The 72,089-nt window shown below is 49.1% G+C and overlaps 1 protein-coding gene and 1 pseudogene across 2 annotated transcripts; both read right to left on the bottom strand.

Annotated features, from left to right (window-relative positions):
• Positions 1-3,508: 3,508 nt before the first annotated feature.
• Positions 3,509-6,423, bottom strand: LOC116912021 (annotated as a pseudogene).
• Positions 6,424-32,578: 26,155 nt separating this feature from the next.
• Fam53a (family with sequence similarity 53 member A) lies at positions 32,579-51,050 on the bottom strand. Of its 2 annotated transcripts, XM_032916442.1 has the most exons (4): positions 50,594-51,050; positions 44,882-44,936; positions 41,992-42,755; positions 32,579-33,099 (listed from the first exon to the last, which is right to left on the bottom strand). In XM_032916442.1, exons 1-4 carry the CDS (start codon positions 50,669-50,671, stop codon positions 32,788-32,790), a joined length of 1,209 nt encoding a protein of 402 aa, XP_032772333.1. In that variant the 5' UTR covers positions 50,672-51,050; the 3' UTR covers positions 32,579-32,787. The 2 variants fall into 2 exon arrangements, with proteins under 2 accessions (XP_032772333.1, XP_032772334.1); XM_032916443.1 differs by lacking the exon at positions 44,882-44,936 and having other exon boundaries at positions 50,594-51,047.
• Between the last annotated feature and the right edge of the window lie 21,039 nt (positions 51,051-72,089).

The following is a 72,089-nucleotide window of genomic DNA, read 5'->3' as shown; positions in this document are numbered from 1 at the left end:
ACTCTGGGCAGGTAGGAAGGCCATGGGAAGGCAGGGTTGGGGGAAGTGCCTGCCCTCCCCACCAGCACCCAGTGCTTTCATCCCATTCATCACCTTCTGTCCTTCACCACTCCCTGCTCCTTGCCCGAGGGAGAGCCATTCAGATCTGCCCAAGCTGAACAATACAATATTTCTATTGAGCTGTGGATTTGATTAATAATTTGGAAATGAAATCAATATGGGCTCTGCTTTTCATTCCTGGAGGGCCCTTGTGCACCAGGCTGGCTGAGGAAGCAGCAGGCTTAGGACATGGGGACAAGGCACCATGGGCAGGTGTCACTTACTTGGTCTGGGAGTAGCAGGGTGTGGTAGCCACCTCCCGCTGGAGAAGTGGAATGGGAGTGACTTTGTGTCCTAGAGCAGAGGTACTGTGCACTCAGACCTGGCAGGTCTCAGGGAAGTGATGCTGTGTCTGTGCCAGGCATTGCCCTCCTAGCCGCAGAACCCGGGTCCTGGATCCCCCATAGCTCACCAGCCTCTCCTCATTCTCATGTTCCAACAAGGCAGGTAGCTAAGCCACACACACTATCGCTTCCCTTAGTGTAAGGCCACCCATGATCCCCAGACCTTTGGTGCTGAACTTCCCACCAGCCCTTTTAACCATGGCTCCGGGGCCTGAAATCCCAGGGTGACATTGTACCCACACTGCTTCCCCAAATCTCCCTAGTCAGGTGTTGAGATAGCCAACAGATCTAGCCATGTTTCCTCCTTCCTGTCAAAGACCTTCTACCAGCTCACATCAAGGCAAGGCAGTCAAGTTCAGGAGAGGTGACCCTGCTGACGTCGGCAGCCATAGGCCTGAAACTGGGAGACTTTCCCAGCCATCCCTGTGCCAGTATAGCCTGCATCCCAATCCCACCCTATCCTGCCCATGTCAGTGCTAAGTGGACGGGCAGCCCAACACTGTGACCCATTTGGCCCATCACCACTACTTCTAGCACAGGCTACAAATGCCCTCCCATAGCCTTTGCCCTGAAGCAACGTCGGAGATGAAGGGAACAGACTAGATAACCTCCCTTCAGGCTCCCAAGGCTCAGAGACCCTACCCTGCTTCAGGGTGCTGAGCAGGAAGTGGCCTCAGCAAGGCCTGTGTAGGAAGAGCCCGTGACTTCTTCCTTATCACTTCATGAGGCCCACGAGAATAGCCTAGCTTCTCCCAACCGTAGGGAAAGATGCCTGACCACAAGGCCTTGACCCTTGCCCAGGTGAGCACAAGGCCTTGACCCTTGCCCAGGGATCTTGGGTTCACCCCCTGGGGCCTCATCTGTGGTTACAGAATGAGGTCCTTGGACTATCCTAGTAATTCGTCTTGATCTCTCAGACCTAGAAAGAACACATACACTTGAACAAGTACAGAGAAGGTCGGCAAATTCATACATGTACACCTCTGTACCTGCCATAGAGGAGAAAAATAGGCAACACCCTCTCCTCTCTTGGGTGTACCGTGCCAGTCTTGGCATGGCCCTTGCTTCTCATGTTCAGCTTATCCTTGGAGCACAGCATGAAGTGGGAATTGAGGAATGAGGAGTCCTGTTCTCTGGACCCTTAGAGACCCCAAATGGCAGAACTCAACCCACTCATCCTAATCTGACTCTTTGGCCTTCAGCAATCAGTCTGCCCCCAGCCCAGGAGGTTCCAGATTTCTGCAGCTGAGAACACTTCAACCCCTATCTATCCTAGAATAAGTGTTTGGGCATGGGGAAAGCCACAGAGTTAGTAAACCCTGGCCCCAAAGGACCTTCCTATACTAGCTCTCGGGACAGTGATCACAGCTAGTCATGGCCAGGAAAGCCAATAGGATCTCCCCTAGGTAATCCCTGGCACGCATGAAGACAGGATACTTGTCTCTCAAGCCCTCCACTAGGTCCTGAGACACAGACAGGCCTGAGGCTCAAGAGAGCTCTGCTGCACAGTATAGCCTACCAGCCAGAGACCAGCCGGTGGGCACCAGCTCGGGGTCTCTGCCCCTTGGACAATAAATCAACAGGAGAGGTAAGGGCCCCCTCCCCGAGATCCTCAGGGCAAGCCTGGATGCAGCACCTCTGTCAGTGGGTGGCACTTGAAGCCCTGGAGGCGCTCCCTGGGAGCCAAAGTTCCTTGACCCACATGCGGGGGAGGAGGTTTTATAGGAGCCATTGACCGGCAGCATTGATCCCCAAGAATGTATCGCACAAATCATTTTGCACTAAACTGCGGAATCGATGGAGAAATCTCCCGGAAAATTTATATTAAAAGTCTCTGTTTGCCTAAATGAGTTCCCTGTGCCCATATTGAATATTTGGCTGATGAATTGAATGGGTTTAAATTTGAACATTGCAGACCCATTAAAGAATGAATTCTTAAATCAAACCCTGCCATTTATGATTGAAATGAGATTTCCTCCGCGATGGACCAGCCACTATATAAATCAGCTGTGCATTTTATACCGAACCATAAACAAGATATAATTCTTTTAAATACACAACAGGTGCCTTAAATCTTTTGATGCATCTTGTATTTATCTGAAGTGTGGATTGCTGTATTTACACCAGGTCACACAGGCCTCTGATGGGCCCTGGCTGGTGAAGGTTAAATTCAGAGGGCCACCGGTGCCTAAGCACATAGTCTTCTGAGAGTCCAGGAGTGGGGCAGAGACACTGAGTTCAAGCTCCTGCCAGCAACCCCAGCCAGGGTCCACCAGGGTGAACTCGGAATCACACACACACACACGCACATATGCACACACATGCACACACACATATGCACACACATATGCACACGTGCACACACATGCATACCTGCCCATATTCACACAGCATTCACAAATGTGCACTTGGTCCATGCTGAAATGTACAGGAATGCAAACCCTTACGAATGCACATGTGTGCAAACTCATATGCATAGCATACATGCTTACACATAACACATTTCAAAGAACTAGGCATGCATCAGCACTGTACACAGAATAAAACCACAAGTTCACACATGTACACATTTACACTGAAGTATACACACGATCACATGTACAACCAAATCCATACAATGCCCACATGCACACAGAACATACTCAACCAGCACATGTACAACTCTACACAAATGTACCAGCAAACTGGGCATGGTGACCCAAGCCTGTGACCTCAAGCCTTGGGAGTCTGAGGGAGTGAGTTCAAAACCAACCTGGGCTCCCTAGCAAACTCTTTGCCAAAATGACCAAGGCAAGAATGGTTGTATTAGGGGTTGAAGAGAGAGCCCAATGACTAATGGCTTATTGCTCTTGCGGAAGACCCATGCTCCAGTCCCAGCACCCACAGAGGCTATCAACTGCCTGTAGCCAGCTCCAGCAAGCGTGACACTCTATGGCCGCCACAGGCTCTCTCTCCACTGCTTCTTTCTATAATTTTTCTTTTGAAAGAAAGGCGATTTTATTAAAAAGAAAAACAACAAAAGGGAGATGGGACCAGAGCACAGGTTAGACCATCCAGAGCACAGGTTAGTCCATCCTAGTCTTCAGCGTCCTGGTAGTGATCTTGTCTTTTTCAATGATGTGGGCAATGACATCCATGCTTGATATGGCATCTCCATCCACAGCATTCAACACGGCCTGAGAAATGGTTTCAAACATGTGTTCTGGATCTGTGCTGGTCTCCCAGAGAGACTCACACATCCCATACATTTGCTCGGATCAGGTACCACTGACTGAAGTCATCAGTCACCATGGGACAGCCAATGAGAGCAAAGGTCTTGGGGTCCAAGACAGCAATGACAGGCTCTGTGTAGTAGGGACCAAACTATTTCTCATACAAGAGGTTGGCCACCATTCTCAAGAGGGGGTAAGGCTTGATCTGCCGACCTTCCTTCAGCTCATACAGGTTCAGCCGGAACTTGAGACGCTGGGCAAATGTCTGGATGTCAGTGGCCAGGCCGGCCAGGCCTATGTAGAGCCTGTCACCCATGGAAAAGATCTTCTGGAAGTCCGTGGTCACCATCTGGGCCTGGATCCCGAAACACCTGTCTGCAGCGATGACCACACAGTTCTTTCCCTTCATGGCCATGATGGCCCCTCCATTATAGGACATAATAGACGTGATTACACTGTAGTAGGAGCCTGATCTCCACTGCAGTGTATACAAACCGGCTCTGGCTTTCTCAGGCTATAATTTTTAAATTACATTTGTGTGCATGTGTGTGCATGTGTGTGCATGTGTGTGCATGTGTGTGCCATGTGGAGGCCAGAGGACACCTCTGGGAGTTGGTTCTCTTCTTTCAACATGAGAGCCCTGGGGATAAAACTGAGGTTTCAGAGTCTTTAGCCACTAAGACATTTCACCACCCATTTCTATTTCTTTTTCTTTTTCTTCTCTGTCTCTGTCTCTGTCTCTGTCTCTCTGTCTCTGTCTGTCTGTCTGTCTGTCTGTCTGTCTCTCTCTCTCTCTCTCTCTCTCTCTCTCTCTCTCTCTCTCTCTGGCTTTTTGAGACAGGGTTCCTCTGTTTCCCTAGCTGTCCTGAAACTCACTCTGTAACCTCTCTCACAAAGATCCACCTGCCTCTCTCTGTCTCTCTCTGTCTCTCTCTGCTTCTCTCTGTCTCTCTCTGTGTGTGTCTCTCTCTGTCTCTCTCTCTCTGCCTGTCTCTGTCTCTGTCTCTGTCTCTGTCTCTCTGTCTCTCTCTCTCTGTCTCTCTCTCTCTCTCTCTCTCTCTCTCTCTCTCTCTCTCTCTGGCTTTTTCAGACAGGGTTCCTCTGTTTCCCTAGCTGTCCTGAAACTCACTCTGTAAACTCACTCACAGAGATCCACCTGCCTCTGTCTCCTGAGTACTGGGATTAAAGGTGCGTACCACCAGGCCCTGACTTGACCCCTTTCCTTATTCTTCTCTCCTCCACCCCAGTTTGCCCTGGACGGGGCCCTCTTCACCCTATGTGTCACAGCACTCAGCACTGGTCTCACATATGCCTCCCGGCCTTCTGTCAGTTCAGAAAACCCTGCCTGGCAGCTCTCCAAGAAGCAGATGCTGGCCATAGCTACCTTTCTGGGGAGACAGGATAACCCTCATCTCAACCTTTCTTGCTACCATTAAATACCACAGCTAGGCAAGTTACAAGTAACTGTTACACATTCCTCAGCATCCTAAACCTGGCACTGGCAGCTCCTTGTCTGATGAGGACCAAGCTGTTACCATTGCCCCTGATTGCTGACCTCACAGAGGGGAGCCTCCTTCTTCAAGGCCTTCTGTACAGTCCTCCTTCCCAAGGGCAGAAACCTTGTGACTGTAGATTAAGTTTCAATGTGACTTTTGGAGGGACATGATCCTTCAAGCCATAGGTGTTCTGATGTCAAAGCACACAAGGCACATAAGATAATCACACAGCTGTGTCATGCATGCACACATGTGCATGGGCATGCATGCACACATTCTCATGTGTCTGACTCTGTGTTCTTTCTTCTTTGAAAGTAAGTTTTATATTTATTAATTTGTGAGCGTGTGGGCGCACATGCCACAGTGCATATATGGAAGTCAGTTCTCTCTTCCCAACACGTGGGTTTTAGGACCACCTTGCTAGCTAGCCCTTTCTCCTCTTTTTAAGATAGAGGCTTCTGTGTAGCCAGATAGTCTCCAGTTTCCTCCTCTTCCTCCTCCTTCTTTTTCTTCTTTTTCTTTGGGTGGGGGGAGGAGTCAAGACAGGGCTTCTCTTCTTACAACTCACTCTGTAGACCAGGCTGGCCTCAAACTCAGAGGTCCACTTGCTTCTACCTCCCGAGTGCTGGAATTGAAGTAGGCCACCACCGCCCGGCATGCAGCAGGTGCTCTTAACTGCTGAATCATCGCATCGTCCCCTGATTTCCAACATTCAATCCTTCTGCCTTAGCATCTGGACTGCTAGGATTACAGCAGTGATCACCACATCTGGTGATGTGTATATTTTAAGTGAGATGTTACTAACTGCATCTAGTGGAGTGTTTTACACGAGGCTTCATGACAAATTGAGTCGAGTGCCTTCGAAAGGCTCCACAGCAGAAAGCATGCTATGCAAATGTAGCGCGGCCAGGAGTCTAGAGAAAATACACTGCACAGTAGTCTCAAAACAAGCTTCATGAGGCTTAATACTGGGTTTGCTGGTTGGTTTTGTGTTCGTATGTGTGTGGTATACATATGCGGCTGAGTGTAGGGGTCAAGGGTGACAACAGTCGTCTTCCTTGGTTACCCTTCATTTCCTGAGGCACAGCCTCTGTCTGAAGCCAGAGCTCACCAATTCTACCTCCTCTAGCCAGCTTGACCCAGGAACCCCTGCCTCTGACTTTGAGTTGCAGGTGAGGGCTGCCACCACACCTTCTGGCCCTCACATGGGCTCTGCTGATCTGGACTCTGGTCTTCATTGTTGCTCAACAAGCACTTTATCCGCTGAGCCATGGCTCCAGGCTTTGATGAGCTCTTTTTTAAAAAAAATATACTAAAAACTAGGGGTGGGGGTGGTGCATGCCTTTAGTCCCAGGACCAGGGAGGCAGGTGAATCTCTATGAGTTCAAGACCATCCTGGTTTATATAGTGAGTTCCAGGACAGCCAGGGCTATACAGAAGAACCCTGTGTTGAAAAACAAAATGACAACGACAAAACCTAGAGATAAAAGTGAACTCGATCATTATATTGGGGGGGGGATGTAGCTGCATCCTTCCTCGGGCCAAATACAAAGATCTATCAGGAGAGCATGTCAGAAAGTTTTTGAAACTGATGGAAAAAGTCAGCATTGGGGACGTAGCACAGTGGGCAGGATGCTTGCCTGATGTGTTCAAAACCTCAGGTTCCCCCCGCCAGCACTGCTTAGAACCAGGCACAGTGGCACACAGTGGTAGCTCAGAGGTAACACGGGAGGTGAAGGCAAGAAGATCGGAAGGTCAAGGCCATCCTTCAAGGCCAGTCCAGCAAGATGGCCCAGTGAGTAAAAGCACCTGCTTCACAAGCCTCACCACCGAGTCCAGTCCCTGGGGCTCACGGTGGAAGGAAAGAATTCTGAAAATTGTTCTCTGACCTCCGTGTGTGCACCATGGCATCCACGTGCCAGCACCCAGCCATGCACTTTTACACCCCAGCATGCATGCAAGTGTGCATGCGAGTGTGCGTACACACACACAAATAGACTTCTACTGTAACTATCAATAAAATAACAATACATAAATAAATAACGAGACCCACAGCCAAGCAATTGGCAGAGCTCAGCGAACGGCTCAGAAGACAGGGAGGAAGGATTATAGAGTCAGAGGGGTTGAGGTCCCCAGGAGAACACAGCCCGCAGTATCAACTAAGCAGGGCTCATAGGGGCTCACAGAAACTGAATCGACAATCACAGAGCCTGTAGGGGTCTGAGCGAGGTCCTCTGCATAAATGTTGTGGTTGTGTAGCTTGGTGTTCTTGTGGGACTCCTAACATTCTTTTTTTTTTTAAAGATTATATCTTTATTTATTTATTATATATGAGTCCACTGTAGCTGTCTTCAGACACACCAGAAGAGGGCATCAGATCCCATCACAGATGGTTGTGAGCCACCATGTGGTTGCTGGGATTTGAACTCAGGACCTCTGGAAGAGCAGTCAGTGCTCTTAACCGCTGAGCCATCTCTCCAGCCCCACTCCTAACACTCTTAACAGTGTGCGTCCGGGTGTCTCTGACTCTTTTGCCTGCTCCTGGGACCCTTTTCCTCCTACTGTGTTGTCTTAATATGAGGGTTGGTACCTAGTCTTATTGTAACTTGTTATGCAGTGTTTGGCTGATATCCCTGGGAGGCCTGCTCTTTTCTGAAGAGAAACAGAGAAGGGGAAGTTTGGGGGCGTTGGAGGGATTGGGAGAAGAGGGGTAGGGGGAACTGTAGACGAGATTTAATGTATGAGAGAAAAAAAACTTTTTTAAAAGGAAAGAGAAAGTTCAGAAAAATTCCGAGAGAGAGCTACTGGGTCACTTCCTGGTGAAAAGTCTCACAACAGGAATCACACAGATGTGAACCTGGCACATTGTCCCCTCAAGAGAACAGACACTGTTGCTCAGATCCTGTCTGAGCCTGGCGGGCACAGGAGGCCCAGGGCATCCTGCTGCAGACAGTAAACCGTGAGGAGGTAGGTCTGTGTCTGTGGACTCTCAGGCTCCAAAATCCTGCTGTGGAGCTCCTGCGGCTAAGGAGACCTTTTCCAGGGGCCCAAGTGCTTGCTATTGGAAATGATGGGGACATACACACTGCCTAGACCACCCCATAGGACACAGCCACTCATGGGACTTCATCACAAGAGTTGGGTGGGCAAGGGTCCGATGCCAGCCCAAAGCCTCAGAGAAGCTTAAAACCCACAGTGGATGGTCACTGATGGAGGTGTTTCTGTTGTGGGTGTCTGTGGATGCCACCTAGCATGTTCCAGGTCACTCCTTTGGTTTACAGGGTCATGGACTTCTGGGTCACGTCCTCTGATAACTCTTGGTTCTGCTTGGCTCTTTTAAGCACATTGCTGGTTAGTTAACAATGTCAACAGCCATCCAAGAGCACGTCATATGTTTGACCAAAACTTCTGCAACATCCAAGTTTTCCACTAAGTAACATGTAGCTGCCTGGCATGGAACACTAGATAGCAAAAATCAAAAAGACCAGAGGGAAAGTGTGACACAAACTCCAATAGGTTCCTTGTCATTCAGAGTGTGACCTGCTCACCTTCCTGGGACTCTAGTGGTTATGTTTGTCTGTAAATGACCACAAAGTATAGCAGGCATTGATTTGGGGGTCCCCAACATACTTTAACAGAAAGGCAATATCACAAATAAAGAATCTTACAAAGAGCACTTTCCCCAAAAGTCACACACAAGACATGATACCAACACGGTTCAGGGAGGGCTGGTGAGGAACAGAGAAAGTGGGCACAGATAGCTGGGGTCTAGGGACATTTGTTTGACCATAGGCACAAAAGCAAGTGGACTGTAACTTGGGTGTCCCTGCTCTGCAAGCCCCAGATACGTGTGTGGAGAGGACAACAGATATTGGGTTAGGTGAATAGAGCTGAGCCAGGCTGAAGGGGCAGCTGAGGTGGGGAGGAGGAAACATACAGGACAGCCAATGGCCAAGTGTATAAGAGCAGAAGCCTGGGGTCCAAGTGTTAGAGAAGGAAGTAAAGGGCTGTGTTAGAGTTCAGGGTGACAGACAGTCACACAGATGGACATGGGAAGATGTGTGTGTGTGTGTGTGTGTGTGTGTGTGTGTGTGTGTGTGTGTGTGTACACGAGCGCATGCACACCTGTGGGTTCTGTATCTGCAGATTCTGTTAACCTTAAATCAAAACTATCTTTAAATTCTGTCTCTACTAAATGAATACAGATGACTCTTGTTACTCCCTAAACAGGTCAGTGTTTGGGTCACTGTTGGCACGGCAGCCACCTTCTCTTGTGGACGATAGGCAGCCCAGAAGAGACATGTGTGGCTGTACACAAACAACTCATCCTTTTACAGGAGGGATTTGAGCACCTGTGGGCTTTAGAGTCTGTAAGGATCTTGCAATGCAGGTTCTGGGGACCTGAGGGACACATGAACACTCACATATATTAAAGAATGGAGAAATGCAGGTGGGCCCACCATATATACAAGCCCTGCCCACCCACCCTGATGCTCAGAGCCTTTCCTCTAGGTCCTTGTCACTTTCCTTGTGATGCCAGCTCAAGATGCACATCACACTTTGTTCTGTGCTCCCTGGGGCCTCCACCCTGCCCTGTCCCAGCCAACGAGACAACTTTTGATCCTTATCTCTGACACCCCCTCCTTCTCAGCCTCTTGCCATCCCTGGGGACACTGACCCTAGTGGTTTCACCCACTGAATGCCACTTTCTTGACTTGTGTTCCTACAAAGAGCTCCTCAGATGAGATCTGGATCCCACCCCATAGCTGGGCCACATCTGAACACCTTTTTAAGACCAAGCCCAGTTAAGCTCCATACTGTGATAGACCCTTGGACACAAAAACATGGTCAACAGTTAATGTTCTGAGCAAATAAGTTTGGGGGAGTGGCAAGATAGCTCAGCAGGGAAAAGCAAATTAGAGAACCTGAGTTTCCTGGAACCCATGTTGGAAGGAAAGACACACCTCCCGCAAGTTGTCTTCTCCTGCCCTGTAAACATCATGACAGACACAGTCACACGTCTACACAGATAAATAATTAGAGTAAAAGCTGTTTAAAAAAATAAGTTTTGGGGGGAAGGGCTAAGGAATCCAAAGTATCACCACTGGAATTAATAGATGAATTAGCGAGATGGTAGAGATAAATTCAGTAGACAAAATTTGACTCTATTCTATAAGCTAGTAGAAAACAATCGGAAAATGGGGGGAAAATCCTAATTAACACCAAAAAGACACATGGAGATAAATTGAACAATTGTGTGCAGGAATGCTGTGGTGATAATTGAGAGAAACTAAAGACAGATAAGTAGGGCAGAGGTCACGGAAAACTCAATAGTGTTAAGATGTAAATTATCCTCTAAGTTGGTATATAGATCTAACATGATACCAATCAAAATACCAATGGCCTCTTTGTAAAACTTGCTGAGCCATGCAAAAAGTCTAGAATGACCTAAAATTTTTGTTAGAAAGGATAAAAGGCCTAACACTTCCGACTGTAAAACCCTCTCGTTAGGCTTTAAGTATGAAATGTCCCAACAGGGTCATGGGGTACAAAATACAGGTCGGCAGCTGTTGAGGCTCTTGTGGAAAGTTCTTGAAACTGTAGGAGGTGGAACTGTTAGATGAGCCCTGTCTCTGGCTCCTTCCCATCCCTCTGTTTTCTGCAATGGTGTGAGCTGCCTGTTTGCCTTCGCGACCATGATGGAATGAATGCTCCAAAACTTTGAGCCCAAATAAATCTTCCCTCCCTTAGAATTGTGCAGGTCTGGTGTTTTGATCATGGTGATACCAAGTCCAAGAAGTGAGGCTGTTCTCATAATAAACCTGACTCGTGGTTCTTAGGCCTCCAGAGCTATCCCCAGGACACTGTCACACAGGGCTGCCCAGGAAGTGTCTTCCCAGGTTCAGCCATCTGGATGCTTAGAAATCACTAAAGCTATGGGGTCTAAGAGGGCCCAGCTAAGGTCAGGCCGACAGCAGACCCTGACGTCACTCACACAATGCTGGTTCTGCGTGCGTGCAGACTGCAGGGGTTACAGGGTCACGGAGGTAATCAAGACAGTAGGATCCAGACAGGCTCACAGATCAGAGGGGTAAGAACAGAGGACACAGAGCGGTATGGGGTTCGCACATACAGTCAATTACATGTGACAAGACATTAATGCTCTTTAATGGAGTGAGGAAGGACTCTCCCAAGAACAGAGCTGCAACAATCAGTTAACAGCCTGCAGAGGATGACTTTGACACAGGATCTCCGACCTCACGCCACAAGCCGATATTGTGACTCTTCTAGAAAATTCTCAAAATTTCTTCATGGTTCTGGGTCATTAGCTGACTTGGTGAGTTTCTTGAGACTATGACGCACTGTGGGCTGCTGCTGTCTGCAGTTGCTTGCACACCACGTACCACAGCTCACTGCTGCTGGTGCTGTGCCATCCGACTGAAGTGTGGAAGTATCCCTTTGTCACTGTCCCTTAGCCTGCCCCACTCAGCAAAGCCGTCTCGGCCTCTGTCAGGAGTCCTGTGAAACCACATCTGGTTCTCGCCTCAAGGCTCAGGCAGGCTCTAGATTGTTCCCAAAGACGAAGAGGCCAGAGCTCTCACCAGTCTCTGGCTGCTCTCTCCAGAGAGGGAGCTGCTGTCTCTTCTCACTCTTACTTCTTTGGCCACTCTTTTGGAGTGGTCTGCCGGTGACCAACCCTCAGCTTCCTGTTACCCGGGATTATCTTGATATACTGAAAGATGGCCTCGTGGAACCCCAGCATCCTGTGTAGATGTGTACCCTTGCCTACAGAAATACCCTCCCATCAGCACTGGAAGCAGCAGATCCGGGGCTCAACGGTGTCTGCATCCATGGAAGCACTGGAAAGTTCACTGCACACAACCTGTGCCACCTCGCCACGGGAGGGGCACCCTCAGCAGGAACTGGCACCGGAAGCATCTGCTTGGCATGAAGTGGGCCAGTAGGCAGACGGACAGGACGCTGAGAAGGTGGAGGTCTGAACTACACAGCAGCAAGACATTTGGAGAAGACTGTCACACACGTTCCTTGGAAAGAAGATGAGGGCAAGCGAAGTCCTGAGGGTGGGTGGCAGAGTGGATCAGCCACCACCTTTGAATGACAAACAGGGCAGCGGGGACCCTATTAAGGAGTTAGCTGGAATGGAGCCAGGGCCTCAAAGGCTGGAATGTGACCATGCTGTGAACCTGGCATGACTTGGCTATGGAGCTGTAGGATGTAAAGACTGGCTCTTGGTCCCTCGCCAGGAGCTTCTGACTGACCTGGGCTGAGTACTTTGGGCTTCACCCACAGTGGTGAGCCCTGAGCATCAAACAACGTGAGAGCCCTTAAACAAAAACATCTGTGAAACACCAGTCATCCAGACTAGGGCTGAAAGCCAGGAGGGGACTGAGCACTATGGAGGTACCCAAATAGACCAGGGTCCCCCTGGGCATCAAGGCTCGGAGGCTAGACACACTCGTGCGCTCATTTCCAGGTCCAGCACCTTCTTAGCCCATTAACACTAACCATTGGCTGCAGCTGCCAATATAGGCAAGAGGTCACCACTCCACCCTGTTGTGAGTCCGGGCAGTGGGAAGAGGCCTGTAGGGATGTGCAGGGGGAAGGTGGGGCAGGCCCCGGGGTCCCATGGGATCAGCCCACACCAATGGTCTAACCTCTTCCCTTTCTTGTCCAGCCAGGGACCATGGGAAGTGGGCTGGATCATGGATCCAGGGTCCTAATTAGGATGAACCCAGACAGATAATAGGTCTGGGCAGACCGAGTATAGAGGACAGAAACCTCCACACAAATGTTGACTCCTGGATTAACTTCACTCCCTCTGACCCCTGACCATCTTGGTTCTCAGCTCTTGCTCCCATGGTTCCAAGCTAATGTGTTACTGAGTGCCGTCTGGTTTCCATAACAAATCTTTTCTGAGTGCGTTCAAATAGTCGGTATTGAGTAAATATGACTCTCTTTCTATAAGATATTCCCTAGGAGGGGTTGGGGATTTAGCTCAGGGGTAGAGCGCTTGCCTACGAAGCGCAAGGCCCTGGGTTCGATCCCCAGCTCCGAAAAAAAAAAACCAAAAAAAAAAAAAAAAAAAAGATATTCCCTAGGGTCCACCTCAGGCCTCTCCTCTTACCTCGTTGATGATCCTAAATATGGGATCTCAGGGCTGTTTCCTCACAGAGTAGAATCCTCGGTGCTGTACAGGCTCACGCACAACCAACAATGGTAACACCACCACCACCATTAAACCTTACCAATCTCCTAACAGTAGCCCAACGGCAACATTAACAACATACCCCCATCAATAATAACGTACCACACCATCGTCACCACCAATAACACTAGCAACACTGACACCTCAACAACAACACACCACTGTTCCCACCAGGACTACTAACAACACCCACCCTCAATGCCAATATCACTAACAGTCAAAACATTGCCATCAACATCACTACTTAAGCAGTGTCAACCCATCAACAGCAGAACAATGCTAACTAAAACATCATCAACACTAAGATCCACACACAGCACGCTAGCCACTGAGCACACAACAAGCCCTGTGGATGCCCGGCAATCGTGGAGATCTTGGGGCTAACTACATCACTGGAGGCAACGCTGGTCCTGTGTCCCCCATATGAGAAATGGGCTCCACACCCTGACAGGTGCCTTAAACCACGGATACGCAAGCCTCGTATCGACCACTGAGATACCGAGATGGCTAACTCTGATAACAGGTGGTTACTAGGCAACTACGGGATGGCACAAGTATTGTGGACATGGCAAGCAGAGGGTGAGAGGACACAGGACCCCATCATGTCACTAGGGATGGGTCACTATTTCAATTAGGAATCGATGTTTCTGCTGTAATATTTTTCCGGATGGAAGGCAACCTCAGCTGCCATGTCCCGTATGGATTGGTCCTGGGAACCTGACTGAACTGAGGCAGGAATGAAGAACAGACAGACATACAGAAGCATGCACGGAGAAATTGGGAGAGGGTGGGTTGTGTGCTCCCTGATAAAGGCACAGCATCAACAAGCATAGCGGCTCGGAAACTAATGGGCTTACCTCATACCTCTGAATAGAGGAGCCTGGCTTGCTGTGTACAGCTGGACAAGGAGACAGGTTTAGTTCACCTCAGTAGGTGTTTCTGGAGTGGAACGGTCCCAGGCTGCAGTCATCCCAGAGGAGGAAGCTGTGGTTGGTAGAGCCTGCACGAGCCATCAACATTCCCATTCAGACAAGAGGAAGGCTTTGCCACCCCTCTGAGCCTCACCCAGGAAGGATGTCCACACCCATGGATCTGACACCCTAGGGTTCTTGGCATGACCCTGCCTGGGTCAAACAATGCACATTCTCTCAGGACCTCATCCACTCACCATGCTCAGGTAACTCAGACCAGAAAAGCACAGCAGAGGACAGACAGCAGACAGATCCCTGCTGGACACTGCTACCTCCCTGCTCAGTCCCCACTCAGTTAGTAGATCAGCCAAGTGGCAGAGTTCACATTGGAAGGGGCAGACACAAGGACAAAGGAATTCCATCCCCCGGAGTAACTACATCTAGAACTGGACTGGACGGATCTACCTCCATTGGCCAGTGCCTCCTGTGACCATGCAGCCAGAGCAGGAGGGGTGCATAGAGCAGGGGCTGAGTGTGCACAGTACAGGGGATGAGTGTGTCCAGAGCAGGGGCTGAGTGTGCATAGAGCAGGGGCTGAGTGTGCACAGAGCAGGGGCTGAGTGTGCACAGAGCAGGGGCTGAGTGTGTCCAGAGCAGGGGCTGAGTGTGCACAGTACAGGGGCTGAGTGTGCACAGAGCAGAGGTTGAGTGTGCCCAGAGCAGGGCCTGAGTGTGCCCAGAGCAGGGGCTGAGTGTGCCCAGAGCAGGGCCTGAGTGTGCCCAGAGCAGGGCCTGAGTGTGCCCAGAGCAGAGGCTGAGTGTGCACAGAGCAGAGGCTGAGTGTGCACAGAGCAGAGGCTGAGTGTACACAGAGCAGAGGCTGAGTGTGCCCAGAGCAGGGGCTGAGTGTGCACAGAGCAGGGGCTGAGTGTGCACAGAGCAGAGGCTGAGTGTGCACAGAGCAGAGGCTGAGTGTGCTGAGTGTGTCCAGAGCAGGGGCTGAGTGTGCACAGAGCAGAGGCTGAGTGTGTCCAGAGCAGGGGCTGAGTGTGCACAGAGCAGAGGCTGAGTGTACACAGAGCAGAGACTGAGTGTGCCCAAAGCAGGGACTGAGTGTGCCCAGAGCAGGGGCTGAGTGTGCACAGTACAGGGGCTGAGTGTGTCCAGAGCAGGGGCTGAGTGTGCCCAGAGCAGAGGCTGAGAGTGCCCAGAGCAGGGGCTGAGTGTGCACAGTACAGGGGCTGAGTGTGTCCAGAGCAGAGGCTGAGTGTGCCCAGCTACACATTATCCTCATCCTAAACCAAGCGGCAGCCATCATGCTCTCACTGCTGTAGAGATAGGTAACAAAGCACGGGAGCCAACAGTTAACACAGCCATGTGGGTGCACAGTGGATCACATGACATTCTGCCATCAGTTCCCATGCTGGGCAGTAGGAGTGAAACTGGTCCAGCTGCCCACCTGGTGTGACAGGGTTGGAGCATTTTCCTCAGGACATGACACTGACTACAGACAGTGTCACGCTCCAAGTATGTCCCAGCTGCTACCACTGGCAGGTGCCCTTTGGCTCTGGGCTTTCCTGAGGGTGTGACCTGGCTCTGCCTTCCACAGAGGGGGCTGCACTGTATGGACAGTGGCTGTGAAGCTGAGAGTGCAACTGTGCTGTAACAGGACAAGTGCATAGGGCTAGGTGGTTTTGGGGGGTCTGTGGGGCTGCCTACCCTGAGACTGGCCATCTCCCCCAGAGGCCTGGCCCACTCCTCTAGTGTGGTGGCGGCTGCACGGTGACCTTGTAGTAACCCAAGTGCCATCCGTCAGCAGCCGGCCGCCAGCCTCCGGAACGCCGCTGCAGCTCATCTGAATTCAAATTACCCTGGGAGCTACACGCTGGTGCCAGCCATAACTCAGTACGAGGAGGAGCATGGCCGCCCCTAGATTGGACATCACCATACATTCCTGGGGCGTCGGACAGGGCTACTAATGAAAATATCAATCAAAAACTCGGCTGACTTAATGGTCAATTTAAATTAATTAATTGGGGAGGAGAAAAAAAGTTTGAGGAGGACAGCGCTGCCGGGCTCTGTCTCCAGTAGCAGGGAGACACACTGGACCTGGCTAAGCACAGTCCCCAGGCAGGACAGAGGCTCCATCCCAAGGAACCGGCAAGGCATGTGGTGCTAGCACTGCTGGGGAAGGGGTTCAGAGCCCCCGGACTTCCTGTCGCCATGGTTCCTGGCCAGCGGTGACTCGGTTTTGCTGTTTGCACAGATAGCCAGTAGCCTCCTGCTAGGCTCCCTCCCATCAACGAAGAACAAAAAACCCCGTGCCCAGCAAGACTGAGGAGAGGCTGGCACCATGAGCACTGAACAGTGCCCCTGGCCCCTCTTCCTGGTGCCTGGTCAGTTCTCTGTACCCAGAGAACTCTCTTCATCCCGAATAAGATGCCACATCACTGCTAGGACACTGCTGGCCCAGGGCTTACCAGGTGCTCTGGGTTGGTCAGTAAACATTCTTCTACATATGAGAGAAGATAAATATCCAAAGGACTGGCCCAGGGTTGCAAGGAGGCCAGAGCCTGACTGTGTGGTATTCCTGAGTACAGCTGTTTGCACCAAGCAAATCAGGATCTCGGTGAGGAGGCGCTTCCACACACCCAGAGCTTCAAAGATGATTAGTGTCCAGACAGGACCACCCTGGAGGATCTGAGCAAAGCCTCGTGGGAGGTTCACCCCAGACACGCCGGGACATTACGCACCCTCAAACGCAATGGTGGGGTCCTCCATGCGGACAGAAAGGTGAGGCAACCCATGCATCCTTGCCACCCTGCAGAGCTGACAATCCTGCCGGGAAAGATGCTGGGATCTGCACTAGCTGTTCTCATTAGGTGACTCAGGGGTTTGACTCAGACAATTGCAATTGAGAGATTCATGCCACTGGTTACAAAGCACCATCGCCCAGCCAGCTAGACAGGCCGAGGCAGAACAGGAAAGGCTTTATCTTGGTGGATAATGTATAGAAAAACTCAGGACTGTGGGGACAGGACTTCCAAGGTCCAAAAGATAACAGAGCCCAGGACTCACCACCACCAGCTATTTCATTGTACATCCTTACCTGGGGAGAAGGCAGCTTTCTGTAAGGTAGGTACAGTGGGGGAATGGGACAATGCAGTGCGTCAGGGGGCCTGGACTTGAACCTTGAGGTTCACTACCCACCAGGAAATGACTCTGACGAACAGCCCCATCTCATCTTGTGTGCTGTAGCACCAGGCAGTGTCTCCTCACCTCTGTGCTCAGAGTCCGGAGCACCTAGCAATGAAGAGTGAGGATTCCACAGGCCTGGGGTTCATACCTGGTGCCACACACAAGGGCTTCCTCCTCCCTGAATTGATGAACAGTCCTTAATGCCTTGGTTTCCATGGATAAGGGTCTCCTTCCCATCCATAGCTCTAGAAGATGCCTAGGACTTTCTTCTAGGGACAGCATTGATGCCCTCAAGGTGACCCCAGTGTCTAGACCAAGCTAGAAAGCCAGGCACAAGGTTGGTAGGATAGACATATTTTTCTCGCTACCACAGGAGTCCAGAAAGTCAGAGCATCCACTCAGGCTCTGGGTCTGGGGCACCTCAGGCTGGGCCAAGTACAACATGCGAAGGCACAGGCACTGCCAGGGCTGATCTCTGCTGCCACCCAGTGGCTGCTGAGGCAGAAGACTGGCCAAAGGAGGCAGACTCGCAAGGCTTACTCCCCCTCCCCCAGTGGCCTAAGGTGGGTTACTTGGCCTGGCCAGGAAGGGGTAGGAAGCTGTGGAGGTCAGGCTGGTTTCTGGGCATGATTATTCCAACATCTGGAGACCTTTCTGCCCTCAGCATCAGGGGTCGTAATGTTCATCTGCCATAGTTTCAGCTTCACAGCGGATGACATTTGTGTGGGACAGAGCACACATACAACAGGGCCAGACTGCAATCCCTAGGCTCTTAGTTTCTGAGTGGCGTCAGGCTGGGCCACCACAGACAGGGCCACACCTGTCTTCACTATGTCCTCAAACCCACTGATGAGCGGTGGCTTCTCCAGGGCTCTGGCCTCTCATGCTTCAACCTTGTCCCCTTGAGCAGCTCACACAAGGTTCAAATCGCCACCAGTAGCACCATTCCCACTAAGAGCCAACCTTCCCTGATAATCCCAGGCTCAAGGACAATCTTATCACTCAAGGCCCCAAATGTCCTACTGCTCAAAATCCCCTTGATCATACACTCGGTGCTCAGCAGGCCTTCTACATCTGGAACAAGCTGATCCAGTGCCTGACACAGCACGACACAGCCACCCCCACCTTACCCAAGACCCTCCAGCAAGGACCCAGCACATCGCAGGTCTGGAACGCACTTTAAAAACACTAATGTGGGGACGAAGGAGGTGGCTCCGTGGGAAAAGGCATTTGCTGCCCAGCCTGAAGATCTGAATTCAATACCAGGGACCCATGTAGTAGAAGGAGAGAACCAACTCCCACTGGTTGTCCTCTGACCTCTACACACACATAGTACATACACACACACAGACACACACACACACACACACACAAACACACACACACATAGTACACACATACACACACATACACACACATAGTACACACACACATAGTACACACATACACACACACATACACACACATAGTACACAAACACACATACACACACATAGTACATACACACACACACATAGTACACACATAACACACACATACACACACATAGTACACACATACACACACATACACACATAGTACACACATACACACACATACACACACTAGTACATACACACACATAGTACACACATACACACACATACACATACACACATACAAACACATACACAAACACACACACACACACACACACACACACACACACATAGTACACACACACACACACACACACACACACACACACACACACACAAATAGATAAATAAAACACCAATGTGGAGCCAGTGCATCCCTGGAACCCATGCAAAGGTGGGAGGAGAGAACTGGCTCCATAAAACTGCCCTCTGACCTTCGCAATCATGCATTCGTACTCAGTAAAACAAACAAACAAACAAACAAACAACAATAAAACCCCCAAACTACAAATGGGTGCAGATATGTAGACTGAGCTGGAAGGTGCTGCTGTCCCCGGGGCTGGAGCAGAGTACTCCAAGGGGCTTGACTTTAGAGATTCTAGTGGGCTTAGGGCAAAATGGAACTGAGAAAAGTGTTATCTTCACAGTCTTATGAGGGTACTAAATGCTACTAAATTGCGCACTTTAAAAATGGGAATCTTATGTTATAGAATTTTTAAAGTCTCAAGAAGACAGGTAGTTCACATATATAGTAATGTATAAAATTAATATCCCAAATCAGTGAGTTTCATATATATCAGCGAAAGGGTGCTCCTTGGAAGCCATCTCTCAAGAAAATGTTTGTGCTGGAGGAGATGAATTTGACCCTTAACCTCAGCCCCGCTCCTCCCAGCTCCAGGAGGAATTCCACCTGGGGAGCAGCTGAGATGAATGGGGAATGTCACTTGAGCCTCTGGAACTGCAGGGCACACCTCCAACCAGGACCCAAGCTCTGCTGTGCACAGCAAGGGCGAGGGGAACTGAGAAGGGACATACATGACACTGGGGACAGTGCTGGGTCCCCTCTGTCATGCATCCCTGTGGCTTCCGGCTCGGTGACCCATGCTCCTCAGTATCTTTGTGCTCCTGAAGGGGAGGGGTGGCTTCGATGAACAGGATTGGCAGATGTGACAGGTCACAGGAGGAGCAGGAAACAAAGACTACCTTTGTCACTTGCTTGTGAACTATGCTGTCCTTGCTGAATGGTGACTGACCCTGGGGGAATCAATGGAATCAAAGGGCAAAGAGGAGCTTGTCAAAGTGGAGAGTCCGTGAAAGGTGGTTATGGCTCAAGGCACTGGGAAAACACACAGGGCAGCTGAGAGGCAAGCTCTGAGACTGAGAGATGGACAGACAAAGTCCTGTTACTGTCCGGAAGGAAAGCATGGACACTGGAGCCATGGGCCCTGAGAAGGGAAGGCCCTTGACATTTCTAGGAAAAGGGTTAGACAAGGCTGGAGTTGACCCTGTCACCTGCTGGAGCTCACCTTGTCACCAATAGGTAGAGATAGAAGGTCCATAACAAAGCCACAGAAGGCACAGCAAAGCAAAATGTGAAACTAGTCAGGTGGGATTCGGAAGCTCCGAAGCCCTGGCTCCTGAGGCTGAGGAAGCTGGCAGGCCACACCGAAGAACGTCTGCTGCAGCTTCTACCCAGGCTGGAGCAGAGAGGACAGCAAGGCCAGCTCGCTGAGGGACTGAGGGATGCTTTGGAGAGCAAGTTGGAGGGGGAAAGACTCCTGGTTCCAGAGTATACCTAGCAGGGGCCATTCCAGAGACAGCAGGCATGGGGAATTGACCAGGGTCGGCCGGCCGCATGAACTACAAGTCCAGAGGGTAGATGCTGTCTGGCCAAATCCACAGCCACGATCAGCCCAACAGCAACACGGGAGCTCCCCACAGGGGCTCAGTGAGGACTTCAAGGACAGCATGCAGCATCAGTGCAAAGCACCTGCTAGAGAAGCTCGCACAGAAAGCCACCACAGTGGGGAGAACGAGCCTGGAACTTACCCAAACTATGCAGGCCAGACAGTGGGAATGATTCTTAGAATTACAGAAAAGGGTCTGGTGACAGCCACATTCCATCCTAGGGACGCGCATGATAGAAGGATAGAATAGACTCCCATCCGCTGTCCTCTTATGTCCATGTGTGTGCTGGGGTAGGCACCTCCCACCCCAAACACAGTAACACGCAAAAAATAAGTGTAATTTTTTTTAAGTTTGCAAAGAGGCAACAAGCTCTATCTAGCAAGCAACCTTCGAGATGTCAGGCATAAACACAATAAATCCTAAAGGTGAGTGGGGTGGAAGAGAAATGCAGAGGGAAGCTCAGGGCTACGGGGAAGAGCGAGAAGCAGAAAAATGGCAAGCTTGTGCCGGAAAGGCTTACCACGGTGAAGGCGGTAAGCTACATTAACCTCTGGCAAAATAGGATTTAGGTAAAAAGTATTGCCAGAGACCAAAAAAAAAAAAAAAAAAAAAAAAAAAAGTCAACTTAAAAGTTTCAATCCATAAAAATGTAGCCTTCTAAACTTCTATGTACCGACAGAACTGTGAGAAGGAATAGATAAGTCAGACAGTGCAGAATTAACGTAGCCATCTATAACTAATGTGTCAGGAGGTAGGCATGAGGGCACATAAAAAGGAGAGTTGCAGGCTGGAGAGACGGCTCAGTGGTTTAGAGCACTGACTGCTCTTCCAGAGGTCCTGAGTTCAATTCCTAGCAACCTATGGTGGGTCACAGTCATCTGTAATGGGATCCGATGTCCTCTTCTGGTGTGTCTGAAGACAGCTACAGTGTACTTATATATAATTAATAAATAAATCTTTGAAGAAGAAGAAGAAGAAGAAGAAGAAGAAGAAGAAGAAGAAGAAGAAGAAGAAGAAGAAGAGGAGGAGGAAGAGGAGGTGGAGGGGGAGTTGAGGGCCAACTTGGTCTACAGAGTGAGTTCCAGGACAGCCAGAGCTACATAATAGGGAGACCTTGCCAAAAATAAATAAATAAATAAATAAATAAATAAATAAATAAATAAATAAATAAAAAATAAATAAAAAATAAAATAAAATAAATAAATAAAGGCCATAAGAAAGTAGGGATATAGATTTGAACAATATTAACTAGTCGGATGTACAAATGGCCTGTGGGCATGTGTGTGGGATATTTTCTTGGTTGCTGACCTATGAGAAAGAGCTCTGGTGGTCAAGGGAGGTGTAGGAAAGTTAGCTGGACATGAGCCTAGGAGCACGGCAGTAACCAGCGTTCCTCCCCAGGCTCTGCTTGGGTTCCTGCCTGGGCTTCCGTCACTGACGAAGTGGAAGCCACATAAACCCTTCACGCCCCCGAGCTCCTTTTGGCCATGATGTTTATCACAGCAGGAAGCAAACTAGGACACGAGCACACGCAGAATGTGCATAGACATGGCCACACGAAGTTCAAATCAGTTCGCTGCTGTAAAGTAGGTTAGAGATCAGCAAATCTTCCCAGGCCATGTGTGTGGACGTTTGGATGCCACACAAAACAAGACGGAGACAGAACACACTAAGCGCAGGGAGGACGTGGATAAGCCAGAGCCCTCCTGCACAACGGTGACATCATGCACCGTGGCACAGTCGCCATGGAAAACAGTCGGTGCCTCAAAATCTAAACAACGTGTTTATGGATGAAGTGTTAGTTATTTGGCCAACCGCGAAGGAGAAAGCATACCATCAGGAGCACGTGATAGCTGGTCACATGGTGCCTACAGTCAGGAAGTGCCGAGAGATGAATCCCGGCACTCAGCTTGCTTTCTCTGATGTCACCAGCTTTCAGGGTAGGTCTTCTTTCTCCCATGTTATGTGTGTCCATGGTTATTCCAAATCCAACTGCTGTGACAATCATCTCCTGGGGTGGGGTGACTGGACAGCACTTCCAGACCCTTCTGCATTCCAATGGCAAATCACAGTTCAATTCCATTGACGGTCCCTCTTGGGAAACAATGAATATATTAGGCCACTTATGGTGCACAGAGAAGGGCTTGGCTACTCACAGGAACATGGGTGGCCTTAGAGCTGCCACACTGTATGTCCCGAAACCAGTGTGGATGACTCTCTCGAGGCTGTATAAACGGAGCCCTCCCAGTCTTCCCTAGTCTGTCTACCCAATTACCTCCAGCAGACAGCCAGGTGCAATTTAGGCAGAATTGCATACAACTGGCTAGGATGAGATGACCTTCCATGCTCCCTCCTTCTATGAGGAAATGCCAATAGGTGGGGAGCCCAGCTGTGACAGCCGTTCACAAGCAGACACAGTTGATCTTACGAAGGTGGGAGTTCTACTCAGAGGACATCACTGTCAAACTGACGATGAATTAATCACGTGTGACCCTGAAACTTTACTTCTAGGTATAGATCGAAAAGAATGGAGCAAGGTCTCATGGAGACATACACACACCACTGCTTATAGACTCACAATAGCCCGTCGTCAGTGTCCATCGACAGCGGGAAAGGAAACTGTGTTTGATGGGATATTGCTCTGCTTCAAAAGTAAATGAAAGTCAGACACTTCCACAACATGTATAAACCTTGAGAAGTTATGAAAATGAAACAGGCCAGCACTGAGACTGAAAACCTCGTGAGGGACGCAGAACAGGGAGGGAAACAGGGGTGCCAACAGCCAGCAACAGAGCCTGGTTAGATTGGCAGGGCAGTGGTAGTGCACACCTTTAATCCTAGCACTCGGGAGGCAGAGACAAGGGGATCTCCCAGTTCGAAGCCAGCCTGGTCTACAGAGCAAGTTCCAGAACAGCAGAACTATACAGAGAAACCCTCTCAAGGGGGCGGGGAGTGATGGTTAAAGCGGCAAATTTTGCCATTACTTCCAATGTCTGTGAAAAGGTTATCAAGGCCCAGCCTGGTCTGTGGCACTGTGGGGTGGCAGCCCAAGATGGCAGCCACATGATCATTGTAGCTGAGAATAAAATCCCAGCTCCACTCGTGATTTTAATTAACCGACTCAGGAGAGACTGAAACGCTGTATTTGAAAATCTCCCAGCGCCCTTCCATAGAGCTCTGTGGTTTAACCATGTGGACCCCTTGCAAAGTTGGAAGAAGGGCACAGGGCCCCAGGTCAAGCCCATCTCTACCACATTGTGTGCAAGATTCCTCAGTGGCCTGTTCAGGGTGAGCCCAGTGACATCAAAGGTGTCTGTCTCCCACTGATTTCAGAGGAGTTCTGGTAGTCCCACCCTCAGCCCTGATCGCCATAGTGCCAGTGAGCCTGAGACATGGGCACATGTCTGTGATGGACATGGGCGCAGACCCCACTCCCCCTGCAGAGGCCAGTCTTCAGACCACCCTGGATGATGCCTGGATCTCACCAGAAACCCTGAATCAAGAGGACTAATCTGGAGTGAATCCTCTCACCGATGTCCTTGACCGAGCAGGTGTTATGTTCACAGATCCTAATACCCCACAGATGGCATGATCACCCAAAGCCACATTCACTCTGCATGTATTCACACACATGTGCTCGGATATGGATGCAGGCCGTGTCTGAGTATATACACATCTACATGTATAGACACATCTACATAGACATATAGATGCACACAGTACACTGTATACACAAAAACACAGGTATACATAGACTCCCATGCAAACGCACATATACATAAAAGTGTACACACACACATGTAGGTACACGCGAGTGAGTTTGTAGACCCCACATGGAGAGAGGCACACATAGCCATTCACCGCTATGTATGTGGACCTGTGTAGTGTGTGAACATGCATGTGCACAGAGGCACAAGGATACACTTGATAACTTGTATGCATGTACATGTATGTAGGGGGGAGGGAGGGTTCGTCTTCATGCACACGCACTGCTTTCTACAGACATCATTAAACCAAAGCACGAAGCCTGAAAAGTTCAAGAGAGGATCTAAAAGCTAAAGCCAGATGGTTTGGAAATTGGGAGATGCTCTCCTAAATTATTCCTAAGCCAGAGAGTTAATAAAACGCGGGCGACAGGCGATTTTACAATTATACTGGAGGAGCAACCTACTGCACGTTCCTGGAGCGGCTTCGGGGAGTTGGCGGAGAATTCACAGCCTTAAATGTTTTTATTACTGAGCAAGAGCGCCCGAAAATAAATGAACTAAACATTCGACACAAGGAGGGAAAAACAGAACAATAAAGTAAATCCACAGGAGGCAGGAGGGGGGTAAAGATAAAGGCAGATTAATGAATTGGAAACAAGAAGAATGGGAGTGCCTGCCAGTAAATCCAAGAGCTGGTTCCTCTAAATAAATAAATAAAATAAACAAACCTCTGGCCAGTCTAACCCGCAGAGACACACACACACACACACACACACACACACACACACACACACACACACACAGAGGTCCACAAGGATGCGGAGAGGGAAGTCAGAACGGCGGAAGAGATTGAAAGTGACAAGCTAATACAGTTGATATTCTTGACGAAATTGACAATTTCAAGATAATATAAATTACCAAAGTTAACTTAAAGATCCACAAACTCGGAGCAGTAGAAAGAGGTGTATTGTGAGGCTCCAACTGGTGCTTCCAGTCCAACATGACACGGGGGCGGGGCAGAAACACACCCCTCAGAGCGACCTCTGCAGAACATAGTACACCTCAAGGGGCAAAACCCAGCTGGAGACCAGGGAGAGGCTCTCTGCGGTGGGGGGTGAATGGCAGATGGAACCAGTTCAACATCCCCCTCTAGAGGCAGATTGGTGGCTACTGTGAGGGAAGGGACTTCTTCCTGGCTGTGCGGAGGGCTGGGCTGGAGGCTGAGGACCTGAGGCCATAGTGGGCACCACCTGCCTGTAGCCTTGGTCTTGGAGGAGGATGAGAGGGGCCTGAGTTTCTCTGTGTAACCAGAACCCTTGTTCAGGCGTTGGGAAGAGAGCATGGTGTGCTGGTGGTGACAGCCACTCATCACCAGGACCAGCTAGCTACCCTCTATCCAAGCGCCCCCTGGACGTGAGTATGAGGCCACAATCCCCCTTCTCCCCCAAACCATCCAGATATGCAAGGAGAACAACGAGAGAGGACCAGCCCTCTGCCTCAGCTCACAGAGTCTGTCTGGTTTCATGCGGAGATCACGTGTGCCTTGTGCTGTGCTTTAGGAAGGTCGTCTCTCTTTCTCTCTGTTCTCAGAAACTGAGCTTGATGGTGACCCCAGCACTTTGGAGGAAGAGATTAGACATTCAAGGTCATCCTTGGCTACAAGTTGAGGACAGCCTGGGCTACACGAGACCCTGTCTCAAAAGAAGAAGATGGGGTGGAGGGAGAGACCTGGCCTATAAAAATCACCCAGAAGAGTGTGGATGAGATGGCTGAGCAGGAGAAGACGCCAGCCACCCGCCTGCCAACCCACGTATGTCTCCTCACACAGTGGGAGGAGAGAACGGACTCTCACGAGCTGTCCTCTAACTTCCACACACCTACTACAGCTCATGTGCATGTGAATGCTCATATACACACAGGCACTTGGGTATTCACACATGTGTGAACACACACACACACACACACACACACACACACACACACACACGGGAATTTTGCCTGAATATATGTCCATGCACCACGTGTATGTCTGGGACCTGGAGAGGGCAGAAGAGCACACTGGATCCCCTGGAACTGGAGTTATAGATGGTTGTGAACTGCCACTCCCCAGTCCCACAAATGTAATTTTTAAGTTGTTCTCTTTAAAAAAAAATTATCCAGAGTCATACTTATCTTTTTAAATAGATTTATTCATTGCAAGTGAATGTTTTACTTGCAGATGTGTGCATGCACCAAGTGCATGGCTGCCAGTCCCTGGAACTGAAGTTAGGGATGGTTATGAACCACCGTGTGGGTGCTAGGAATCCAACCTGGGTCCTCTGTAAGAGCAACAAGTGCTCTTAACTGCAGAGCTCTCTCTCCTTCCCCCTATATTGGTTTGTTTTCAACAAACAAACAAACAAGGCCTCTTTCTGTAGCCTAGGCTGGGTGGGAACTCATGGTTCTCCTGCCTCAGTCTGAGTGCTGATACTAACAGGTATACTCTAACATGTCCGGCTCGGGTCAAGTGTTCTTTGTAGTAAGATTTCTAACTACCATTCAGATGAGCTTATGGCCACAGGACTATCTGTGGGTTCTCTTTCTTCTCGAGTCAGTTCCTGACCTTATTCCTCAAGGATTTGTCTGTCTCCTCTTAGCTGCCCCTAATATATTCTCTCTCTCTCTCTCTCTCTCTCTCTCTCTCTCTCTCTCTCTCTCTCTCTCTCTCTCTGCAATCTACCTCTTCTGGCACTGTCTTGCCTTCCATTCCTAGAAGTGTTTATCATTTTTGAAACTTTGGTCAGTGTGATAGTTAAGTTTTAATGTCAACATGATACAATCTAGAATCATCTATGAAGACAGTCTCAAAGAGTTAGATCAGACTGGTCTGTGGGGATGGTTTTGATCTTCTTAATTGGGTTGGAAGACCCAGTCATTGTGGGAGGCATTACTCCCTAGCCTTGGGTCCTGATTGTATAAGAGTACAAATGGGTCATGAAGACTGGAGAGATGGCTCGGTGGGTAAGAACACTGACTGCCCTTCCAGAGGTCCTGAGTTCAATTCCCAGCAACCACATGGTGGCTCACAACCATCTGTAAAGAGATCTGATGCCCTCTTCTGGTGCGTCTGAAGACAGCTACAGTGTACTTATATATAATAAATGAATAAATCTTAATAAAAAAAAAGAGAAAGTGATTGGAGCAGTAGGAATGCACATATTAACATCTCTGCTCTTGGATGTGATGTAACGAGCTGTTTCTGACACACTGACTTTGCTGCTATAATGGACTCTCACCTGAAACTGTGAGCTGAAATAAACTCTTTTCCCTGTATATTACCTTCTTCTCAGGGTATTTTATCATAGCAACAGAAACGAAAGCAAGGCTGTCTTGTTCATCCCCTAGGCAGAGCATGCAGGTCTGTTTCACTGCTGCTTGGTGGGCAGTTTCTGGCAACTCTGCTCTCATCTTATTTATCTCCCTTTAAAAAGGGTTTATTTGGTGGGGGGGGGGGTGGCTGGAGAGATGACTCAAAAGTTAAGAACACTGGCTGCTCTTCCAGAGGTCTTCGGTTCAATTCCCAGCAACCACATGGTGGCTCACAACCATCTACACTGTGATCTGATGCCCCCTTCTGGCATGTAGGGGTATATGCAAATAAAGCACTCATAAATAAATCTTTAAAAAAAGGAGGAGAAGAGAAGGTCTATGTCTGTGTACCGCTTGTGTGAAGTGCCCACAGAGGCCAGGAAAGGACACTGGGACCTTTGGAACTGGAGTTACAGACAGTTGTGAGCTGGCACGTGGGTGCTAATAACCAAACCCAGGACTCTGGAAGCCCAGCCAGTGCTCTTAACCCTTCCTCGCCATCTCTTGAGCTTTCTCTTTGTAAGATTTATTCTTTCCTCCTCATTGAGCAAAATGACTACTGTTAAGCTAAATGTCTCCTGGGTAAAAACCAGGAGCTAAGAACAGGTTTTTAGTTAAGTTTTTTTCCTATAACAGGATCTTACTATGTAGCCCCAGCTGAGCTGGAACTCCACGTCAGTGAACTGGTGACAAACCTGTTCATCCTGAGAGCCAGGATTGCAGGCATGAGCAACTGCCCTGCAAACTTTTCACGTTCTTGAAGGGTTGAGGAGAAGGAAGAATACGGCTGCTCAGGTGGGCACTTATGGATGGTAAAACCAGAACACTATCTGATGCTGAAAAAAACAAACACTTGGTATTCTTTTCATTTCTCAAACTGGAAAGTAAGCTTATTCGTTTTCTACTCTGGACTTTTTTCTTTTACAATCACCTAAGGTCATACATTCCCTTCTATTACTACTTCATATGTCTTATGAATTCTGGTGTGCAGCCTCTCCTCTGGCACCTAGTCCTAAAGATTTTCTGGGGGGTTTGGTGGGTGGTTGTTTTAATGTTTGGTTTTGGCTTTTGGGAGTTTTCTTGTTTGGTTCTTTTGTTTGTTTGGTTGGTTGGTTGGTTGGTTTGGTGCTAGGGATGAACCAAGAGCCCTGGAAAGCCAGGCAAACGTTCTGTGGCCAGGCCGTACCCCTCAATGGTGGATTCTAGGCCAGGACTTAGTCACCAAGCCACACCTCCAAGCCCCTCACTGGTAGACTCTAAGCCATGTCATTTGCCTCCTGCTGGTAGATTCCAGGTCAGAACTTACAGTCCTTCATTGGTGGATTCTGGGCAAGTACTCTACTGCCCAGCCCTACCCGGTCCTGCCCAGCCCTCACTGGAGGAGTCTAGACAAGAGCTGTCATGGAGCCTCACTCTGTTAGTTCCAAATGTTTTTTCTAATTCCTGCTGTTTCTTCTTTGACCTATGAGTTACCCAGGTGCATTTCTTGTGAATATTTAGAACTTATTTTATGTGTGCATGTATACATTTGTACGCCACTTGTGTGGATGCCTGTAGAGGCCAGAAGAGGGTGTTGGATGCCCAGGAGCCAGGATTACAAGAAGTTGGTAGACCCTGATATGGTGTTGGGATTGGACTCAGACCCTCTGGAAGAGCAGTAAGTGGTCTTCATGGCTGAGCCATGTCTCCAGCCCTCTTATCAATTTTTTTTCAGTGAAGTTTTGTATGTGTTATGGACTTATGGTCAGGTAGTTCTGGGTGAGTGTCAATTTCACGGCATGTACTGAGATCCTCCTGGTCACACTCAGATTCCCCAGGCCTGGAATGCTTTGACTTCCTATTGTTAGGAGCATCGCCAGGGGGTGTACATGAGCTCAGTCTGTCCTTACCACTCACCAGACTCCTCCCCCCCCCACGCCACCTCCCACCCAGGGAGAGGAGATTGGTGATTTTTTTCCCTGTAGTCTGTCCAGTTTTGTCATGGCATACAGCTTCTGAGAACAGTTACATCTGGTTTCTTCCTATTCACAGGAGAGTTTAGTCTACTCTTAAGTGTTTAAACAACTTTTATTAACTATTGTGACCCAATCCTGTTTTCTCCTCTGAATTCCAGATCCCCTTGCTGCAGCCAGCACCCCAAACTTGCCCCTTCCCCAGAGCCTTTGTACCACCATCTGCTCTCCCTAAGCAGAACATGACTCCCCAAAGGCCTCCCCCACAAGTGAAGAGAGCACCCAGTGCCCAGTGCCCAGCCAGGTAATAGCACAGGGCACATGGATGCCTGAGACCAGGTTTTCTGTCTGTGCCTGCCAGGCCTGGGTGAGGGCCACATTATGCTTGGGATCCACCGCTGTATCTACACCAGCAGGACCTGTTCCACCTGAGCCCCACATGGACAGGCAGGAGGTTTGGGCCCATGAGCAGATACCACCTGTGAAGATGGCACTCAAGAGGTAGGAGCCAGCCAAGCCACAGAATCGGGGAGCGTGAGCAGGCAGTCAGGTCCACAGCTACCAGGGTATGTCTCTGCCCCTCACAGCAGTAAGAGCCAACATCTATCTCCACGAGATTCAAAGATAAGCAGGCTTCAGGCCACCCATCTAGTCCGTCCTTGAAAAACATTAAGTCTAACAGACTCCAACATACAAACGCCTGAGACGTCATATATGTCACAGACAAAACCCACACAATGCCACTGTTTGGGGACAGAGGTGGACTAGGGAAATGGTGAAGGTGACAAATGAGGAAAATGGATTTAGCTTCAAGATATAAAAGGTTCAGGGGCTGGGAAGGTGGCTCAGAGATTAAGAGCGCTGGCTGTTCCTGAAGTAGCACCGGGGTTCAGTTCCCAGCACCCACATGGTAGCTAACAAACTTCTCTAACTCCAGTCCCAGGAGACCCTCCTCTCATGTGCAAGGACGCCGGGCACATGTATGTTGTACAGACATGCATGTAGGCAAAACACATATACATCAAATAAGTAAATGATAAATTTAGAAAAATAGAAAGGTATGGAAAGTTCTAGAGATGGAAGGCATGTGACTGTCTTGATGTCACTGAACTGTGTACCTACAGCAACAGGACAGTTTCCAAACATCACCTCTGAGGATACTGGGAAATCAGCCTCACCGAGGGGTCTAGGTCTCCCACGTGGGTGCTGGCAGAGGTGAGGATGTGGGAGAAAGTCTGGCAGGGTTGCAGCCAGGAGCTGCTTAGCTGGTAGGAAGCAGGGCACCTATGCAGATCCAGGAGGGCCCCACCCAGGCTGGGGAGTTAGGGCAGGGAAGAGCTCAGAGGCCCAGAGCAGGAAACAGAGGCAATTGGAGGGGGGCAAGAAGTGGGATTAGAGGGCTTGGGAACAGAAGACATGGTAGGCAGGCCCAGCAGCCTTTGTGAAGTCTGAGTTCTCTGTCTAAGAACTAAAGAAAAGCCACAGGGTATATGGCAAACAGGCAAAGGGCGACAGGCAGCCCCACCTGAGCTTGACTAAGCACGTAGCGACTCAGGCGTGCTGATGGGACATAAAGCAAACCTATTATTGTCCCTATAGTCTCCCATGAGGGCACCCCGCCTCCAGTAGGCCAGGTGGCTAACCCTCATTGGCATGGGAGGGGACACTGCACAGCCTTTGAGTGATGTCCTCAGGATGACAGGCCAAGGAATGGGTGATCTCACACGGAATCCTCGTGGACCACAGCAAGGGAGCCAGGACAACCATGATAAAGCTGAGGCCAGAAGCCAGAGAGGGGCAGTTCTCGGTGCTGGGCCATGAGCCTGGGTACCTGGTAGCCCAGAAACTCATCAGCCCTGGGTAACAGACTATGCCAACCAACTGGTGCAGTTATGAAGCCACACTGCTCAATCCTTGGCCTGAGTGACTTCTGAGTAACACACACTGTGAGGACCAGGCTGTTCTAGAACCAAACACTAGAAGCTTTGGTGTGCTGGGCTGCTGCCTGCCTCAGAGGGCTCTTCAGATGCAGCCCAGATTTTAAAAACAAAACAAAACAAAACAACAACCCCCCTCTGGGACATCGACAGAAAGGAAACCTTGAAGGTCACGTCACAGCTGTGCAAGTCCATGTGTCAGACAAGAACCACTGAACACAGACTCATGTGGATCTGCTGTCTGCTGATGGGGGTGGGGGCTGCTGGCAGAACATTGGTTCAGTCACAGGAGAAAGGGAAAGAGACCCTGAAAGCCAATCTCCACATAACTTGATGCATGCCCCAGATCATCTGAGAGAGAAGCAGGACTAACGCCAGTCACCTTTCATAAATTTTCTTGAAAGAGTAAAAACGAAAATGTCTCCAGAGATGATCCTTCCCTGTGATGTCACAAAGCCCTTTCTCATAATGGTGTTGTTCCCTCAGTGGGCATCCTAGGGATTAAATCCCTGGAGAGGTGCTAGCCATGCTGCTAGAAGCATCACTCCTGGGGACTGATAATGGCCACTTCATGCCCCAGAAGCCTAAAGCCACCAGGCTACAGAAGAGCAGCCTCAAGACTCAGCCCAACCCAGCCAGCACTTCACCATCAGAAAGCGGTGGGTGTTGTGGTTCCAGCCAGCAGCTTGCAAGGCCAAGTATGCAGAACTCCCCAAGCTCTCAGGCTGTGCTCCCTCCCCAGGAGCCTGCAGACCATCAGCCTCAAGGTTGTCTAGCAAATCACACTCGGTTTTCACAGCAGGCTTCTGACAAAAGGAGAATGTATGTAGAACCATGTTTAATAGAATGCCCTCTGAAAACCCATTTCAAAATAGAGATGCTCTCCCAAACTGTAGAAGCCATAAAAATGCAAAATACTTCTTTAGGAAAAACTGAATCAAAATTACACCTCAATTTTCAAAATAACACACAAGTTCTTTCCACTGGTCAGGCACCAAGGTGACAGACAGCAGCCACTGCTCAGCCAAAATCAGTTGTTCTCAATCTGCTCCAAGTCCAGGTCGCCGTGGTCCAGCGGGAAAATGCCCTCCTCTCCTGCACTGTCCCAGTCACTGGGTTCCCCACTGCTCCCACCTTCACCCGTGCTAGCCTCTGGCTCCCCTGAAGCCCAGACACTGGGGCTGGCAGGGCCAGGCCTGGGAATCCTTGGGCTAGAGCTGGGAGTGATGATGCCCACGAGGCCCTGCGAGTTACACGGAGAGGACACAACCGTCTTCGCCTGGGTGTCATCCTCATCATCTTCATAGTCCAGGGAACAAAGGCTCTTTGAGTTTTTTAAAGTCTGCAATAGAAAAAAATGGGCTGAAGGCATTTCTGGGAGGTGATATGCAAGATATGTGCCTGCCTACAACGATGTCTAGCCCATCCCAGTCACCAAGTACCACTCACAGCCCGAGAGCTGTTTCCTGGACTCTGCTCATCTCACTCCTGGCCTCGTCAGAAACCAGGGCCACAGAGCTCCCACAGTGCCTGCTGGGCTGTTTCTGGGAAGCCTGGCATGGACCCACCAAGACCAGAGACACCAAGTATGTAAGTGCCTAACACCTACCTGGGAAGCCCCAGACACCAGAGACCTCAGAGAGGCTGCATCTCAGAGCCTGCCTTTCTCTTGGTAGACAGACTATCCAGGAATCCTCTCCTCATGTACCCCATCTCCAACACCCCCAGTGTTCAAAACAGGTTTCAGGTCAGGTTAGCCAGCTGTTACTTATCAGACCCACATACACACAGATTCATTCCTCAATCCCTAACCTAACTGCCTCGACCCTGCTTCCCACCGTCCACTCTCATCTTCTCAAATACAATATGTGGAGAGCCTTCTCATCCTAAAACCTCTAAGTGAAAAACACACAAGGGGCCTCTAATGACCCTTGTCCAGGTATGCACTCTGAGCCTTGCCAGCATCTTGGACTGCCTCGAGCATATACTATCCAAGGCATACCCAAGGCACAGAGCCATAAGAGCCAGCTGAGAGGCTGTGCTGTCTGCATGCCCTCTGTGAACTCAACTACCAGTCTCTGCTCCAAACCAGAGCTCGCTCGATTGAAAAAGACTTGCCTACTCAGAGGGCTGCATTCTGCCTGTGGCTGGGGTGCCTGGAATGTTGCCTACACACCACTCAGGGGAGGCAAAATGCAGTCGGAGTTTTCCCAAGTGGGAAACAGTGGAGTCTGGAACAACTGCTGTGGTTCCCAGTCTCCTGTGTACCCAGGTGAGTTGGGAAGGGGTGGGGGTCCTGGTCCACACTTCCCCTTGGAGCATCCATGAGCCAGGCAGGAAGTGGAAGGTGGGGAGTGGAACCCAGTTTGATTCCGAGTGAGTGGCGAGACTATGTAAGGGCTGTAAGACAGCTGGCTTCTCTGGGAGACTCGGGTGCTGTTCCTTAGGAGGCCGACCCATTGCTCTGATCCTTGATGATGAGACTGTCCTGGCTTGTCCAAACTGCTTTACTCAATGGCAAATGTGAATGCACACACCTAACTCGGGGTGAGTCAGGGATTAAATACCTGACTGTCACGGCCCTCTCAGTGAGGTGCATGGTTGCATGATCCAGGGCAGGTAGAATTAGGCAGGGAGTTGGCCCCACTCCTACCATTCTCAATCCTGAGGTCCACGGAGTTTGGGCTCACTTAACCTTACCAGTTCTTCTGTCTGGTGGCATGGTCCACTTGCCCCATGACCTCAGACTACTGCGCATGTCTCTTGGAACTCACCCATGTCCTGGAATGCATATGTTAGAGCTACACATACCTGCCTTTGACATGGCTGGGCCTTGTTTCACTGCCACGTCCCTGGTATGACCTTGTGTCCCCTCCTGCAGTGCTCAGTCCCTTTCACGCAGCCCTGTCTAAGTCCTCACAATATCCACCAGGCTCCTTTAAACAGCCCTCTTCCATGTGCTACTATACGGGGACTCTAGGAGGTACACTGGTACCGGGAAAGTAGCACAGATGCCAGGACATGGACCATCAGGTCACCCTGGCCTTCAGAACATTAGCTAATCAGTGATACAAAACAACAACAACAACCACAACAGCAACCACCATCACCACCACCACCACCATCACCACCACCACCACCACCACCCAATCCCAAATTCATCTGGAGTAAAGACAGACAAAGTAGTCCAGGGTGGCTTTAAACTTGCTATGTAGCTCAGCTTGGCCTTGAACTTCTGATCTTCCTCCTCCTACTTTCTGACTGCTGGAGTTTCAGACACGTGCTACCACTCTTAGCAAAAATCTACTTTTTGACTAGAAGATCCCTGGAAACAGGCCCATCACAAATGAGTATAAGCACGTAAGCCAAGGGAGAACACAGTCTTCCTCAGAGCTGTGTTTGTACGGGAATTAGCTGTCTCAACAGGACAAACTGCACTGTTTTGGTTTTATTCAACTATGGACAGTGACTCTGCGAGGCACATGGCACTCGGCTATGCACGCGGCTGTCGTCTAGTGCTCAGGAGAGCAGTGCGGCGCTCAACTTCTAGGCTACCTGGGAGGGTGCACATAGAAACCCGGTCTCAGAAACACAAAGCAAACCCAGCAAGCCAATGTGAGCAGCAATATTCCAAAGGCAAATCCTTAAAGACACAAGCAGCTAGGTTCTGGTCCCAAAATAAAAAGGAATAATTTATTTTTTGCTCAAACCAAGATGAATTTGACTGTCACTGTACCAGCTGGAAGACTCTGCCTGCAGCTTATTTTTTGTGGCCCTGCTGGACTGTGGGACATCCAAATGCAGGACAGCACACCCTAGGCATGCACCAGTAGTCCCAACCATACCTGGGTCTGCAGTCAGAAGCCTGCCTTCACCTCAGGACTCCGCATGGTCTGACATGTGTGAGAAAACACTGCTGGACTCCAGTGCCCTCTGGGTCAGCTCAATAGCAAGCAGCAGCCTCTGTCCGTCTCCTCTATGCAGAGAAATAACTGCTACCCAGCAAAGAGCCCGACACAAAACTACCATCCCTGAGAAAACCGTCAATCAGCCCACACCTATCATGACTTGACCTGACACCATGTCTCAAGGGAGGCACTAGCACTATTGCCACAAAAACAAAGGAAGGAAGGCAGGCAGACAGGCCGGCCAGCCAGGGTGCTGTCCATGCCAGAAATCTTCCAAGCTGAGTGAAACAGACATATTCTGCTGAATCCAGTTACCACTGCAAACCTCCTCACCACAATGAAGCCAGGGGGATTCTAAAACACCAGCATCCTACAAGCTATCCTGACACTGCTGCCACAGGCATCCAAGAGCTTTCCTCTCTGTGTTGAGAAAGCCGCCTGGCAAATACAGACACTAAGTCTGTGTTCACGAGCTCTGCTCCTGCCAGCAAGGCTGCTCCAAACCCGAGTAGAGCCGGAGTCTGAGCCAGGTGCAGTAAGCCATGCCTAGAGCCGAGCCATGTGTGTGTCTGTGCCCGGCCAAGACCCCAGGTTGGCCAAGAAACATCAATAGACATCTGAGCACATCCAAGAGGGCCTTCCTCAGTGTCAGGGAGGGAAAGATCGCCTGGTCCCAAGTTACGGAGGCCTGAGGGATCCATGGAGCATCCATGCCCTGGCAGATGACAAAGACACCCTACAGAGTCCGCCCCCACCTCTGTCCAAGAAGAGAGGTCTGCTCTCAGAAAAGAATTTCAAAAATGGATAAGGCTTTAAGAACACCTTAAAAGTGAAGTGAAGGGGGCTGGAGAGTTGGCTCAGCGGTTAAGAGCACTGCCTGCTCTTTCAGAGGTCCTGAGTTCAATTCCCAGCAACCACATGGTGGCTCACAACCAACTGTAATGAGATCCGATGCCCTCTTCCGGTGAAGACAGCTACAGTGTACTCCTATATATAAAATAAATAAATCTTTTTAAAAAAAAAAAAAAGTGAAGTGAAAACATCTGTACCCCAAACACAGAGGCCAGCTCTAAAGACTCCATTCTCCAGGCAGAGACTAACAGTCTTCCCAGAAACACAGGAATCCCAACACCAGTCTACACCACAAATCTCAAAGATGGGGTAGACTCTTGTGTCCGTCCGACAGGAGCAAACGGTGGGCACTGCCAAACACTGGGGACACTAGAGGCATCTGAAGGCATCTGAAGGCATGCCACAGTAAGCATGGAGGAAGCCAGCTGTAAGGAGAGGAGCCCCACCCCCACCCCAGATGTCCGTCCTCTCCCAACAAGGTGCAGTGTCCACAGGGGTAAGACATGATGGCCCTCCAAAGTAATCACTGAACAGCAGAGTGACACCAGCCGACAGCCATGAGCAGGAAGGGCTCGGGAGGCCCCAGCACCTCAGCACCACTGAATAAAACCCTGGCAACAGAGACAGGGCGGAACAGAGCCAACAAACCAGAAACTCAAAAGGGCCGTCCCAGAAGTAGATGCTCAGCCACCAGGCAAGTGTTACTCCAAGAGAAACACAAGGTTGGTCACGGTCTCAGGAGACGGAAGAGCGGCCTGAGGGGAGGTAAGGGTAGTACTCCACTCTAGGTACACAGGAAAACTGCCCCCCTGGAGACCGTGCTCCACAAGACTGGGGAAAGGCAGGCCTGGTACCCTAGCCACAACCACAGCCACAGTACACAAGTCAGCACCGGCTATTGCAGGAAGACGATGGGACAGGACTTTCCTGGGTGGGACAGCTGTTTCAGAACAAGGTAACAGCATCAGGTAGCCATACACGGGTCAGATGTAGCCACGAGAGACCAGCAGCGATGAGCAAAGAAAGGCAGGGGAGGAGGTGGGTACTTGGGCCTCACATGCAGGGTTGGGCCTGCAGCGAGCTGCTGCTTCATGAACCTAACACACTGGTGCCATGGTGTCCCTCAGAAACCTCACTCTACAGAACGTGAAATGCCTTACAACTCATCTCCCCACCTCCACCTTGGCTTTTGACACAGGGTCTCTCCCTACATAACCAACCCTGGCTGCCTGGAACTCACTATGCAGACCAAGCTGGCCTGGAATTCAGATTCACCTGCCTCTGCCTCCTAAGTGCTGGGATTGAACTGCACCACCACACAGTCTAAACAATCTTAAACCGTGAAACAAACAACAAAAACCTAGCCCACGATCCTGAAGTCAACACTAGAGGGCAAGAATGGGGGATGTGGGGACCATTAGCTGACAGGGACAGAGAGGGAGCAGAGAGGCTAGGGCAAGGAGAAATGTGGCGCCACTTATGATGAGGCAGGTTCACACAGACAGGTGAGGGAAGTGTGGGGGTGGGCATGGTCACCCATGGGTGGCAGATCTGAAGGCAGCCTGGCTGCTGGCTCCTCTGCCTGTGAGTCAATCAGACTTGTGAGGGAGAGGAAGCCCTGCTCTCGATGTTCACAGAGGGCCTCTAGCTCTAACAGTGCTATAGTCAGAGGGTAGGGATGACTGAGCATGCCCCTGTGGTACCCCACAGCTGTCAAAGATGCCTACACTCGGTGACCCATGCTATGCGCAGGGTTTGGCCCTGTGAGGTCCCAGCCACTCTGCTTATTAAAAAGGCAACTAAAGAAAGCACTGTAAAGTGTCACTCGTCACTGGGGAGGGAGGCACAAACATTCATTACTTTGTTTTTTAGTGGTCTCAGATGTTATTTTATTTGAAAGATCACGAAGCTTCAACAATACAAAAGCACAGGCCTGCGCCGCTGCGCTGCTGGCTGCACTGCCCAGAGTCTGCACTGAGGATGGCGATGTCAGAAACAGCATGTGCCTGTCAAGCAGAGAGCAGAGTTTCAGGCCTAATGAACAGCGCACTGACTCCGCCCAAGACATCTTAATCGATCAAATTCTAGACAAAAGTTTAAAGTCATTTTGAGGGAGGTACTTAAGAATGCTTGGGGGCTGGGAAGATGTCTTCTTCGGTAAAACACTTGCCACACGGGTATGAGGGCCTGAGTTTGGCATCCAGTACCTAATGTAAAAGAAACATGTCTATGATGATACATGCTTGTAATCCCAGCACTGGGGGCACAGAGGATCCCTGGGCCTCTGGTCACTTGGCCTGGTCAAACCAGTGAGCCCAGGTCCCACAGAGAAAATGAAAAACCTTGTTTCAATTAAAAAGAAAAAAGTGGTTACTAAATTAGCATAATCCCCAACTGTATCATAAATATTTGCACTTATGCCCACAGCTAAGTGTAGTCCTCGCCCCTCATTCAAGAAACTTCTCTACAAAAGATGGGGAATCACAACCAATCAAAAATACAGAGTTGTGAGGGGTTGGGGATTTAGCTCAGTGGTAGAGCGCTTGCTAGGCTGGGTTCGGTCCCCAGCTCCGAAAAAAAAGAAAAAAAAAATACAGAGTTGTGGAGCCCAGCCCAATGGACACACTTACAAAACAATCCCTCACGTAAGGCTCACTCAGGGAACACTGTGGAAGATGGAGCAGAAAGATTGTAAGAGACAAAGGATGGGCAAGTTTGCTAGACTGTGTTTTCTACTATGTCAGAAGGCATAAAGTCTCACCCACATGACTGCCTAGACACGAGCTAACAGGGACAGCATGCCAGAGTGGAGCAGGCAAAGACCACGAGGCCTCAAGCCTACACAAAGAACTACAGGAAGGGCTGGAGAGATGGCTCAGTGGTTAGGAGCACTGACTGCTCTTCCAGAGGTCCTGAGTTCAAATCCCAGCAACCACATGGTGGCTCACAACCATCTGTAATGGGATCCGATATCCTCTTCTGGTGTGTCTGAAGATAGCTACAGTGTACTCATATATAGTAAATAAATCTTTAAAAAGAAAAACCTACAGGAATATGTGTGCATATACATATATGCACATAACAAAAAGAAGTCAAGAATTTAAACTAGAGCAAGGAGGGGTATATGGGGAGAGTTTGAAGGAATAAGGAATGATGTAATTATAATCTCAAAAAATGGTCTGGAAGGCAGGTATGGTGTCAGGCAAGGGCCTTTGATCCCAGCACTTTGGAGGCAGAGGTGGTAGATCTCTGTGAGTTCAAGGCCAGCCTGGTCTACACAGTAAGTTCCAGGACAGCCAGGGATACACGGAGAAACCCCATCTCAAACAAAAAACAAAAACAAAAAAATGAAGTAGATGATATTACCAAGGTTGACCTCTGGATTGCACATGCACCATTCACATGAACACCCATATCCACACATAAATACAAACAGAAATAAGAATAAATGCATATGCACAAAAGCCATAATGCTATTCTCACCTGCCTCCTTCCCTACTGGCCCTGTCCCTACAACACCATCTGCCGGCATAATTCCAGCTGCTTCAGCCAGTGCCTGCTCCGTTCGCAGGGCTTACCGCAGCCACTACAAGGTGGTCCTTTAAGCAGGTCAGTGTGCTGCGTGTGGACTACATGAAAGGCACTCACAGAAACTAGGTCCCAAAAGACACTGCAGTGTCTCCTCGCCAGCTCTTCAGATCACCCACTCTGGATAGATAAAGAGCATTAATGTGTTCCATAAATGCCAATGATCAGGAGCCACAGGAGGGAGCCAGGAAGCAGATCCTGCAGCCAAGTATGACCAGAGCGTCCGGCTGAGCTTCCTGTCCCATGACCTGAAGGGATGGAGAGACAGCACAGCTCAGGCTTCCAGATCAACTGGGCTCCCCGGTCAGCCAGTAACAGCTGACCATACGTAATCCTGACCTTTGAGTTTAGGTTACGATGTGATGTGGGGGCTAAGTGGAGGCTGACAAGAACAGTGTCCATGTCAGGAACAGAGGACATTTGAGTCCTGAGGCAGACAACCAGGGAAGGGAGGGAGAACACCCAAGTGACAGCCATTGCTCAGGAGGAGGACTGAGAATGGAGCAGAGATGCGGTGGGGCCCCTCAGGCACCACAGTTCCACACTGAGCCATCTATGATGTCGCGCACCAGCACCACCTGGCCAGATTTGCTTTCCTCTACCTCCTAAGGACCCAGAGTGTTCACAGCATCTCCAGACCATCAGCCCTTGGCCATCAGCCCTCTGTGTGACGAGCTATCCCCCTCCGCAGAAGGCACCCAAGTCAAGGACTTCTCTGCTGACAGCTCGTCCTATGCTGCTGTCCTCCTGTCCAAGCCACACCCACAGCACTGCCTAGCAGGGAAAGCCTGGGTATCCAGAACTTGTTGCTAACTTCCCAACAGTCAACACCACACTAAAAGCACCACCACTTCCTTTCTATCAGCCCTCTACAGTCATACCAGAAAGAATGCGCTTTCAACCTCACAGCTGCAAGCAAGAAGCTTCTGGAAAACCTGTCAGACAGAGTCGACAGTCGCATCAGCGGGATGCACAGGCATCAGCAGAGTCAGGCTACCTCCCACAAGACTGGGACTGCCAGACAGGCTTCTACCGAACCCAGTGGCAGAGGCTGACCTATCTGCACTGTCCCCAGTCTGCACACTAAAGCAGCTCTGCTCAGGACGGCCCCGGCCCCACCCACAGCGCTGAGTCTGACATCATCCACAGTAATGCCGACAGGAGACAAGTCAGGCCGAAAGCCCCAGGGACAGGGATGGACAACGGGGAGTCTGGAAACTGCCATGACAGTCACCCAGAGAAGAGGGACAACACTGCCTCCCCAATACCCACAGTCTTAGTTCCTGAATTACCAGGGTGCCATGACTTAATCCCAACATCCAGGAGGCAGATGCAGGCAAATCCTTGACTTTAAGGCCAGGCCAGTCTGGTCTATATGAGTTCCAAACCAGTCAAGACTCCATAGTGAGGCCCTGGCTCTGAGAAAAAAGCATGAGGGGTCTATTACTTCTGTACCTCCCTAATAACCCAGAGGGGAGCAGAGTTGCTGGGCCCTACTCCAGCTCTCACAGAGGAGCTGAGAAACCGTGCCCAGGCTCCAGATGCATCAGAGGGGACACACTCAGCCACAGTGAGGCCTTTCTCATTGTTCTCTCCCACTACTGTCAGCACCTCTCTGGGATTCACATGAGAGGCAGTGGTATTGCCAGACACAGTGGTCTACTATGCCAGCTAAAACGTTCCCTCAAAACCAAACACCTCCAGGATGTGCCAGGAGTGTCAGGGTGTGAGAGCTTGCACACCCAGGTACCCGATGGCCGCTAGGCTCAGAAGAAACTAGTCAGTAAGATTACAGGACTGCTGGCAACAACCAACCTCACTCCAAGACCAACCAGAAGGCAAACCATAGGCTTCCTAAGCTCCCAAGAACAAAGATGTGGCCTCACCCGAGTCATTTTCAGAAAGTCCAAGGATGGGCGCGTCCACCTGGCATCCTCCTCCCGTCTCCGCTTGCGCCGGACCCTCCTCCCATCCAACACACAAGGCTGTGAGCGGCACCGGAGCAGGCCATGGTGCCGGCCTAGCTCAGGTGTGGAAGTGGGGGTGCTGCTGGCGGAAGGCAGGCAGGCACCTGCATCTACAAGGTGCTCTTGTGAGAGGGACAGTCGGCGCCTGGAGGAAAACGGGCAGGGTCCTGTAGAAAGCCAGGGTGGACCTGAGCTCGTACTGCCCTCACTGCCATCCACAAAGCCACTGCTGGCTGAAGCTGGCCGGGGCGTCATCGGTGAGGTAGGGCCGGTGGGTGACACAGGCTTCCTGGGTAGGCCGGGGGCTAGACTGCCCTGCAGAGCAGGGTTGCCGAGACCGCTGCAGCACTGCAGCGTGGCACTCCCGCCACTGTTGCATCTCCTCTTAGAGATGGGAGTCCACACCTTGGAGCTACCAGGGCGCCATGGGGAACGGCATCGAGCCAGCTCCTCTGGCTCTGACAGGGACCGGCAGTGTCGCTTGGTTGGTGGAGCTGCGGGTGGCCCTGTGCTCTCACGGAGGTCCAGGAAGCGGCCCACAGCCATGGGCCCTGGGGATTCCAGCTGCCACTTGAGACCTTCGGTGTGAGACACACCATGTGGGCCCACTGAGAAGGGGCCTGAGGCTGCCCGGCTTCGAAAGGGCCATCCTCCATGTGAGGCCTTCCAGGGACTTTTATCCACTAAGGAAACACAAAGGTGTGGAAAGACACAGGTGAACATAGGGAACCACCCTGCTGCCTCCCTTCCCAGGCCCACGGACATATCTGCCCACATGGGCCGCTGCTCACATGGGCCACTGGCATCTCAGTGGCCAGGCTTCACCTGGTCCTTTCTGTTGTTTTTTCTTTTCTGAGACAGAGTTTCTCCATGTAGCCCTGGTTGTCATGGCGCTCACTCTGTAGACCAGGCTAACCTTCAAGTTATAGATCCACCTGCTTCTGCCTCTTGAGTTCTGGGATTAAAGGCCTGCACCACCAAACCTGGCTTCACATGGTCATAAAGAGCTGTCTCTCCACCTACTTCCTGAAAACAATCTGGTTCTGATCTCATCCCATTTCATCAATACACTGTGCCATCATAACGCTCTAAAGACAGACAGACCTTTGCCAGTCAAGAGCCAAAGCTATTTCCTGGAAACAGCCTCGCTTCTTTCTTTCTTTCTTTCTTTCTTTCTTTCTTTCTTTCTTCCTTTCTAATATTTATTTATTTATTATGTATAAGTACACTGTAGCTGTCTTCAGATACACCAGAAGAGGGCATCAGATCTCTTTACAGATAGTTGTGATCCACCATATGGTTGCTAGGAATTGAACTCAGGACCTCTGGAAGAGCAGTCAGTGCTCCTAACCACTGAGCCATCTCTCCAGCCCCAGCCTCATTTCTTAACGAGCCAAGGAGACAGCCAGTCTCAAACCTTCTTGCAGATAGAGGATCCAGCTGAACCTGGGTAGAGGCTCGCCCCTGTGATCCCAGTACCTGTGAGGCAACTGCAGGATTAATGAGCCCTTGAGTTTTACTTTGTATCTGGGATACGCAGCAAATTCTGGTCTCAAACAAAACAAAACAAGACGTGGCTTGGACATCTGCCTGCTGGACAGTGGACTGGGACAGAGACCTCCCTGACATCCTCAACCCTCTACTTCTTTGATCCTCCAGCAGGGTGCTGGCAATGTGCCTTGGTGGCTGGTCATCCTGTAAAACCATGTGCCCGAGACATCACAGGAGAGCAGCATAAGGGGTATGTGGGTGACTTCAAATGCAGTCAGCCCAGCTGTAAAGCTCAAATATCCCATGACCTAACCAGAAGATGCTCTGACACTCTTAATGGGAGGGCATCCAACAGGTCACTCAGCTTCTCCCTGCTGCCTCCAACCACCAACAAGGTAAGAAACACTGGAGTACAAACCACAGAGACCAATAGGAAACAGCCAAGGTCACCTCTGGGGAAAGATACATCATAGGCCCTGGGGTGACCTGAGATAGCAAGAAGATAAGACAAGAGACTGAGGGGAGCAGGGAGGAAGGGAATGCAAACGAGCCCTTAGAACTCTGAGCAGGGACTGAGGTACTTAATGTGGCCTCCTATGCAAGCCAGACTGGAGGAGCCAAGTCAAGTGAGAGAGAAGGTGCAGGCCAGGTGAGGTGGGAACCAGATGGAGACCTCGCCTCTCACTTCCGTTTGTGAAAAAGTTGGCAATACTTTAGAAATCTGGTAGTGAACAAGGCGAGCCTGACCTGGCTCTACCATGTAAGGTGCTCGTTCCAACTGTCAAGATCAACACAGGGTGAGCCCCACCCCAGGGTCTTTGTTTGGATTTATCCCCACACTTAGGGACCACTATCCTGTCTAACTGCTAGAGAGGAGAGCAATGTGTCAGGAAGTGAGTAGGGGCACTCATTCAGCCAGGGTGTACCGTAGAACGGCAGCCAGAACCACACACCCCCTGGCCACCCTTTCTCTGACAGGTGAAGGAAGCCACACAGTAGACCCCTGTCTCACACAGAAGGTGCACAGTCCTCAGCTCCCCCACATCACTACCAGCAACAAAAGCAGAGGCTCCTCCGAGCCTTGGCCCTGGCTCGTCCTGCTCAGAGAGCAGTTCTGACTCCTGGCTGTGAGCAGGGAGGGTGTGGCTCAGCTCTTCCTGCCCCGCATGTCGGTCACACAAAGGCCTCCCTGAACCTTCTCTGACTATCTCACTCAGTCCAGCTCCAAGAGCCCCTGGCCAGAGGCCCAATGACACCGTGCTCCATCATCCGCCACTCCAGCCTTGTAAGACCCTCCCTGGGCTTCTGAGACACTTACCGCCAATCTCCAAAGGGAACAAATGGCCACTTTTGTCCAGTTTCTCAGCAGAATACTAAAAGTGACAAAAGAGAAGTCTCAGTACTCAGGTGAAAACTCAAGAGTTTACCACAGTAATGCTATTTCTCCCTAACACCGCCACTGGTGTTTAAAATTGAAAGCACTGATCTCTGGAAAATACTTTTCTTAAAAATAATTAACATTTAAAAAAAAGCATTTGTTTTGTGTGGGGTGGTACAGAGGAGTGGGTTGTGCATATGTTATAGTGAACATGTTAAAACGAGAAACAACTTATGGGAATCAGTTATTTCCTTCCACCATGTGACCAAACACAAGCTGTCAGGCTTGGCAACAAATGCCTTTACCCACTGAGCCATGTTACTGGCCAGAACAAGTTTTTTTTAAACCTAACAAAATCTGGCTAAACAAACGGACATCATCCTGAGCCACTGCAGCTGTCCTCGTGTCGCTCTTGAGCTCTGGCCTTTGCTTTGGATGATCTGGGCTAACGGTCTTCCAAACCTCACCACAGTTACTTCTCAGAAAGACCTGAGGGCTGGACAGATGGGTCAGCAGTTCCGAGCATCGGCTGATGGTTCAGAAGATCCCAGTTCAATTCCCAGCACCACGTGTCCAGGGGCTCCGGAGCCCTCTCCTGGCCTCCTTGAGCACCAGGTACACGGTGCTCATACATTCAGGCAAAATACTCATGCACGGAAAATAAAAATTAGAAGAAGAAAAAAGGCTGAGCCAAAACCAAAGAGCCCTTTAGCTCGTGACAGTCCATGTACAGGACCCAAGCCCTAGTCTGGTGGTCAGTCCTGGCAAGACCAGACAGCAGGGTAACCCGCCTCCAGGAAGGCAGAGAAGCTACTGGCAGTCTCAGAACTTAGCAGGAAATGCCATAGCAACTGCACCGGAAATGCTGGGGAACTACTGTTGCTTCCTACAGAGAAAGCCAGGTGTCTGGTATACATTTATAATCCCAACATTCAAAGAGGCCAGAGAGAGGAATACTCCAAGTTCTACAGACTAACTTGAGCTACTCAGCAAGACCCTGTTCAACCAACCAACCAATCAATAAACAAGATAAGTAGAGTGGCACATGCCTGTAATCCATCACCTGGGACTCCACAGATGGAAACAGAAGGACCAGAGTTTGGCTACATAGCAAGTTCAAAGCCAGGTAACTCCATTACAGAAAATGAATGAATGAATGAATGAATGAATGAATGAATGAATGAACGAACGAACGAACGAACAAACGAACAAAGAAACAAGAGCAAATTAAAAGTTGGGTTTGAGACTCAGAAAAGGGCAGCCCTTAAAAGCATGCAGGCTGCCTACAAACATGCAGGTCTTCCTCTGCAGTGGACTATGCTTCCCCTAACGGCTGAATCGGGGTGGTAAACACCACCAGCTTGGGCTCTGTGGGCACTGGACAACTTCAGGCTCGATGGGAAGAGAAAGCTGCTTTACAGACACTGCACACGCTTAGGAGCTCTTACACCACCCGCCCGCCGGGCATACTCAGTGAGCTGCCCACACCTTTCGAAGACCTGCAAGTGCCCCAGCTGTGGGCCAGAATATTGGTTTTCCATCAGGCCAACAGCCACTCCTGCCTGCAATCCTCCTGCTGAGGTCCAACCACTTCCCGAGAGCAAGTAAGCACCTGCACTGTTTTAACATCCCTGCTCCCCTAGGCCTAAATCCCTAGTGTGCGTAACAGTACATCCACTGCGCTGGAGAGATGGCTTAGTGGTTAAAAGCACCGACTGCTCTTCCAGAGGTCCTGAGTTCAAATCCCAGCAACCACATGGTGGCTCGCAACCTTCTGTAATGGGATCTGATGCCCTCTTCTGGTGTGTCTGAAGACAGCTACAGTGTACTTATATAAAATAAATAAATCTTTAAAAAAAGAATGCATCCACCATGAGAACACAACAGGCTCCAGGCTTTTCTTCGCCAACAGAAATGGCTCCTAGAAAATTTGAGGAGCTGTGGCCCTATATCTAACAACATGTACTGAGTATATCACACGTTCAAGGACTGGACAGCACTGGCACAGCACAGACAGACACTTCACAGCAGGTATCTACAAGGCTTTGGCTGGGTGAGAGATGAGATGAGCAGGTGACCAGCCCAAGGACACAGGCACACATACTCAGGACAGTGGGTGTAGCACAAGAGAGCAGAGCGCTGAGTGCATTTGCAAGGCTTTCTCTATGTCGTACCACATCCTAGGGCCTTGAGACATGGCGGCAACTGCTGACCCTCCGTAGGAGATAAGAAAGTAGATGTGCTGAGACAGCAGAGTCTTAGGACAGACATGGCTGGGGAACACACAGGCACCAATCAGCTGTGCTACAACCATCTAGAGAGTAGCATGCTCCGTGCCTTGTCCCCGCTCAGCCATCTCGCAGGGTCCTCTCTCCTCTTCCACTGGCATCTAACTTAGCCTTTTATTCTTTCCTGGACCAACACTAACGGTGGTCTTGGCTGCGTCTCTCTCTGCTTCCCTTGGCCTCTCCCACAGCTAGAGGGGACTTCTACCCTCATCTGAATCATGGTCCTTCTGCTTCAAGCCTTTGGTACCTAAGAGTCAACTCCAGGACCAAGGCATGTGTCTTGGGGTCTCTGCTGTGACAAAATGCCATGACTAGAAGCAACCTGGGGAAGAAAGGGTTTGATGGCTTACACATCCTGAGTCACGGTCCACGGAGAGAAACCAAGGCAAGAATTCAGTCAGGGCAGAAACCTAGAGGCAGGAACTAAAGCAGAAGCCACAGAGGAATGCTGCTTACTGGCTTGTTGTGCACAGCTTGTTTAGCCGCTGTCTTACAGGACAGAACTACCCCTACTGAGCTGTGCCCTTCCCGTCGACTGTCAGAACAAATGCCTATAACTTCATTTTCTCCATTAAGATGACTTCCTCCAAGATATGTCCAGGCTATGTGAAGCTGACAAAAGCCAACCGACATAGCCCATGACCTGTGACACCACGAAGTCCTCAGCCAGGAAAGCGCTTCCCACACCTCACTGCCCACATGCTCCGGCTACACTGGCTCCTCTCCCCCTGCCTCTCTGGAGTTTAGAAACACTTTTCCAACTGCATCAGACGCCTCAATGCACAACTGGGACGCACACGTAAACTCCAGGTCCCAAGCTCACAATGTCCCCTCCTGTCTGAAAATACTCTGGGCCCCACTACCTGTCAATTGCTCCTTCCTTGTTGCCCCCAACTCCCTCCACCTTCAGCGTACACTCCAACTCATCCCACAGAGCCTCGCTGTGGCTCTGGCACTCCATCGATACACGAGTCCACTGTATTCACCAATCCTCCATCTATGACCATAAACCACCTGTGCCACTCCATCCCTGAGGTAGCAGTGAGAATTGTTCCAGGTCTTTCTGAAACAGCTGTACTGTTCACTAGCCTTCAAATACAAAAAGGCAAACTAGGAAAAACTGGGTGTCTCAGGTTCCGGGTGTGAAAGTTGGGAAGAGAGGAGCCCATGTGACCACATAAAGTCCACACAGAAGCAGAGATTGGAAGAGCTAGCCCTGCTGAATCAGGGGGGACTAGAGGACACTGGCTTAGAGAAGGACAGAGGCACAGGACCAGACACACATCGTGAGGCCATAATGAGAGTCCACGATGTCAGACATCAGCCCCTGTCCCCAGCAAAGCCCCAAGACTGGGGGAGGTCCTTGCATAAGGAATGCTCTAGCTCAGCTGCCTTGGGATTCAAAAGCTGAACCATTCTGGGAGCCCAAGTACGAGAACTGTTGCCACTACAAGCTGTACCCATCCAGCACGTGGGGCTCGAGCTGGCGGCACAAACTGCCAGACTAGCATCACGGCCATAGCAATGGAGGCACAGAATGTTTAATGACTTTCAGTTTTATTAAAATTTAATTCTTTGAAATTTTTTTTTTTTTATTAACTTGAATATTTCTTATATACATTTCGAGTGTTATTCCCTTTCCCGGTTTCCGGGCAAACATCCCCTCCCCCCTTCCTTATGGGTGTTCCCTCCTCACCCCCCCCATTGCCGCCTCCCCCAACAGTCTGGTTCACTGGGGGTTCAGTCTTAGCAGGACCCAGGGCTTCCCCTTCCACTGGTGCTCTTACTAGGATATTCATTGCTACCTATGAGGTCAGAGCCCAGGGTCAGTCCATGTATAGTCTTTAGGTAGTGGCTTAGTCCCTGGAAGCTCTGGTTGCTTGGCATTGTTGTACATGTGGGGTCTCGAGCCCCTTCAAGCTCTCCAGTTCTTTCTCTGATTCCTTCAACAAGGGTCCTATTCTCAGTTCAGTGGTTTGCTGCTGGCATTCGCCTCTGTATTTGCTGTATTCTGGCTGTGTCTCTCAGGAGCGATCTACACTTCTGCACTTCTTTGCTTCATCCATCTTGTCTAATTGGGTGGCTGTATATATATGGGCCACATGTGGGGCAGGCTCTGAATGGGTGTCCCTTCAGTCTCTGTTTTAATCTTTGCCTCTCTCTTCCCTGCCAAGGGTATTCTTGTTCCCCTTTTAAAGAAGGAATATTCTTTGAAATTTTACTTTTAAAACTGATATTCTGGTTGGGGATTTAGCTCAGTGGTAGAGCGCTTGCCTAGGAAGCGCAAGGCCCTGAGTTCGGTCCCCAACTCCGAAAAAAAAAAAAAAAAAAAAAAAAAAAAAAAAAAAAAAACTGATATTCAGTTTTGTTATTAGAAAACTGTCACTGGATGGTGGTGACACACACCTTTAATCCCAGCACTCAGGAAGCAGAGGCAGGAATTCAAGGCCAGTCTGGTCTATAGAGCGAGCTCTAGAACAGCCAAGGCTGCGCAAAGAAGCCTTGTCTCAGGAAAAACCAGGAAAACTGTTAGTTATGTTTAGGATAGCTTGAAAAAGTAAGTCTACTTTTCTAAGAGTAAATTTTATGAAAAATGTATTGGGAAGAAAAAACACCCAAATATAGAATGACTTGTGCCTGCAGTGTGGGCATGAACACTGCCCAGCTTGGGCAACATCATCACACAAGACCTTAAGAAAGTGTCCCAGCTGTCTGCGTGGTTTCTCTGCTTGTTTCTGGAAACCCTAGCAGCACTCAGAGTGTATCTGTGTTAGCTTCAACTCATGGCACAGAGACAAAACATTAAAGTGAATCTGGTGAGAAGTACAAGTTACAAATATTAAACATTAAAAACAGGTAACCACCGATGTGACAGCACACGCCTATATCCCCAGCACTCAGGAGGCAGAGGCAGGTGGATCTCTGTGAGTTCAAGTCCAGTCTGGTCTGCACGGTTAGTTCCACACCAGCCATGGTTACACTGTAAACCCTGTCTCATAACAATATACCCAATAAACTAATTATAAATTAACAAAATAAATAAATAATTGGTTCAGTAAGAATAAAGAATAAAAAGACCCACCCCCTAAAGCTAAAGCAGGTGAACGTATCTGTGTTGAAATCTTGAGCCCAGTTCCTGGAAAGGGGTAGCAGGATCACAGGATGGCTTGCTTACTGTGGCCGACCTGGTAAGCAGGCCACAGAAGTCTGTGTAGGTCAGCTTTGTATTAGACGTTGATTTGGTTTGGTGATGATCATTACAGACACTGGCTTCTGTCCAGTGCCCCCAGCTCAGCTCTGCCTCCACCCTCCACACTACAGAGTGCTCTTCCCGCCTACGGCTCTGACCCCCAAGCTGACTCACCGGGACAGCCTCACAGGCCCTGCGGGTAAGGTCATCCAAACTCTGGTTCTGCAGCTTCTCCGTGATGAGAGTGACCATGGTCGGGGCTCTTCCTTAGCCCACATCTATGGGCACTGGATTTCCAGAAGCCTGGACATCAGCAGGCTCAAGCCATCAGGTCTGAGCCAAAGCTCAAGGTTATAGCTCTGACTTAAAGATGCCGACCCATTTGCAGACTCTTCAGGCCTTTGTCGCTGTAAAGAGAAATTGCCACATGACTATTCACTTCAGTCCATATTTCTATATATACAACATCCTGTGTAAAATAAAATGTTCCTAATATCCCTCCTTGACAAATGCCTTCCTAATTCCAAGATACCTATGTTCCTTCCTGAAACCTCTAGTAATATCTTCTAGAGTAGTGGTTCTCATTTTGTGGTTCACAACCCCTTTGAGGTCGAACAACCTTTTCATGGGGGTCACCTAAAACCATCAGAAAACACAGAAATTTACATTATTAATCACAACAGTAGCAAAATTAGTTACGAAGTAGCAATGAAAATAATGTTATGGTTGGGGGTCACCACAACATAAGGAATTGTAATGGGAGCTGGAGAGATGGCTCAGTGGTTAAGAGCACTGATTGCTTTTCCAAAGGTCCTGAGTTCAATTCCCAGCAACCACATGGTGGCTCACAACCACCTGTAATGGCATCCGATGCTTTCTTCTGGTGTGTCTGGAGACGGCAATGGTGTACTCATAAATAAAATAAATCTTGAAAATTTTTTTAAAAAAAAGGAATTGTAATGGGTCACGGCATCAGCAAGGTGAGAAGCACGGCTCTAGAGAAGACCAGTAAGGTGCTTATTAGAACCAGCCTCTGAGGCCTCTCCTGAAGCAGCAAGTGGCAGGCTCTGTCCCTACAGGGCAATGAACATGAGAAGAGAAACAACAGCTATATCCAGTGAGAGCACCAGCGGTAAGTTACTGGGCCCCATACCACAGAGGCCAGCTAGCTCTTGCAGTTGACCAAACTGCCCCCTAACTCCAGCCCTTGAAACTGGGATTCTCTTTACAAAAGATGAAGGGTGGGGTGCCAGAGGCAAGCACAGAACTCTACTACACCAGGTCCAGCCTGAGGCAAGGGACCAGGATAGCAAAAGGGAGGCCAGTGGCTCTTAGCTTTTCAGTCCTGGAAGTAAGCATCTAAGACCGTGCAAGAAGTACCCTCTGCAGCTGTCATCCTACTGTGCACGTGGAGGGAGCACGTGCAGTGTCTCACTGCAGGTGTGTGAGCAGCCAAGGGCTACCAGATCAGAAAGAAAAAGTACCCAAAACACAGGGTGGGAAAACATGGCAAACTGGGATAACAACACATAGAGCCGGAAGTGGAGCTCGGTGTTGAGCATTTGCTTAGAATGCAAAAAGAAGACCTGGCCCAGTAAGGCTCTCCAAAGGAGAGCAACCCTGGGAGTGTTTGCCCCAAGATCATTGGGTATGACCCACAACACCCACACCTGTTAGAAGAAACATCACAAGCCTGGTAGGGGTTATGCTGGCAAACAAAATGCACCCAAGCCTAGGGCTCTGTAACAGAAGAAGAAAATCATAGGGATATTTTTACAGATATTAAAAAGATCTCAAATAAGGTCAAACACCAACTTTTCATTCTTGAAAATACATACATTCTGTCAACAGAAACAACAAATACAGGCTGGAGAGATAGCTCATCCATTAATAGAACCAACTGCTCTTCCAGAGGTCCGGAGTTCAATTCCCAGCAACCACATGGTGGCTCACAACCATCTGTAATGAGATCCGATGCCCTCTTCTGGTGTGTTTGAAGACAGCTACAGTGTACTCATACAACAATAAATAAATCATTTAAAAAAAAAAAGAAACAACAAATACTTCCTGTGACTTTGAAACATGAGGCTCAAAAGCCAGCGTGTGACTGAACAGGGCAAGGCTGGCATGTAGCAAGCACGGGGATCAGGGCCACATGTCACCAACAGCATACTGAGCACACACTGGCTAGCTTAGAGCCTGGCATGAGTTTCCATTAGTGGATGCAGGAGCAGGTACCCAGCACATATGTGAGCTCAGTTCAATAAGAGATGCCATCAACATGGGGCCGTTCTCGGCCAGGAGGATAACACACCACTCATGTACTATTCCTGTTTAGTCCATCTGACCTGAAATCCCACCCACCATGCCTAAAGGCAAAAGCATTTAGTAAACACAACCCCAGCACAGTGAACACCATATCCAACTTACACCAGAGAGGGGCAGCAGCCAGCCTGTCTGCTTTTCTTTCTTTCAAATAGAAGGACCTAAATCCAAATGAGCCATGTCATGGGAGAAGTACTGGTCATCCATAAGCTTGGCAGAGCCAGTTGGGACGCAGGGCCACGGGCAGCCTGGCCTCACTGCTCACCTAAACTGAAAGCCCCCAAACCGCAACCTCTGAGTAGGGTCTTCTGCCAGGAAGAGTAATGACAGCAAGTGGCCCCTCCTGGCCCACATGCCACCAAAGAGACCCTCAAACACCTCATTGTGCCTTTTTAAGATTTAATTTGATTGTATGTGTGAGGATGTTTTGCCTGCATGCAGTGTCCACTGAGACCAGAAACTATCAGATCCCCTGGACCTGGAGTTACAGCTGTTAGAGGTCATGCGAGCACAGGGAATTGAACCCAGTTCCTCTGGAATAGGGGCCACTGGTCTGAGACAGGTTTCTCTATGTAGCCCTGGCTGTCCTGGAGCTCAAATCTGTGGACCACAGTGGCTCCAACTCACGGAGACCCAACCTGTCTCTTCCACCCAAGGGCTGGGATAAAGGCGTGTGCTGCAGCCTCCACTGCACGGCTGCCTCCACTGCACGGCTGCCTCCACTGCACGGCTGCCTCCACTGCACGGCTGCCTCCACTGCACGGCAGCCTCCACTGCACGGCAGCCTCCACTGCACGGCTGCCTCCACTGCACGGCAGCCTCCACTGCACGGCTGCCTCCACTGCACGGCTGCCTCCACTGCACGGCTGCCACCACCGCCCAGCTGCAGCCACGTTCTTAACCCCCCAGCCTTCTCTCCAGTCCTCACACGCCTTGTTGTAACCTCATCACACAAAACACACACATCAACATAGAAAAGCCACAAAAGTATAATGCAAGTTTAAAAAAAAAAAAAAAAAAAAGATTTTTTTTTTATCCAACCCACAGAATGAAGCAGAATTCCCAAATCTACCTGAATGAATCAATATTCAGTCAAAATAAGTCAAATTCTTCCCTATAACACAGGGACAACTACCAACAGAGGTACAATAACAGGAAAAAAAATTAAAAACCTGCCATTTTACAGCTATCCTACATAACAAACCTCCATCGGGGATCATCTGTGAATTCCAAAGGTCAATAGAGTGTGAAGTCTCCACTATCTTCTCACAAGATGCTTAATTACAAAGGAAAAAATAACAAAACCAGCCTGAACCACAGGAGCAAGGTGACTACAGCCAGTGCCAGGACAGACAGACACAAGACTCTTGAGGGGACAGGAAGGAGTTCACAGCCCACAGAGGGGGCTCCTTACAAAAACTCAGAACCTCAATTTAATCAGGAGGAAATGTCAGGGGAGCCCAGTGAGGCAAACATCAAAGTAACTGACCGATTCTTTAGAAGCAGTACCTCTGGCTAGGAAGGTGTCTCAGGAGTTCAGAACATTGACTGCTCTTCCAGAGGCCCCGGATTCAATGCCTAGAACTCACAGGGCAGCTCAGGACCTTCTCTAAACTCCAGTCCCAGAGGATCCGATGCTCTCTTTCAGCCTCTATAAGCAATGCACACACGTGTGCACAGAAATATTGCCAGCAAAACACTACTACACATAAAATAAAAATAAAATCCCCCCAGGAAATTTTTTTCTTTTCTTTTTTCCGAACACAGGGCCTTGTGCTTGCTAGGCAAGTGCTCTACCACTGAGCTAAATCCCCAACCCCAGGAAATTTTTAAAATAAATGCTGGGTCAGGAAAGAGCATAGCAAGGCCCCACCCAGGCCAAAGGGCACAAATGTATAACAATGGTCCTCAAAGAGACAACATCCACAGCCTGACTGTTGCTAGATGACAGCATATTACTAGCATTATTTTCTATTATCAGTGACCTGGTGTAAGGCAAGGTATGGATATTTGGAAGTTCTGTGTGCTGCGTAGTAGGGGAATGGATAAGTACAGAATGTCACCTTGTCATAATCACAGATGTTTAAAACCTGGAACAAAGAGGTTGCTGGAAACTTCTGAGGAAGGCGTGTGTGCAGCACAGTTGCAAGGATATGGCAGGGTTGGGGATTAGCTCAGTGGTAGAGCGCTTGCCTAGCAAGCGCCAGGCCCTGGGTTCGGTCCCCAGCTCCGAAAAAAAAAAAAAAAAAAAAAAAAAGAAAGCAAGGATATGGCAACTCAGAAGCAGCTCATGGAATTAGGGTGTGGCTCGGCGGTAGCACCTGTCCCTAGGTGCTCAAGGCTCTAAGCTTCATCCCCGCCATTGCAAAACAAACTGCAGCACACATGTGGAGAGGACTAGCCAGGTGCTAAAAAATATCCTTTCCTGGGGTTGGGGATTTAGCTCAGCGGAAGAGCGCTTGCCTAGCGAAAGTGCAAGGCCCTGGGTTGGTCCCCAGCTCCAAGAAAAAAAAAAAAAAAAAAAAAAAATATCCTTTCCTGCAAAGACCCAGTCTCCAGATAAGGTCACTTCCCACAATGCCAAGTGAGTCTCCCCCTACAGGAACCTGAATGCACAAAATGAGATATAGCTCAAAAAGCCTATTTAGAGGGACATCAGAGAAGCCTCTCTGGTGTTAAGCAAGACTGGCAGGTAAGCAAGAGAAGAGGGGGGCAAAGGCTAAGACTTTACCAAGGCAGACATGGGGAAGACACAGTCGAATCAGAGAACCCAGCTCAGATAATGGAACTGACCAGCCCTGCCCAGGACAGAGTAGCAGGTGCTCTGATGAGAGCTGATGACGAAGGACTTGCAAACTCAGGCACTCGGGAAATAACCCAGTCCCACGTCCACCGCTCCCGAATGTCAACTCCTAGGTAGAGTGAGCATGCCACAAAGGACAGGGTACAGTCCCCTCACTTCCTTTCCCTCTACAACACATTCGCCAAAACTGTTTTGCAAGTAAGCCTGTGGCTTGGATGACCCTCTACCCAGCTCCCTGCTCCTTGACCTGGTGACTGCTGACTCCTAAGGCTGTCCTTTGGCCCATGTAACGCCCTGGACCTGGCCTCGGCAGGTGACGGTAGGGCTCTTTCAGTCATCCTTCCAGGGTACGAGATACAGAGCAAAATCCTCATCCTAGCCCAAGATCATCTTCTCTGTCCCAAACTATGGCCATGCCAGCTCCCCAAGACCGGCACACGCTGAGCAGGTGCTCCACAAAGGCAGGAGTGCCCACCAACTCGACCCCACCAATGGCAGAGACCTCATTACCTGGAACTACCCCCCCCCAAAGCATCGAAGTAGGTTCTCTATTTTTTTGTTTGTGGGATGTAGTTTCTCACATGGAGTTGACTGCACACTGCATGACGACACTAACAGTGTTGCAGTAAGTCCCGCCTTTGTTGAACAGGCTTCCCTAGGCTCTGTGAATGTGCTCAGGATTCTGGCTCACAATCTCCATGTTCCCACATCTCTCTCTGTGTCCAACGTCCCACTTTGCACAGGACATTCCAGTCATTTGGAATTAGAGCCCATCCCACACCAACACGACTTAACTAGCCAGATGGAAAATGACCCCGTTTCTAAACTTAGTTCACAAGTCTGAGGTCTCGGGGTTAAGACTTCCACATACAAATTGGGGATAGTCTGTTAAACCGTAACAAGTCATATTTCATCTTACTATGGGCAAAATATATCATATGGTGTAGGTGCAAAGCCCATGCAACTGTGTGTGTCTGAACCTGAAAAGGACTTCCCCACAGATACACTGTGTCCCTCAGCTCTAGACCTGGGACTGATTCACAGGAGCAGTGAGAAGCTGCAGATTCCTAGGATCCTCACTTTATCCCAGGGGCCCCACCCCCTACATCATTAGCCACCAGCTCCACTGTACTAGCCCATGCGACCCTTCCTGAAGACTCAGTGTACTTTATTTGCTTATTTATTTATTTATTTATTTATTTATTTATTTATTTATTTATTTATTTATTTATAAGGCAGGATCACTGTGCACCCCTGGCTGGCCTGAAACTTACTCTATAGACTGAGTGTAGGCTGGCCTTGAACTCACAAAGATCCACCTGCTTCTGTCTCCCAAGTGCTGGGATTTATAGGCATGTGCCACCATGTCTGGCTATGAACATTGTTAAATTTGTTTAAACATTTACTTATTTACTTTACTTATTTACCTATTTATTTTGGAGCTGGAGAGATTATTTATCAGTTAAGAGCACTTGTTACTCTTGGAGAGGACCTGGGTTCAGTTCCTAGAACTCACACTAGCAGCTTACAGCCATCTGGAACTCCAGTTCTAGTAAAAGGAGGCCCTTTTCAGGCCTCCTCAGACATCATGAATACATGTGGTACATACATAAACACATACACACACACACAGAGGCAAAGCACTCACATACATAAAGTAAAGTTTTAATGTATTTATTTTGTATGTTTGCACAGCACTTGTAGAGATCAAAGACCAACAAAGAGAGTTGGTTCTCTCTTTTCACACTGAGTCCTGGTGCTTGAACTTGGGTTATCAAGCTGGAAGGTGTCTTTACCCACTGAGCCATCTTGCCAGCTCCCTCTAAACATTTTCAGGAACCTATTCTCAACACCACACTGCCTATGAAAAATGGTCCAATTTAACTACATATTGAGGTCTGCCCCTAAGTCCTGTTTTCAAATACAATGTCTCTGCCTAGTTAATGCTGCCCCACAAGTCTCCGGCCGGATTATAAAGCTCTTAGGCTAACTTCTACTAGCTCACAGATGTTACCGTGTCGTCTTGGGAAGCAGCGCTTTCTTGCCCACTCTGACTGGCCTCATCTTGCAGCTTCTGCAGCTTCCTAGGAATGGTGCCCCAGAAACATGCTGCCTCTCTCTCCTGCTGCTCCCAGAAAGCTTACAGCCCTTGTCTGGCTTCCTATCTTCTCTCCAGTGTTAGAATGAGAAAGAACTTCAGGTATCTTCCAAGTCCCTTGGGGCCTCAGCTACTTGGTAGTTAGTTACTAAGTATCCTCAGTGCCTCTCTGGAAAGGTCCGGGACTGTCCTATTCAGACTCCTGAATTCATCTGTCTCTCCTGCCACCTCTCCAATCTTTCTGATTCTGTTCTTCACTCTAGAGCCCGTCCACAGCTTCATCCTCTTAAGTTTTCTGATTCCTGACATGCATGCACCTGGTAAGCCTGGCCTCCACAGTGGTTCCTCATCTCTGCAGCTTCAGTGTCTGTCTGTCCTCTCTGCCTACACATCACCTAACCTTCTACACGACTTCTCTACACTACTCCCATTCTACAAACTTCAGGATCCCTGAACTTCTTGGCTTTCAGGCAGGAAATTCCTCTGGTGTTTGTCATCCTGCTCTGTTTACACTATGAGCTGGAAGCCACCACTGCCACCATACTGCAGAGGGTCTCAGGCTTGCAGAGTTACAACCCCTTTGAATGGGAAGATCTCATCCTGGTGCTCCACAGGCAGGCCATCTGACACGGAATTTAATAAGGATTTGCAGCACAATAGGATCTGTGTGAACAAGCAGGCTCCAGCTCAGTCTGGAAATAGCATGGACAGGTGGAGAAAGTCACCTTTGAGCAGCGGGCTCAAAGCAGGTACCCAGCCAACACAGACCTTGATACCAAGTTCAAATCTAAGCTTCATAGGCTACCCCATCTCCTCCATTCTGGCTCCTAACATATTACATAGGAAGAAAAGCTTTCAAGTCCTGCCTGAAGAGTTTGTCTTTAAGCACAAAAACTGGAGCCTAAACCACAAAAGCCGCCCAACAGAGAATTATCTGTACTGTGTTGCTCCCACCACACAGACAAAAGCACTACAGCTTCCTGAGGTAGTTCTAACAAAGAAGCCCACCAGTTAGTTCTGTTAAACCAAGGTCATCCCAAACTTAAGAATCAATACGGAGCTAAAACACAGGCATACAATACCAGGTTTTCTATTTCTTTCTTTAAAAAAAAAAAGTATTTATTTAATATATATGAGTACAATGTAGCTGTCTTCAAACACACCAGAAGAGGGCATCAGATCCCATTAGAGATAGCTATGAGCCACCATGTGGTTGCTGGGAATTGAACTCAGGACCTCTGGAAGAGCAGTCAGGGCTCTAAATCACTGAGTCATCTCTTCAGCCCCAGGTTTTGTTTCTTTTTTTAGTTTTCTCTCAAAAGAAGCATCTGAAAGCTAAGCACAATGGTACACACCTATAATCTCAGCTACTCAAGAGGCTGGGGTAGGAAAAGTATCAAGCCTAGTGACTGGAACTGGCCTGGGCGGACAGATTTTCATCTCTTAAAATATAGATAGATACGAATATGGATACAGGTATAAACAGGACTGGAGAGACGGCTCAGCAGTTAAGAGCATTCACCAATCTTCCAAAGGACCTGGGTTCTATTCCAATCACCTGCATGGCAGTTTACACAACTATTAACTCCAGCCCAGGAGTTCCAATGACTTCTTCTGGCCTCTTCAGGGCACCAAGGATGCAACTGGTGCATATACAGACAGGCAGACAAAATGCTCTCACACATACAGATACATCTTTAAAACTACAATGCAGGAGGGGCAAGATGACTCAGTGAGTAAAAGGCTCACCTCCAGGTCTGACACCCTGAGTTGATTCCCTAGGGCTGAAATGTAGAGAACTGACTCCTACGCCAGAGCTGGTCTTTGCCGCTGTGTGGGTTCTTCCTTTTCCCACCTTTTATCACCTCCCTCACCCCTGGTTTCATCCCCTATGACTAGATAGGAGAGAAAAAGGGGAGAGAGAAAGATCGTGCCCTAAATCGATTTCTTTCCTTTCTTTGCTTGTAGCTGGTCTTTGCTACTTTGTGGGTTCTTCTTTTCCCACCCTTTATCCCCACACCCCCCATTTTCAGTTTTACCTCCTATCACTAGGTAAGAGAGAAAGGATAGAGGAGGGGGGGAGGAAGGAGAGGGAGAGGAGAGAGAGAGATCTGAATCTAATTTATTTCTTCTTCTTTCTTCTTTGAGCACGACTACTAACAAACCATCCCTGGTCCTGAATTACCAACAACCAGTCACCTCCTCTTCTGGCTCTAACATCTACCCTCTGAAAAGTTCCCAGAGTTCCAAACGTCACACGGTCACAGAAACTATCCGCAGCTGGCAAAACCACACCTCTACTGGAACGCAAGGAAAATCAGACAGCTGCTAAAGACAGCCCGAAGCGGCACCGTATCTCCACACCTGGGATTAAAATGAAAACAGTATTTCTGTGTGGGTTTTTGTTTTTGTTTTTCAGGACAAGTTTTCTCTGTGTGAAGCCCTGGCTGTTCTGAAACTGCCAGGCTGACCTAAAACTCAGAGAGATCCACATGCCTCTGTCTCCAGAATGCTAGGTTCAATGGCGTGTGCCACCATGATCAACTTATTTCTGGGTTTAAAAGAACCCAAAATTCCAGAATTGTCACTACACTATACTACATGTGCACGTACATGTGTACATGTGTGCACACATATACACACACCAAATAATTTTCACGTAGAGCAGTTGAAAAGTAACCAATAATCTGACTGCACATCAGTTATACCTGTCAAGTCATGAGCAGAGGCGTTAGAACATGCCTGAGACACCTACACCCCTCACAGGAAAAGCAGTCTATTACCACCTTGATAGTAGTCGGAAGCTGGGCAGCACAGACTAAAGTGAAAAGGGTACTCCATCTGCCAGGCTCTTAGAGACAAACCCCAAAGGCAGCATTCGAGAAGACACGTGACAGTGGCCTAGGGAATCCCTATATGTATGTGACGTCTAGCCAGACCCACCTGATCAACCTGGGTGAGACCCTACACGTGGGGCTATCCCACTAAGCTGCTGTGAATTCCACATCCCAGCAACCATGGACAAAAATCAATGACTAACACTATTTCCAGCTACAATTGTGCAGGTAATTTGTTATGCTGCCATCGTAGTCCAAACAATGACACTTAATCCACAGAACAGAGCAAATGCCCTGTTCTTCTCCTGGGGCCAGTCACCACTCCTGCAGGAAATTAGGGAAGATGGAGGGCTAGAATCTCACTGCCACACAAGGCAAGCAAATGAAGGCAGTGCAGACTACCAACTTAGATTGCTGTCCTTCTTTGGCAGTCACCGATAAGCTGGGGCTCAATCCTTTTTTTTTTTTTTTTTTTTTTTTTTCTTTTTTTTTTGGAGCTGGGGACCGAACCCAGGGCCTTGCGCTTCCCTAGGCAAGCGCTCTACCACTGAGCTAAATCCCCAACCCCAGGGCTCAATCCTTTTTAAAGAAATGTTATATTTGGATGCTACGCTGATTCTGCAAGCCTGGAACAAAGCCTTGTTGGGTACCACAAAGTTGGTCTTACTGACAAACTGCACAAGTGTTTTTGAAAACCATTTTCAAAAGGAAAAGAGGAAAGACAGAACCTCCCCTGACATAAGAAATCAACATCTTGACAGTATTGAAACCCATAACTAGTTGTTTGGACAGGAGGATGTTTATTTAAAAGTGTACAGGAGTAAAAGTCAATTCATGCACTCCCTCACACTGACAAGCTAAAACAGAAAAGAAAAAAAAAATCACATTTTGGGATCAAGAGATGCCAAAAAGCATTTGACAAAATGCAGCAAACAACCTATTTGTGATAAACACACAGACAGACACACAGACAGAAAGAGACAAACAGACAGAGGCACACACACAAAGCAGTCAGGTGGTGGTGAGGCACAGAGGCCAGAGCATCTCTGAGTCTACAGTGGCAGGCTGGTCTACAGAGTGAGTTCCAGGACAGCCAGGGCTACACAGAGAAATCCTATCTTAAAAAAGAAAATTAATAGGGGTTGGGGATTTGGCTCAGTGGTAGAGCGCTTGCCTAGGAAGCGCAAGGCCCTGGGTTTGGTCCCACCTCCGAAAAAAAAAGAACCAAAAAAAAAAAAAAAAAGAAAGAAAAAAAGAAAATTAGTAAACAGATCGAAACAAACAACAAAACCCCACAGGAACAGATGAGCTAGGAATAGCTCAGGGGAAAAGCACACGAGAATCTGGGTTCCACTCCCTAGTACAAGGGGGGGGGGAGAAAGAGGGTGTAAGAGGTGTTACGACACGGGTGTAATATCTCAGACCTTCTCAGTGTTATTACATCACCAGAACTCTTCCCTAACAAAATCAAAGAGGCTTTTGCAGCTCACCCTTTTGCTTTCCAGTTCATGAGGAGACGCCCCCTCTCTTGGGCCTTGTAAAACCACAGCCTTTTCTTTCCCTCCTAGCACATGAGGACTGAACCTCCTTCTACAGGATCCCTTCCCTCCTATTCTACAAGAACATGGTCTTTCCCTCCCTTCCACAAGAGACATAACCTTCCCTTCTACCCCAGAAGAACAAGGTCTTCCCTGACTTCTACTACAGAACGACGTGGCCTTCCCCTCTCTTCTTATGAGAACACAACCTCTCCCTCCCTTCCCACATAAGGAAAAGCCTTCTCCTTCCATTCTATCACAAAATGTCATGACTCTGTCTGTCCTTCCTTCCTAATGTGAGGACAGGCCCTCCCTTTCTTGTACCAGACAGACCCTGCCTTTCTCCCATCACACTACATGACAACATGGCCTCCTCTATCACATGTGAAAGCATGGCCTCCTCCCCTCTCCCACCATAGGAGGGCAGTCTCCTCTCTCCAGTGCACATGAGCACATGAGCACATGGTCTTCTCCCTCCTACCACCTTAAGGGCAGCCTTGCTCCCGCTTTAAACCTCGTAAGGCCATGGCCTTCTCCCTCCTGCATGACATGGCTTCCTCACTCACATCTGGAGGCAGTGCATCCTTCTTTCCATCGAGAAGATGCACTAGCAAGGCTTCATTTGGGGATGTGGGTCTGCCCTGCTGATTTCTTTGTTTTGAACTTCCTGGCCTCCAGAACTAGGAATATAAATTTGAATTCTTTATAATTACTCAGTATAATGTGCTTTACACAGATAGCTTGGTTTTCATTCAGGTTTCCCAACTCACTATTTAAGTTATTAGTATAATGTTAGAAGAGGGCTTAGAAGCAGACTCTGTAATCTCCCACACCTGCTAAGCTCTTCTCCCTAAATAAGATAACTTAATATTAGAAACACTAATATGAAATTCTCTTTAGATAAGGTCTTGTCAACTGTAGATAGCAAGATCCCCAGCCCCCATGAGAACTGGTCCTGTTCAAGTGCTCAAGAGAAACATGTTCAAGAATCTGGGCAGCTACCACAGAGACTGTCAGCATGAAGTCACTTCTTTGTGTCCAATCCCATTTAACATGGCTGTCCTTGCTCCAATCACGACTATGCCACGAAGTCCCCATAAAAAACACAAAAGACAGCCAGGCACATACCTTTAAACCCAGAACTCAAGAGGCAGAGGCAGAGGCAAGTGAGTTTCATGCCAACCTGGTCTACAGAAGGAGTTCCAAGACAGCCAGAGCTACAAAGCAAAATGCTGTGGGGTGTAGGGGCAGACGTGGTGCCTTTAATCCCAGCATGTAAAAGGTAGACAGATGGATCTCTAAATTCGAGGTCATCCTGGTCGAAGCCAGGATGAAAATGAGACTTTGCTTAACAAAAAAAATCAACCAACAAAAAACAAAAGAACAAAACCCAACAGTTAACATTCCTAATTGACGGCCAAAAACTCAAATCGCTGAGACTTAAGCACAAATTGTCCCCTCACCATCCGTTCTTCAATATCATACTACAAGTTCTAGTTAGTTCTAATAAAAAAGAAAGGAAAATAAAAGATCAACAGCTTAAGAAGAAATAGAAGCACAGGATCATCTACAGAAAAGAATCTGAAAGAATTAACAAAGTAGCCCTGGAGTAGCATCTGGCTCGAGACCTGGCTCAGTGGTTAAGAGTCTTTGTTGCTCTTGCGCAGAAGTAGAGTTCAACCTCCAGCACCCAGATGTTGGCTCCAAAGCATTCACAACTCCAATTCCAGAGAGCCTGACATCCCCTTCTGACTTCTGCAGGCACCAGGCACACATGTCGTGCACATACATACATGCAGGCAAAACACTCAAAACATAAAAATAGGTAACATTTTTTTTTAAAAGAAACATAAAAAAAAAAAAGAGTCCAGCATCAACTGTAACAAATATGTCACACTAATAGGGATATTGATAACAGCATAGACTAAGTAAGGAGAGGAAAGAGAGCTAAATTTCCTGTAAACCTAAAACTGCTCCCAAAAATAAAGGATTACCAGACACCATAGTGTACACCTATGATTGCAGCATTTGAAAGGCAGAGGCAAGAGGTTTCCCATTTTCAGGTCAGCCTGTGCTACACGGGGATACCATGTCTCAAAAACAGTAAGTTTGTTTTGTTTTGTGAGACAGAGTTTCTTTGTATAGATAGCCCTGGCTGTCCTGGAATTCACTCTGCACATCAGGCTAATCGAGAACTCACAGAGAGCTGCCTGCTTCTGCCTCCTAAGTGCTGGCATTGAGATGCCTGTCATCACCACTTGGGAAGTACCTTTACTTAATTAAAAAAACAAAAAAATTTTTTTTCAGTGCTTCCAAAGTACCAGTGGAAAAAATACCTAAGGATTTTCTTCACTCTATACATTCTTAGACTGGAGCTCTTGATATTCCTGAACCCTGAGTATACCTCTCTCTCTCTCTCTCTCTCTCTCTCTCTCTCTCTCTGTGTGTGTGTGTGTGTGTGTGTGTGTGTGTACAAAATCTCTGTAACTTTAAGTTGGAAATACAACTACCTTTAAAAAAAAAGGTCCATGCCTTTAGTCCCAGTACCCCAGAGGCAGAGCAGATGGTTCTCCGAGAAACCATGTCTTGAATAACCACAAAAAAATTTTTAAAAAAGGAAAGAAAGAAAGAAGGAAAAAAGAAAAAAAGGACTGTTTGGGCACCAGGGATAATAGCTCAGTGGTTAAAAGCGCTGACTACTCTTGCAAAGGACCTGTTAGATCCCCAGCAACCACATGATGTCTCATAACCATCTGTAACTCCAGTTCTGTGGGACCAACACCCTCTTCTCTCCTCAAAGGACACCCGCCAAGCATACACATGATGAAAACACGCGATCAGGCAAAACACTCATCCATTCACGTGAAACAATGTTTTAATTTAAAAAAAAAAAAACTTCTATGGTTGTCAAATCCAACCTAAGGGAAGGAAAACTGAAAGGCCATGTACGTTGGTATGGCTCTGTCCAAGCCGCAAGCTCGCATACCAGAGGAAAAAGTTCGAGAACCAAGATCTAAGCTCCAGGGGTCAGCTAGCAGGGACCGGACTTGCTATGCCCAATACACAAAGACAAGTAAGGAGAGGAACAAGGTGTCGGAAGGAGTCATCTGAAAGAACTACCACATGCAATCCTGCACTAACCAAACTTGTGTAAAGAAGTCTGCTCTTCCTAATCAGTTTCGATTTCCATCCTGAATAGTCAGAATTTGGAAAAACTACCCTCAGTCCTACCTTCTGAGAGATGCTGATCTTCCCTTCCAAGACCCACTTTCATAAGATGACCAAATATGTATTTGAAGAGGCAGCATCAGTAAGCACAAGTCAAATTTCTTAAAGTTAAAAACTAAAGCACACTCTTGAAGTCAAACTAATCCATTTCAAAATTCTGAGCTGAGACATCAGTATAAACTTAAGTAGTGGGACTGGAGGTGTAGGTATGCCAGGTCCAGGGTTAGAGTCCCAACAAAAAAAAAAAGTTACGGAAGCTTAGAATCATACTTAAAGATATATCTAATGATTAAATAATTTGAAGTGCAGAAAGATTAAGCCGTGGTTTTAATTTGGAGCGATACATCGCAGATCTTAAGACTAAGGGAAAATAAAATGCAACGTACAAAGGCAATATAGCCATTCGGAGCGATAAAATACACTTTGAACATCGCACATCCCATCCTCCACACAGGAAGTCTTAAAGGGACTTACACACCCTTCAGTCTACGCAGAAAAGTGGCTTCGGAATACACTTCCAAGTCACCTTCCACAGGACCTCGGGGAGGATCTGCTCTTGGGATTCTCTTAAGGGACCATCATATCTCGTCAAACTTCCTGCTTCCTGAGTACAAAATAACAATCACTGAGTCTCAACAGCAGCAGGCTCACAGGCCCACGGGCTCAGCATGGCGACAACAGGTCTCAAAGTCGACCTGAAAAGTGATTCAACAAGTGGCAGCGCGCCCCAGGCGCAGCGGGCAGGCCTTACCGCCCGGCGTGCAGGAGCGCGCACAACAGGAGTGCTTGGGGCCTGGCCTAATTGGAGGGGTCCCGGGACTCGCCACGAGTTCGGGGAGTTGGGGCACAGGGAACTCTGGGGAGCTGGGGCCCAGGGTTCTTTGAGATGCTGGGTCCCCGAGGACCTTAGGATGTCGGGGACACGGGACACAAGGACAGTGCTGGGCCCGGGGCGCGCGGGGACCTTAAGGTGCTGAGGTGCCGGCCGGACCTAGAGGGTGTTCCGCGCGCTGTGGCGATGCACCCGGCTCTCGACGTGCGGCTGCGCGGCGCCGGCCGACGTACGGAGATTCCGGGCTTACAGCGCAAGGACACGGCGTTCCGGTGGATGGAGCTCTTAGCGATGGGCAGGCGAACGACGGCACAGAGCACTGTCCGCGCGGCGGGTGAGCACCGGGCTCCGTAGCTGGGGCAAGGCGCCGGCCGCACAGGCCGCGCTCCGCGCATGGGGACCGTGCGCCTCAGCCACCGCGGAACAAAACCGCAGCCGACGCCCCGCCCCCTCCGGATCCCCTCATTGGCCGCTGTGCCGCTACACCGCCCCGAGCCGTCAGCCGTCCGTTCGCGCACCCGCCCGCGGAAGCCGCCGCAAGCAATCAACCCTCAGCCGCGCCGCTAGACGGGCGACGTCACTGCCCGGCTTGTTGTGGGCGTGGCCTCGGGACGCACGCTCCCAGTCCTCTCACTCCCTCCACGAGTCCGGTGCGCCGCTGCTGGCCCCGCCCCCTTGTGTGAGCTGGCGCGCGCCGGGTGTGACGTTAACCTACGGGTGTCGGCGGGGAGGCGAAGGCTGGCCGTAGTGCCTACCGGCAGAGCTCCCGTGGCTCCCAGATTCCAAAGCCCAATGCGACCACCTTCATCTCCCTGCCTTTCTTTTCTTTTCTTTTCTTTTTTTTTATAACAAGGTCTCAGTATGAAGCTCGGACTGTAGACCAGGATGGCTTCGAACTCCTACAGATCCTTCTGCCTCTGTCTTCCGAGCCCTGGAATTAAAGGCAGGCGCCACCAACGCCCAGCTTCCTGTCTTTTGAGGGTAATTTGTCTTTGGGCAAGTCCCTGCCCTATGGGGTCTCATTTCTGGACCTACAGTGTGATTGGAAGGCACTTTTGTGCACTTGAACACTGAAGGTGGGTGCTCATTCTACGGGCGGGTGTGACTGGGATGGACCACTTCCCAGGGTGCTAGAGGCCGGGGAGGGGGCAGCAAAAATGCCTGTTGACTTGGCTAGGAATAGACTAATTCCACATGCTTGTAATCTATAGACAACCTTGTTCCCAAACAACAAGAAGTAAAAAAGGTTGCAGGGTTAGGTACAGGGTTAGGTTATGTACAAAATGGAGTAGTTCTGAAAGCATCTGGAATAAGACCTAAAAAGGTAGACATTAGAAAGCCACTGGGTATTCCTGGGGCTGATACTAGGCACACCAGGAGTCAGGCCAGGCCACCACAGGTTATGGGCCCAGAAGCCCAGTCCTGTACATGCTCAGCCAACCGAGGCCAGGAGTGCCCTCACCTGCTGCACGACCTGCTACAGACCCTTAATATCCTCCAGGTTTCTTGAGGACAGGGGACTTGTGACCTGGATCACAGCAGGCAGGGGCCAGATAAGGACTGAGACATCTGGCAGGCACCAGTGCCTAAGAGGAACTCTGCCCAGAACAGTCCTCATCTCCTCTCCCTGGGCAGATCTGGACCTATGGTGGCCTTCTCAAATCACCACGGTCACCTTGTGTTTCCCAAGCCCTGTGGCTGATTAAGTTACATGCGCCACACCGCTCAGCTGTATTTGAGTAATTCCTAAAGGCTTTCAATGTGTGCCCTTTTAGGGTAATGTTCAGTAAGTCAATGGATTCACATAAAACCAACAAGTATTTCAAACTCTCCTACAGATCAGCTTGCAGGGAGTGGCCTGCAGGCCAGCCGTGGTGTTTCACTCAATGTTGGATGGTCCCACTTAGGCCACATTGGTAATGCTGAGGACAGGAGCTGGCAACACAGTGTTTATCAAGGTGACCAGCTGAGGGAAGGTACTAAAATCATCCTCATTCACAGATAAGCTGCTACTCCACCAGGGGGCTGCTTTCCCACCAGCCTGCCTCCTCAATGCTTGCCTTCATATCCCTCTGATAATGTTACATGCCTTCACTGGGCCATGCTAAGGGGAAGGACTGTGATGGTCTAACTCCAAAACTCCAGTACTCAGTGGTATACTACTAGAGCATTGGAACAACCCGGATTACTCCAGTACGTAAGTTTGCTGGCACAGCTTCAAGTAAGGATGGGTACCAGAGGAGCACACCTGTGATTATCATAGCCCACCTCAACTCACCCCAACAGATCCTAGCTCACCTTGGTCCAAGCTTACTTATCCTAGTACACCTCAGCAATCCCAACACAGTAGCACCTTAATACACCCAAATCACGGCCACAGACTCTAGTATATCCCAACACACATAAGCACAGGGTCTAAATGCCACGGTGTGAAGAAAGGCCTCAGGCTGCTGGACATTGCCCCTGCCTCCTATCTGAGGCTACGCAGACCAGAGGAGACATAGTGAGCTGACAAGTACCCCAAGTACATGACATCTGTGTGCCAAACCAGCTAGCCAGTGCTACCCTCCACATAATGGCTGTCACCTGCACCAGATATATCTGGGTTAATATGCAAATAACCCATGCACCGGTCAGATATATCTGGACTATGCAAAGAGCCCATGCAGACTTCTGTCCAGAGATGCTGAATTTTCTACATGACAGTAACTTTATTATTTGGTGGTTTTGCCATAGAAAAAAAAAAAAAAGAAAAAAAAAACTGCTACAAGCAGACATCACTCAACAGAAACAATTAACAAATATGCTTGGACTCCTTACACTCTGGAGGCTGAGGAAAGAGGACTGCAAATTCAAGACCAACCTAGCTACAGAACAAGACCCAATCTCACAAAATAACATGAAGAACTTCTAGAAATCTATTCTCCTGTGTCTCTGAGGCCAGCAGTTGTAAAATGGAGTTGTCCCAGAGTTGCACTCCCACAGGTCCTGGGAGGATCTTTCTTGCTTTTCCCAGCTTCTCGTGTCCCTGTCACTTCAGGCTCTTGACTCCTCTCCTCTGTGACATTTCTCTTTGGAACTGTTTTTTTCTTTTCTTCTTTGATATTTTTAATTTTTAAAAAATTACTTTATGCATCTGAGTGTTTTGCCTGCATGTATGCAGGGAACAGAAGAGGGTGTCATATCCCCTGGGACTGGAGTTACAGAGGATGTGAGCCACCATTTGAGCACTGAGACTCTTACCTGGGTCCTCTGCAAGAGTACTCCTAACTGATGAGCCAACTCTCCAGCCCCTGTGGCATTTTTTAAGGATACTAGTGATTGGATTTGAGGGGTCATCTGCGTAACTCAACACTTTCAAGCTCCTTAGGGACATTGCAGAATCCCTTTCCCCAAACACAGCATGAATCTAAAAACCAGTCCCTACAGGATTGTTTAGCAAGTGATCCCCAGCCGGTGCTGCTATTTTGGGAGGCTGTGGAACATGTGGCCCGGCTGGCAGACACGGGCAATATCTGAAGGATACAACCCACATTCTGGCCTAGTATCTGCTCCATGATCTGCAGAGTTGTGGACAAGCTGGTCCAACTGACAAGGACAGAGCTGAGCAGCCACCATTCCTATCCTGTCATGAAAGACTACCCTCTGAAACTGTTGAGCCAAGAGAAATCTCCTTTGCGTGTGTGTGTGTGTGTGTGTGTGTGCGTGCGCGCGTGTGTCTTCAAAGACTTCTGTACTTTATTGGATACAGTGGTGACAGCTATTCTTGCTCAACTTAATTACATAAGGAATTAACTAAAACCCAAACGGCTGGTCCACCTGCGAAGGACTTTTAATTAAATCATTTGGAGTGGGAAGACCCACTTTTAATCCAGATTGTTGGAACTGGGAAGACGCACCATTAATCTGGGTCACACCTTCTGCAGCCTACATAGAGGACATAGAAGGAAGCTTGCCCTCTGCCTGCTTGCTCTGTATGGCAAGTCCATCCCTATATTGATGAAGAGACTACTTCTTTGTGATTCTCGTTTATACAGAAGACCAGCTGAGACATCTAGCCTTGTGGACTGAACACTGTACTAGATTCTTGGACCTTTCATTGACAGACAGCCACTTTTGAACTACATTTTGGACCACAGCCTGTAAGCCATTCTAATAAATACCCCAACAGACAGACAGACAGAGATTGATACTATCAGTTCTGTTCCTCTAGAGAACCCTGACTAATAGAACAGTTATAAACAGTTGTGAGGTGCCAGGTGGGTACTGAGAATTGAACTCTAGTCCTTTGGAAGAGTAGCCAGTTCTCTTAACTGTCGAGCCCTGTCTCTCTAGCCCAAATCTCTTCTCTTTTAAATTGGTTCTGTCAATTATTTTGTCACCAGGGAAGTAACATACCAAATAAAGGCTTCAGTCACAAGATACCTTTTGGCATGTAACAAATTCTGGATATCCAAAAAGAATCCAGGAGATAGGTCAGAGGTCATAAAGGCAGGTCTAGGGAATACAGAGTCAAGACAGTTTACAGAACATTTTCTTTTTTTTTTTTTTAAAGATTTATTATATACACTGTAGCTGTCTTCAGACACACCAGAAGACATCGGATCTCCATTACAGATGGTTGTGAGCCACCATGTGGTTGCTGGGATTTGAACTCAGGACCTTTGGAAGAGCAGTCAGTGCTCTTCACCTCTGAGCCACCTCTCCGGCCCTCACAGAGCATTTTCAACTGCAGGAGAAACCACAGGGGAAAGGCTCTGCTTCCTGCTCCAGCTTCCTGCTATTACCAGCTCCAAAGGGACTGGAGGCAAAGCAGCTGGTGGTGAGAGACACCACCCACCCCCACAAGAGGCCACGCCTAGTCTTCCTAGCCTTCCTCTCCTCCTTCCTTTGATATGCTTTCCAGGTGCGGTCTAAATCATTGAGGGACCAAAGAGACCAACCACGCATTACACTGGCTAGCCCGGAACTGTGTAGACTCAAACTCAGAGATCCGGCTGCCTCTGCTTCCCAGTCTCACTAAGTTTTGTTTTTTAATTTTGTAAGTTTGTCTGCACACATACATGTGCACTACACGCATGCCTGGTGCTCACCGTGGTTAGTAGAGGGTAACTTCCCCTGGACTTGGAGTGAAGATGGTTGTGAGCGCTCATGCGGATGCTGACTTTCTTTAAGCAGACGGGTGGTAGTGGCACAGGAGCAAACCGCTTATACAGTGGAAGCCTGTTTACAGGGGTTGGTTAGCACATTCCCTCAGATTGGATGGTGAGTGCTCATAGCACCAAGGTCTCTGAAGACAAAGCACATTAAGGAGGCGTGGAGAGTGCTACTCACACTACTTCACAATTCAGTGTTCTGAGTTCAGGAGCACGGGGTCTCAGAGGCACCAGTGTAACATTATTATCACCCCATAGCATTCACTTTCCCATTTAATTCGTGGGACCTCCCAGGAGAAGGAGATTCTATTACTGTGCCGGCTTTATACGTGTAGTTCTGAAGACAAGCTGGGCAGTCGTAAGGACACAGGACCGGCAGCGGAGGAAAGATCTCACCAAAAGCTCCCTTGTATGACAGGCCACAGACACTACTGAGACTGGGTTTAATGAATCTGAAACTTACCTAGACCTTCTGCTCCTGAGCCCACACCTCTCAAGTGCTGGGATTACAGACATGAAGCACCATCCCCAGCTTTCTTAGACAGCTTTGAAGTATGGCTTTTTTTTTTTTCAAGATTTATTTATTTTAATATCAGTGCACGATTGCTGTCTTCATTCACAACAGAAGAGGACATCAGAACCCATTACAGATGGTTGTGAGTCACCATGTGGTTGCTGGGAATTGAACTCAGAACCTCTGGAAGAGCAGTCAGTGCTCTTAACTGCTGAGCCGTCTCTCCAGCCCCCAAAGTATGGCTTTTATAAAGTGGCTATGTCTAAAGGCTGAATATTAAAAACCAAATAGCAGGGGCTGAAAAGGTGGCTCAATGTTAGGAGCAGTGGCTGCTCTTGC

The sequence above is a fragment of the Rattus rattus genome, chromosome 11, assembly GCF_011064425.1.
Source record: "Rattus rattus isolate New Zealand chromosome 11, Rrattus_CSIRO_v1, whole genome shotgun sequence".
Taxonomy (NCBI): domain Eukaryota; kingdom Metazoa; phylum Chordata; class Mammalia; order Rodentia; family Muridae; genus Rattus; species Rattus rattus.
The sequence above is the reverse complement of the archived record's forward strand: the minus strand, read 5'-3'. Positions and strand labels throughout refer to the sequence as shown.

Bases quoted from the DNA above. Each gene is read 5' to 3' on its own strand.
- Fam53a (XM_032916442.1), bottom strand. From the start codon at position 50,671: ATGGTCACTCTCATCACGGAGAAGCTGCAGAACCAGAGTTTGGATGAC. The intron at 44,937-50,593 runs GTGAGTCAGCTT...TGTCACTTTTAG, and splicing joins GGGCCTGTGAGGCTGTCCCG to TATTCTGCTGAGAAACTGGA. The intron at 42,756-44,881 runs GTAAGTGTCTCA...GTGTTTCCTTAG, and splicing joins GTTCCCTTTGGAGATTGGCG to TGGATAAAAGTCCCTGGAAG.